Consider the following 72,089-nt stretch of genomic DNA (forward strand, 5'->3'; position numbering starts at 1 on the left):
GACCCACCAGGAACTGACAGTACTTTGGACCCGAAGCATGAGCGCTGCCCCACAAATGCTGACCTGTGTCTTGTGGCTGAAACCACAATGTCTGTGTGTGCCAATCTGCTCCCTCTAAAACCTCCCAGGCTTGCTGCTGGGTGCACTTCCTGGCTGGGGTGCCCTCCTACGGGCCCTGCAGAGTGAGTCTATTTTAAGGCAGAGCACAATAAAATATATTTCAAATTTAAAGACAGAATTTTTACCTCTTTTCTTTCACACGATGCCATAACAAACAGAAGTTCATTTTATTTATATAAATTTCCTTTGAATTTTCAACAATGCCTGGAAATGGACGTCATTAGTCTGTTTTCCAGTTAAGGACCATGGAAGACACTGGGAGGTGTAAGGCCAGTTTGGCTCTAGTGTCAGAAGGCAGTCAGGGGTCACCTGGGGGGACAGTTGGAAGGAGGGGATGTGACTGCAAGGAGCACGAGGGATCTTTTTGGGGTGATGTAAATATTCTGTATCTTGATTGTAGTGTGAGTCTGTTCAGACTTGTGGCAACTCCATGTGTGCAGAGTAGAACTGCTCAGTAGGGTTTTCAAGGCTGTGACCTTTTAGAAGCAGATCTCCAGGCCTGTCATCTGAGGTGCCTCTGGGTGGGTTCGAAACACCAACCTTTCAGCTAGTAGTCCAGCACTTAACTGTTTGCACCACCTAGGGACAGCTTTTAAAATAGATGAATTTTATTGTATGTAAATTTTATTGTATGTAAATTTATTGTATGTAAATTTAAATTTAATCAAAGCTGATTAAAGAAAAAGCCAGGTTGTGAGGGATGAGGACAAAAGAAGAGGACAAAGGCAAAGCTTAGCACCTGAGGGAAGAGCATTACCAAGCAGATACGCCAGAGGAGAACTCTTCTTTGGAAGTTTGGGTGCTTCACTTTCTACTCAAGGAGGCATTCACCAGGCTGCTTGGCCCCAGGTAAGCCCCGACATTCACTGCCCCCATACAGTCTTCTCTGAGAGCCCCAGCAGGATTTATGTCTCTTAGGAGCCCTGAGTATATGTGGGATACAGCAAGAGTAGAGAGTGGTCAGTATTGCTGGAAAGGAAGGCTGGGGCCTGGGGCTCTCTTGGCCTGGGTTCTCTAAAGAAGCAAAACTATTGAAGTTGATATATATAGAGAGAGAGAAAAAAAAATTTACTTCAAGGAAGTGGCTCACACAATTGTGAGGAAATGGCTCACACAATTGTGGGAGCCGGCAAGTTCCAAATCCCTAAGTCAGATGACAGGCTGAAGACTTCTGCTAGCTCATGTGGTTGCAGGAGCTGATGAACCCAAAATCTGCAGGTCAGGCTACAGGCTGGAGGCCTCTGCCTGGCTTACCTCCCAAGAACCAGACGTCAGATAACAAGAAGGTTGCACGGTCGAGAGAGAGAGAGAGAGAGAACTTTGACAGAACATCCATTTATATACTGAGTGCAGGCCGCACTCCAAAAGAAACTCCCTTACAACTCATTGGCCACACACATCAGATCATAAAATGGAAGATGATTACATAATGTCTGCCAAACCACTGAGAATCATAACCAGCCAAGATGACACATAACCATCATTGTTGTTGTTGTTAGGTGCCGTTGAGTCGGTTCCGACTTGTAGCGACCCTAAGCACAACAGAACGAAGCACTGCCCGGTCCTGCGCCATCCTTACAATCATTGTTATACTTGAGCTCATTGTTGTAGTCACTGTGTCAATCCACCTTGTTGAGGGTCTTCCTCTTTTCCGCTGACCCTGTACTCTCCAAGCATGATGTCCTTCTCCAGGGACTGATCCCTCCTGACAACATGTCCAAAGTATGTAAGAACCAGTCTCTCCATCCTTGCCTCTAAGGAGAGTTCTGGCCACACTTCTTCTAAGACAGATTTGTTCATTCTTTTGGGAGTCCATGGTATATTCAATATTCTTCGCCAACACCACAATTCAAAGGCATCAACTCTTCTTCAGTCTTCCTTATTCATCGTCCAGGTTTCACATGCATGTGATGTGATTGAAAATACCATGGCCTGGGTCAGGCGCACCTTAGTCTTCAGGGTGACATCTTTGCTCTTCAGCCCTTTGAAGAGGTCCTTTGCAGCAGATTTACCCAATGCAATGCATCGGTTGATTTCTTGACTGCTGCTTCCATGGCTGTTGATTGTGGATCCAAGTGAAATGAAATCCTTGGCAACTTCAATCTTTTCTCCATTTATCATGATGTTGCTCATTGGTCCAGTTGTGAGGATTTTTGTTTTCTTTATGTTGAGGTGTAATCCATACTGAAGGCTGTGGTCTTTGATCTTCATTAGTAAGTGCTTCAGGTCCTTTTCACTTTCAGCAAGCAAAGTTGTGTCATCTGTATAACTCAGGTTGTTAATGAGTCTTCCTCCAATCCTGATGCCCTGTTCTTCTTCATATAGTCCAGCTTCTTGTATTATTTGCTCAGCATACAGATTAAATAGGTATGGTGAAAAAATACAATCCTGACACATATCTCTCCTGACTTTAAACCAACCAGTATCCCCTTGTTCTGTCCGAACAACTGCCTCTTGATCTATGTAAAGGTTCCTCATGAGCATAATGAAGTATTCTGGAATTCCCATTCTTCGCAATGTCATCCATAGTTTGTTATGATCCACACAGTCGAATGCCTTTGCATAGTCAATAAAACACAGGTAAACATCCTTCTGGTATTCTCTGCTTTCAGCCAGGATCCATCTGACATCAGCAATGATATCCCTGGTTCCATGTCCTCTTCTGAAACCGGCCTGAATTTCTGGCAGTTTCCTGTTGATATACTGCTGCAGCCGTTTTTGAATGATCTTCAGCAAAATTTTGCTTGTGTGTGATATTAATGATATTGTTCTATAATTTCCACATTCGGTTGGATTACCTTTCTTGAGAATAGGCATAAATATGGATCTCTTCCAGTCAGTTGGCCAGGAAGCCGTCTTCCATATTTCTTGGCATAGATGAGCGAGCACCTCCAGCGCTGCATCTGTTTGTTGAAACATCTCAATTGATATTCCATCAATTCCTGGAGCCTTGTTTTTCACCAATGCCTTCAGAGCAACTTGGACCTCTTCCTTCGGTACCAACGGTTCCTGATCATATGCCATCTCTTGAAATGGTTGAACATTGACTAATTTCTTTTTGGTATAATGACTCTGTGTATTTCTTCCATCTTCTTTTGATGCTTCCTGCGTCATTTAATATTTTCCCCATGGAATTCTTCACTATTGCAACTAGAGGCTTGAATTTTTTCTTCAGTTCTTTCAGCTTGAGAAATGCCGAGCGTGTTCTTCCCTTTTGGTTTTCCATCTCCAGCTCTTTGCACATGTTATTATAATATTTTACTTTGTCTTCTCGAGAGGCCCTTTGAAATCTTCTGTTCAGTTCTTTTACTTCATCAATTCTTCCTTTTGCTTTAGCTGCTTGATGCTCAAGACCAAGTTTCAAAGTCTCCTCTGACATCCGTCTTAGTCTTTTCTTTCTTTCCTGTCTTTTTCAGTGACCTCTTGCTTTGTTCATGGATGATGTCCTTGACGTCATTCCACAACTCGTCTGGTCTGCGGTCACTAGTGTTCAATGCGTCAAATCTGTTCTTCAGATGGTCTCTAAATTCAGGTGGGATATACTCAAGGTCATATTTTGGCTCTCGTGGACTTGCTCTGATTTTCTTCAGTTTCAGCTTGAACTTGCCTATGAGCAAGTGATGGTCTGTTGCACAGTCGGCCCCTGGCCTTATTCTGACTGATGATATTGAGCTTTTCCATCGTCTCTTTCCACAGATGTAGTCAATTTGATTTCTGTGTGTTCCATCTGGCAAGGTCCATGTGTATAGTCGCCGTTTATGTTGGTGAAAGAAGGTATTTGCAATGAAGAAGTCGTTGGTCTTGCAAAAGTCTATCATTCTATCTCCAGGATTGTTTCTATCACCAAGGCCATATTTTCCAACTACTGATCCTTCTTCTTTGTTTCCAACTTTCGCGTTCCAATCACCAGTAATTATCAATGCATCTTGATTGCATGTTTGATCAATTTCAGACTGTAGCAGCTGATAAAAATATTCTATTTCTTCATCTTTGGCCCTAGTGGTTATTACGTAAATTTGAATAATAGTTGTATTAACTGGTCTTCCTTGTAGGTGTATGGATATTATCCTATCACTGACAGCGTTGTACTTCAGGATAGACTTTGAAATGCTCTTTTTGACGATGAATGCAACACCATGCCTCTTCAAGTTGTCATTCCCAGCATAGTAGACTATATGATTGTCCAATTCAAAAAGGCCAATACCAGTCCATTTCAGCTCACTAATGCCTAGGATATTGATGTTTATGCATTCCATTTCATTTTTGACAATTTTCAATTTTCCTAGATTCATACTTCGTACATTCCAGCTTCTGATTATTAATGGATGCTTGCAGCTGTTTCTTCTCATTTTGAGTCATGCCACATCAGCAAATGAAGGTCCCAAAAGCTTTACTCCATCCACGTCATTAAGGTCGACTCTACTTTGAGGAGGCAGCTCTTCCCCAGTCATCTTTTGAGTGCCTTCCAACCTGGGGGGCTCATCTTCCATCACTATATCAGACAATGTTCTGCTGCTATTCATTAGGTTTTCACTGGCTAATGCTTTTCAGAAGTAGACTGCCGGGTCCTTCTTCCTAGTCTGTTTTAGTCTGGAAGCTCAGCTGAAACCTGTCCTCCATGGGTGACCCTGCTGGTATCTGAATACTGGTGGCATAGCTTCCAGCATCACAGCAACACACAAGTCCCCACAGCATGACAAACTGACAGACATGTGGGAGATAACCATCATATGTATCATATATCATGTATATCCACAAAAAGACCTACGTGCCAATGTTCATGGCAACTTTCCTTAGTCATAATTGCCCCTGACAGGACTCAGCTCAAATGTCATCCACTGGTGGTGGTTCCTCTGGGTCAGCTGTCATGCTGGGTGTTGGCAACACCCCTGAACAGAATAGCTTGGCCTCTGAGTCCAGTGACCTCAGCTTTGCCTTTGGGAGAGAGACTGGGCCTGAGCAGGAGAGAGTAGCAGTGCTCTGGGGTGGGTGGGGCAGAGGGTCCAAAGACCCCATCTAGATCTAGGAACTAGAAGGGGTGGTTGGGAAGGAGTGTTCTGAGCAGAGAGAACTACGCAGGTAGAGTCCTTAGTCATGGTAGAGGGTTTGGAGGAAGTACAAGAAGCTCTCCAGGGGAGTGAGAGCCTGGGATGGTGGGGAGTGGTGAGAGATACAGTGGAGAGTGAGGTTGACCCCGCTGCTGAGGCATTCCCAAGCCACCTCAGAGAGTTCTATTTTATCCTGACAGCAATAGGGAGCTATTAAATTGGCCTAAGTCAGGAGACACACAATCAGATTCACATTGTAGGAAGGATGCTTTGGTAAAGGGTAGATAATAGGTTTCAGGGGGTCAAGAGTGGACATATGAAGCCCCACTGGGAGATGAGACTGTAGTTTAGTAAAGATGGTGCTAACCAGGTTTAGAAAGGTAGTAGCGGGTATTGAGAGAAGCAGGGAGGGTATTTTAGAGCTATTTAGGAGGCAGAGAGGAGACAAGGAGGGACTGATAGAACACTGTAGATGCTCAGAATTCTGCAAGGGTTGTTACAAAGGGATCTCAAATCTAGACTGTGGTTATCACAAGCATTGCATGAGAAATGTGTGCAAAAAGCATTACTTCGTTAAATGTAAATATTTAAGTACCTCTAATTTTGCTGTCACTGTCTTAGCATGTGTTTATTTTGGGGCACACATGAAATTTCAAAATGAAAGTAGCCTGCGGGAGGTCCTGGATTTCTAGCCTGAGCAACTGGATGGAGAGTGGAGCCTTAGACAAGCTGGGGGCTGTAGGAAGAGGTACAGGTTGAGAGGACCCCAGCAATAAGTTGTGAGAGATCCAGGTAGAGGTGGTTACAGCAGTTTTGTTTGTTTGTTTTTCAGAGTCAGCTGTGTATATGAATTCCCTGGGGATCTTCTTAAAGATGCAGATTGTGATGCAGGAGGGGCCAGTGATGTTGCTTCTCTAACCAACCCTCAGGGGGTGCTGGTGTGGCTGGTCTGTGGAGCACAGTTTGGACAGCAAGCCTCTAGAAGGCTGCTGGGTGGGTGGGTCTGGAGCTCAGCAGAGAGCTCTGGCCTGAAGGTGGATGGAGGAGCCTCAAGGTTTAGATGGTAACTGAAGAAATGGGAGCAAGATCACAAACTCGAATTCCTAAAGGATCGGAGAAGGGAGGTATGATAGGTGTGATAGCCCAGGCAGGTGTAACTTGACAGGGAGAGGTGAAGGGCAAGTCACAGACATGAGAAGATATCTGCAATGCACATGGCTGACAAAGGACTCAGACCAGAACATATCAAGAGCCCTTCTACACGTCAGTAAAAGACAGATCAATAACCCAAGAGAAAAATGGGCAGGAGACATGGACAGTTTACAGAAGAGGTTACCCAAATGAACAATAAATATGGGAAAAGGTGCTCAGCATCATTAGTAATTGTGGGAATGCAACTCAAAAATCACAATGAGATGCCACTGCACACCCAGAGAGCGGCTAAAATTTAAAAAGCTGGGGATATCCAGAACTGGCAAGGATGTGGAGCAACTCGGATTGGCATACAGACGTAGGAGTGCAAACTGGCACAATAATTTGGTGAGATTGGTGTTAGTAGCAAAGTAGGTGCTATGCATACCTAAATGATCCAGCAATTCCACTCTGGTTACATGCCTTGCAGCCGTAGGGACTAGTGGGGACCGTGTAGACAGGAGAGGGGATGCTCTAATCCACTTGATTGCCCTTAGGGAGTAGGCAGTTGCACTAATAATAAAAAAGCAAGAGTGGAATATTATTTTTCATTTATAAGATTGTCCAATATTAAGAATATGAGTAAGTCACTGTGTTAGGGTGAGAATCGAATCATATTAATGTCATCATTAATGGGTTCGTCCTTGCTGGAGGCAACTAGACACTGGTGATCTAAATCTAGCAGGCGGGTCTGCCCACACCAGCAATTCCAGGCAGTGGCATCACTACGGTTGGTGGCACCCAGTGTGGTACCTCACGGTGTTACCTCTCTCCCATGGGCCTCTTCCCGTATCAGACCATACAGAATCCTTAGTAATGTTTCCAGTAAATTGTTTATCACTTCTGTTTTCCTTTGATTACTACTTCATTCTCAAAAAAGTTATTGATACAGGTTCACAAATACTAATTACCACAATATTGTAGCTAAAACACCAGAAAATTTGACAAAATCACAGTAACAACAACAACAAAAACAGCATATGATTGTAACACATGCAGATGAAACCATGATTCAAATTGTCATTGTAACTGGGTAATAATGATAGCTTTGACCAGAGCCCATTAAAACCAAACGAAACCCATTGCCATGGAGTTGATTCTGACTCATAGCAACCCTATAGGACAGAGCAGAACTGCCCCATAGGGTTTTCAAGGAGTGCCTGGTGGATTTTGAACTGCTGACCTTTTGGTTAGCAGCTGTAGCTCTTAACCACTATGTCACCAGGGCTCCAGAGCCCATTAGAAAGTTCAAAAAGTAAATTAGCATACAGTGTTATCCTTGTAGGTATATTGATATGTACAAGCTGGGATTATGAAAAATGTTTTTGTTGTTACTACTAACTACAGGGATATTTTTATAGACAGTCATTTTCGGTGTCACCCCCTCTGACAGCGTTACCCAGTGTGGTCTGCACCCCCGTGCTTCCCTCCTGATGTCACTGACTCTAATATGCACCGATTAGAGAAAATGCAAGTTACTCGTATAGGTGAATATGGGCTCCAGGGATGCCCAGGACAGTGTTGCCTAGTCCAGGATGGGCAAACAAAGGGAGACAAAGGCAGGGTACTTTGGCCTCAAATCATACCATTCTCTCCTGAACACCAAATGAGCTACCCAGTCCCCGGTTCCTCCACCCATGGATGAAAGGATATTCCATGCTTTCAGGAAGCCAGATAATAAGAGAGAGGAGAGACAGGCTGGCAGGTAAGGCAGCAGGAGTTGGAAGGAAGTATTTGAAGAGGCAGTGTGTGAAGGCAATGTGCCCATTTAAAGTTATTTGCAGAAATCAATGGGAGAAGGGAGTGAAGCTGAGAAAAGACTCTTGAAAACAAAGAAATGAGAGGGGTTAATTGGTTCATTAATTACCTGGGACCCTAGGATGGGAAGTGGAGGGAAAGGACTTAGTTTGGAGCAAGAAAAGAGCCCTGAATTATGCTGAGAAAATAGTGAAGAATAGAGAAGATAGCCAAGCATGTTTTCTCTTTTCTTGACAAGGCAGGGCGATTTCCGGGATTTGCCTCCACAGTCAGTTCATCTCTAAGGTCAGACGAAATTCGCCTTTGTCTTCAGGGCAGACTAAATGCACACTGGCTCTCCTGGAATTCATGCCTTTGCAACCAAACCTGAGAAGAGAATTGGTCCAAGGCCACGGGGCTGGACACAATGCCTCAGTGCTTCCTTAGACATGCAGCCCTAGACATGAAGCTCGCCTGGAGCACTGGGATGCCCTGAACAGTACAGAGCCATGAAAGTCTGAGTTCAAAGTTTTCTTTCACTTCAATACTTTGAAAACATTACTTCATGCATTCTTAAGCCCAGTGGAGCTACTGGGAAGTCAGATGTCAGTCTGATTCTTGTTCTTTATATGTGATCTACTTTTCTCAAATTTCACCACAGTATGTTTAGATGTGGGTTTGTTTATTAATCTATCCTGTCTAACACTGTAGGCACCCTTTCAACATGGATCTTGTGCATTTAAAGAATTTTAGGTAATTCTTGGTCATTGTTTCCTCAAGTTACTTCTGTTACTTGTTACTTCTGTCCTCTCCTGTGGTACAGATCTTAGGTCTCCATAGTCTTAGCTGCCTTTTCTCCTTTCTCCCCTACTCTCGTCTTCTCCTTTAAGGTGGTAGGCACTGACCATAGTTTTCTTTCCTTAACTCAAGTGCCCACAGTTCTTAGTCACAGTGAGCAACCTCCCAAAACTTATTTATGAAAAGGCTCTTTCAGGCCTTGACCATACCACTGGCTCAGACTTGCCCAGGGCAAATTAGGTGACAGAAACCAGCTCACCCTTGACTGTGTACTCTGACCCTCCCCAGGCCCAGATCCCATTGCCCCACAAACAGAGGCAGCCATCAGCCACTGCCTCCCCTGGATTTTCTCACAGATTCTGTTTTAGAGGATGAGCATAGCCAACTTCACTCTTGTTGCTCTGGTACAGGATTGGGCTCTGGACTGGCCAACAAGACTTTGTAACTTTCCGTCTAATTGAGAAATAGAAGTCAGGCTCTTTTAGGTGAAGTCTAAGTCATAAGAAAGGTATTTGCAATGAAGAAGTCATTGGTCTTAAAATTCTAACATGCCATCTCCCGTAGGCCGTATTTTCCGACTACCAATCCTCCTTTGTTTCTTTGGAATGATGTTTCGCATTCCAATCACCAGTAATTATCAGTGCATCCTGATTGCATGTTCTATCAATTTCAGACTACAGAAGTTGGTAAAAATCTTCAATTTCTTCATCTTTGGCCTTAGTGATTGGTGTGTAAATTTGAATAATAGTTGTATTAACTGGTCTTCCTTGTAGGTGTGTGGATATTAACCTATCATTGACAGCGTTGTACTTCAGGAAAGAATCTGCTGCAAAATGCATGTGAAAAATAGGCAATGAGTAAGGAAGACCCAAGAAGAATTGATACCTTTGAATTATGGTGTTGGCAAAGAATATTGAATATATCGTGCACTACCAAAAGTATAAACAAATCTGTCTTGGAAGAAGTACAGCCAGAATGCTCCTTAGAAGTGAGGATGGTGAGACTTGGTCTCACATGTTTGGACATGTTATCAGGAGGGATCAGTCCCTGGAGGACATCATGCTTGGTAAAGTAGAGGGTCATTGAAAAAGAGGAAGACCCTCAACAAAATGGATTGACATAATGGCTGCAACAATGGGCTCAAGGGTAACAATAATCATGAGGATGGCACAGGAGTGGGCTCTGTTTCATTCTGTAGTACAGAGGGTCACTATGAGGTGGAAGCAACTCAATGGCATCTACCAACAACGATAAGTCATAAGATGTCTAAGATGAAGTGAAGTCATAAAGTTAGAGTTCATTTTAACATTTAGGTCTTTCATGCATCTGGGATGTATTTTTGTTTATGGTGTGAAGTAAGAATTAAAGTTCATTGCTCTTCCAGATGGGAAGTTACCTGTCCCACTGCCATGTATTAAATAGCACCTATTTTCCACACAGTGTTTCCCCACTCTGAGTTCCCATATGTGATGGTTAAGGTTGTGTGTCAACTTGGCTGGGCTATGGTTCTCAGTGGTTTGGCAGTCGTATGATGTGATCGCTTCCCTGATGAGATTTGCTATAGTGTGATCACCTCCATGATGGGACCTGCTGTGAGTAACCAATCAGTTGAAAAGAAGTTTCCTTGAGCGTGCGCCCTGCATCAAATATAAGAGGACGTTCTGGCAAGTCTTGTGGGCTTTTGCTCGTTCTGGATCCTGCGGCTGGTTCTTGTTCATCTGACCTGTGGTTCTTGGGCTTGAGCTAGTGGCTTACCTGCCGATCTTGGGATTCATTGATCTTCAAAGCCTGTGACCAAGAGCCCTGCTCTCTGACCTGCTGATCCTGGGTTTGATGGCCCTTGCAGCTATGTGAATCAGGGGAAGCCTCCACAGTGACCCATGGATTTGGTACGTTCCAGCCTCTACAACTGCATGAGACATTTCCTTGATATAAATATAGATATAAATTTAAAATATATGTATATATATACTTTCTGGCTTTGCTTCTTCAGAGAACTCAGCCTAAGACACCACATTTGCATGGATCTGCTTCTGGCTCTCCGTTTAGTCATGTTCCCTATTTGTTTCTTCTTGCACCGACACACTACCATTTTTGTTTAGTACAGCTTTGTAATACATCTTGGCATGTGGTCCTGAGAGACTTCCCTCTTTGTTCTTTTTCCTAAAAACTGTTTTAGGTTGCCCAAGAGTTTTAACCTTCCCATGTGCATTTTAGAACTAGCTGGCAAATTTTCATGAGAAATCCTGATGTGATATGGATTGGAATTGCTTTGAATTCATAGCTTACTTTGGGGGATGATGGCATATTTCATGACACCCCACAAGCATGGTTCATATCTCCATTTGTTCAAATATTTTTTACTGTCCATTGACGAAATTTTGTCATCTGCTGCCTAAATCACATCTTTCATTAGGCTTACTTCTGGGTATACCATTGTTTTCATTGCTATTGTGAAAGGGATTAAACTTTTTTTTCAGTTTCTAATTGGTTATTACTGATTTATAGGAATGCTATTGATTTTTTTGTGTTGATTTTTGTCTTAGGCTGGGTTCTCTAGAGAAGCAAAACCAGTAAAGCATGTAAATACCTTATATAGAGATATTTATATAAAGGAAATGGTTCACACGGTTGTAGAAGCTGGAATGTCCCAAATCCGTGGGTCAGGTTGAAGGCTTTTCCTGAGTCACGTAGCCACAGGGGCCGGCGAATCCAAGATCGGCAAGTCAGCAAGCAGAGCTCTTCCTCACAGGCTTTGAAGATCAACGAGTCCCAAGATTGGCAGGCAAGACAGCAGGTAAACTGCTGGCTCACGTCCCAAGAACCGGAGGTCAGATGGACAGGAACCAGCTGCAGGATCCAGAACGAGCAAAGCCCACGAGCCTTGCCAGAATTTCCATATATATTCTCTGTAGACAATGTGCCCAAGGAATCTTCCTTTCAACTGAGTGGCTACTCACAGCAGATCCCATCATGGAGGTGATCTACATCATATCGAACCTCATCAGGGAAGTGATCACATCATCATAACCCACCCGTTGCCGTAGAGTTGATTCTGCCTCACATCATCATATGACTGCCAAACTACATCCGCAACTGCCAAACCACTGAGAATCATGGCCCAGCTAAGCTGACACACAACTTTAATGATCACAATCTTGTACTCAGGGTCTGCCATGTGCAGGTCACCGTTCTAAATTCTTTACATGTAGGAACTTAAGGAATAGTTGTAACAACCCTATGAGATATTAAATAGTGTCTCTAATTTACAAGTGTGAAAAAAGGGGCACAAAAGATGGCTTGTTGCTTTGTAAATACCCTTGGATTTTCTGGAGAGATGAATTATTGCCTATAAACAATGACAATTCTTTCACTTTCTTTGCAAAATACATAGCACAGCAATAGCATATCCTCGTCTGCCTTCTTGCTTTAGTGGGAATTCTTCTCATGCTCCCCCTAGTATGGTGTTTGCAGCAGATTTCTGGTAGAAGCTCTATTTCATAGAGGAAGATTACATCTATGCCTGGGTCCCCAAGAATGTTTACTATGAATTAGTGTCAGATTGAATCAAATCCTTATGCTGCATTTATTGAGATGAGCATATGGTTTTTCTCCTATAGTCTGTTAATGAAGTGAATAACATGAATGGATTTTCTAAGGTTAAATTATCCTTAAATGCCTGGACTAAACCCTACTTGGGCATTTTCTTTTAATGCACTGCTGGTTTTTGCTTGGTAATGCTTTTTTTGTATTTGGGATTATTTTCTCTATTTATACATGAGATTGGCTAAAATTTTACTTTCTTTGGTGTCCTTGTCCAGGTTTTGTATCAGGTCGTGCTTATTTTAGAAATGACTCAGCTACAAGTAACAACATAACAAAACCTTTCCACTGGCACTGTGATGGGGAGTCTAGGGATAGGTGGCTGCTGACAGTAGTGCGGCTCTTCAGTCTCATCTGAGCCATCTCTCTGCAGCTCCCTTGCCTCTCACCCAGGCTGCAAGGATGCTATTTCAGCTCTCGGCATCAAGTCCATGGCAAGAAGCTGGGGGAGGGGAGGGCCAGATGGGCCTCTCCCTTGGACGGGAAAATCAGAACTTTCCCTGACACTCCCAGAAGCCGTCTGCTTGTGTTTCATCAGCCAGAATTGTCATATGGAGAACTCTAACTTCAAGGAAAGCTGGGAAAGTGAGTATTTCATTTTTCCAGGCGGAAGGGGTTGGGAATGAGGGTTGAGTTAGTCAGCTAGCAGAGTTGACCACAGCCTTCTGTGAGCGGTGGTCCATATTTTTCCATGCTCTGAAATAAGGTACACGAAGTCATTTGATAGAATTCACCCACAAAATCATCTTGTCCTGTAATATTTTTGGGATAGGTCTTTTTAGTTTCCTTTAAGCTGATTGAGCTGTTCAAATAGTCTATTTTTTTTCTTGATTTTGATCATTTCTACTTGCCTAGAAAGTTGCCTGTTTCATTATGCAATTAAAACACGATAATAATTGTACGTGGCATGTTCTTAAGATTATTAAAAATCTCTTTACCTGAAGTTGAATTCCATTTTTTTCTGATATGAATTTGTGCCTTGCCCCTCCCCTGTTCTCCTCTGCCCCATTTACACACACACATTAATTTTAATGGAGTAAAATTAATCAGTTATATCTTTTATGCTTTGTTCAATGAAACATTCCCCACTCCTGAAACATAAAGCTATTTTCTTATTTTTTCCCTAATGTTAAATGTATTCCTTTTCAAATTTAAGCATTTAATCCACGTGGGATTTAGGTACTTAACCCATGTGTGGAATTCATTCTTGTGTGTGGTATGCGATGGGGAATTCATGTTTTAAAAATTTCCATGAAAATAGCCAATTTTCCTAACACCGTTTATGGAATGGTCTGTTGTTGCATGAGCTACTTTTTGTGGCATCTCTGTGGTATACCGAGTTCAAGTTCCCATATAGGTGAAGGATTATTTCTGCGTTATCTATTCTATTTCATTGACTCTTAAAATCTCTAGTCTGATACCAGTCTGTTTCCTAATAAGTTTATACACTTGGTAGAGGACATCAAGGGAAGCCTACCATACCCACCTTTGGGGATCTTTACTCTTCCATTATGAATTTTAGGATTTTGTTAAGATTTTAAGAATTTGTTTTATTTTATTTATCATATTTTATCTTTGTGGTTGAACTTTCATTCATTATATTTTCTTCGTGATTAGTGCTAGTAAAGAGAAAAGCTTTGGAGTTTTGCATATTGGCTTTGTAACTGCTTACCTTATTAAAATTTTTTTTTAAGTTTTTCCATCTCTTGGGTTTTACGTAGAGAACTATCACTGCAAATAATTATCATAGCAGCTAATAATGGTTGAGAGCTGAGAATATGCTGGGAGTCTTTCATTTAGTCCCCACCACAACTCCAGGACAGGTCCTGTTACTCTCCTCCCCACCCCCAGCTGCATACACTACAGACAGGAAATGGAGGCAGCGTGTGGCTTTCCCAAGGCTCACACATAGTGAAAGGGTGACACAGGCAGTCAGTCTCCAGGCTTACAGCCAGTGCCCCCCATATTGTCTCCCTAAAATTATAGCTTTGCTTCTTATTTTAGGATGCTTATATCTTTTATTTATTTTTTTTGCTTGTATTATTGAACCATACCCTGTCTCAGTAAATGACTTCACCTCTCACTTCACAGAGGAAACAGAAGCCCTTTAACATCTCACTGACAAATGCACAGTTATCCATGGTTTCATATTCTTCGGTTTCATATTATTCCTCCTTTCTCTTCTGTTATGACGGAGTGGTCTTCCACATGCCCAAAATTAATTTTTTCCCTTGTGCTTTAGACACTATCCCTTCCAACCTTCTCAGAACCTTACACTATTTATTATCCTTCTCACACCTTTTATTTTTGACCCTGACCATACACCATGGTAGAGAGAAGAGAAGATGGAAGAGAAAATACAGCAAATCACGATATCCCTTACTTGTCTTCCTCTCTCCCCCGCTTCACTCCCATCACAATAGGATTGGTCCAAAACAGCTGAAAAATTCAGTCAGTAACTTTTGGCTATCTGATATGTGTAGAGCTCTATACCCAACAAACAGAGAATTCACATTCTTTTTTAATACATATGAAACATTTGCAAAGACTGACCGTTTGCTAGGCCATGAAGGAAGCCTCAATTTATTTCACCAAATCACCATGAGAGATGTTGTTTGATGACATCAATGTAATAAAATTAGAGCTTAATAATGAAAAGATTTTTAAAAATCCCATGTGGCCAGAAATAAAATTACACGTTACTAAATAACCCTTGGTTTAAAAAAGAAACCTGAAAAATATGCAGTGTTTAAAAATCAACACTATGGAAAGTTTGTGGTCAAGCAGCATTTAGTGGGAAATTTATCATTTTAAGTAAAGTTACTAGGAAACAAAAATGTGGAAAAAATGCACTAAACATTCAAATCAAGATATTAGAAAAAGAACAACAAATCTAAAGCTACTAGGAAGGAAATAATAAAGAGAAGATCAGAAATCAGTGAAATAGAGAACAGCAAGAAGATGGACAAAACCTCAAGCAGAGACATAGAGGAAGAGAGAGGGAGAATACAAAATAAATACTCACAGAATGAAAAAAGGCAAATAACTACAGACACAAAGAACTTTTTAAAGTAATAAAAGAGTGTAATAAATAGGTATTTGCTGATAAATTGGAAAGCCTAGATGATGTGAATAAATTTCTCGGAAAATATAAAATGTAGAGACTGACGAAAAATAGAAAGAAAATTTGAATAAGCTGATTAATTATTAAATAAATTGAAATCTAATATCTCTCCTCCCAATGAGTCCCCTACCCAGGTTGTTTTATGAGAGATTTCTCCTGAACTTTTCAGGGATAGTTAATTCTTATCCATATAAGATATTCCAGAATGTAGAAAAAGAGTACAAATTGCTCAGTTCATTTTCGAAGACTATTGTAATTTTGGAAGAAGCCCTAGTGGCACAGCGGTTAAGTGCTCCACTGCTAACCATGGGCTTGGCAGTTTCAACCCACCAGCCACTCCATGGGAGAAAGATGTGGCAGTCTACATCTATAAAGCTTACAGCCTTGGAAATCCTATGGGGTAGTTCTACTCTGTCCTATAAGGCTGCTATAAGTTGGAATTGACTCGAAGGCAGTGGGTTTGGTTTTGGGTTTTTATTGTAATTTTGACTCCTAAACTGATTTTTGGAGTCCTGGTGATGCAGTGGCTAAGAGATTGGCTGCTAACCAAAAAGGTCAGTGGGTCGAATTTACCAGCCACCCCTTGGAAACCCTATGGGGCAGTTTTACTCTGTCTTAAAAAAAAAAATTTTTTTTTTTTTTTTTTATAGGGACTCGATGGCACTAGTTTTTTTTTTTTTTTTTATGATTTGGAATCAACTGGGTGGCAATGCGATTTTTTTTTAACTGATTTTTTAAATTACAGGAAAAGAAAATAACTTCATATTTTTACAAGTGTAAATGCAAAAATCATAAATAAAATGTTAGCTAACAGAATGCAAATATGTTAAAAAATATCCATTATGACCAGGTGTGTTTATCTCAGGAATGCAAGGATAGTTCAACATCAGAAAAAAAAAATTTATATTGTTTTCATTAGAAGAGAAAAAAAATTTAGTATTTTTATTAAAGGAGAAAATTCATATTATTATGTCAATAGATACAGAAAAACCGTTGATAAAATTCAATACATATTTATAATGATAATAACAATAATAAAACTTCTTGACAAGAATAGAACTTTCTTACCGCGATAAAAGTTATAGAGCAAAAACACTATACTTCATGGAGAAACTTTAGACATTCTCTTAAAGATCAGGAACAAGGCAAGAATGCCTACAGGCACCGCTAGTGGTTAGCATGGTAGTACAGGGCTAGGCCAGCACTTTGAGGAAAGAGCAGACCTAAGAGGTGTACGTACGGATTGTAAAGAAAAGAAGTAAAGCTGTCATTATATCTAGAAAATTAGATCCTCTACATATAAAAACGCAAAGCATGAACATACAAACCTTTAAAACTAGTGTGAGTTCAGTGAGCTTGCTGTATAGAAGATCACCTTATAAAACTCAATAGTGTTTCTCCATACCAAGAGTGACCAGTTAGAAAATGTAATGAATGTAATAAATTAGATATTATTCATAACAGCAACACCAAGTATAGTATCTAGGAATTGCCTTAGCAATTAGTACACAAAACTCTGTGGGGTAACTTTTGAGTTTTTTTTTTTTTAAGACCTGAAAAAATAGATAGACATTTAGAGTTCTTGAACAGGAATGACTTAATATTATAAAAATGCCAAGTGTCACCAAATTAATCTACAAATAAAATACAGTCCACTTTTGCACATAGTGGTATTAGGTGTCTAGTTTTATTTTTCTCCATATTCGCCACATACAGAAGTAGCTTCCAGATGGATTAAAACCCTAAAAATGAAAAGTAAAACTAGAGGTGAATAGAACAATATGGGAGAATGGTGGCACAGGGGTGGGGAAGGACTTCTTAAAATCCCCAAAGTAAAAATCATAAAGTAAAATGGATGAATTTATTTACATCAAAATCAAGGACTTCTACTCAACGAAGAACACTTGAGACAAAGTTAACAGGTAAGTGACAGACTGGAACAAGATATTTGCAAAGTCTAAAGCTAAGAACGAACTAATATCTAGTGTAACTGATATAGCCCTGTAAATTCACAAATAAAAGGCTACGACTCAATTAGAAAAATAGGCAATGTACAGAAGAAGAATCCCCAAAGGCTAAGAAACATGAAGAGATACTGCAGTGCATTATTTATTAGAAAAATGCAAGTTAAAAACACCAATGGAAGTTGGTCAAAAAGTTAAATATAGAATTACCACATGACCCAGCAATTCTACTCCTAGGTATATATGCAAAAGACTTGAAAACAGGTGTTCAAACAAGAAAAACTGTACACTAATGTTCATTGCAGCATTAATTATAATAGTTAAAAGATGGCAACAACCGGAATGTCCATCAATGGATGAATGGATAAAGAAAAAGTGATACACACATACCATGGAATATTATTCAGCCATAAAAAGGAATGAAGTCCTGCTACATGCTATAACATGGAAAAACCCAAAAAACAAAACAAAACAAAAAAAAAACCCACTACTGTCGAGTTGATTCCAACTCATAGTGACCCTATAGGACAGAGTAGTACTGCCCCATAGAGTTTCCAAGGAGCGCCTAGTGGAGGAACCTCAAAAACATTACGTTAAGTGAAAGAAGCCAGACGTAAAAGGCCATATATTATGAATCCATTTATATGAAATGTCCATAGAGGCAGAAAGCAGATTAACGGTTGGCAGGAGCTATGGGAGAGAGAGGAGCCAGGAGTGGCTGCTCATGGATACAGGGTTTATTTGCGGGGTGAGAGTGGTAATAATTGCACAGCATTGTGAATGCATTTAATGGCACTGAACCATGCACTTGAAAATGGTTGTTGTTGCTAGTTGCTGTCGAGTCAATTCTGACTCATGGTGCCCCATGTGTGCAGGGTAGAACTGCTCCATAAGGGTTTCAAGGCGGTGACCATTCAGAAGCAGATTCAGACCACCAACCTTTTGGCTAGTAGTTTGACCCCCTTAAAATGGTAAAAATTGTAAATTTTACGTTAGATGGATTTTACAATTAAAAAAAAAAAGCAGCAACAATCATGGATCACTTAAAACTTATCCCACTGGCAAAAATTAAAATGCTGGATAACACATTCAATAAGGCCACATCATCCCAGTCCCCCACCCCCAGTGCCCAGGGGTGGGCAAGGGGGAGGATTCTGATCTGTGTTTGAGGTGGTCCTTCTGCCTTGGGGGTAGGGCCACAGGGCAACTTGCTGAAGTCCCCTCCAAGATCAGTTCTGGAAGGGGCTGGGCTACTCTGAAGGAGACCAGCCCCATTGCCTCTTCAGGGTCCCAGAGGAACTAACACCTCTGGGCCTAATCCAATTCCCTCCACTCCTGCCTCCCTACCATTAGGTCTTTTCCACTGGGATTTAAATATCCCACTTTGCTGCCTCTGTCCTAAAAATAAGGCTTCCTCCTTGCCCTGCCCTCCTCCTCATAGCCAGGCTCCTCATGGGCACAGATGCCCTCTCACTGTGAGAATCTGCTTGGGGCCTCTGTGTTCCTCACCAGGTGTGGAGACTGGGGGGACCCGGGGGCTGGTTTGCCCCCTACCCACTGCTCTATCCCCCCAGTAGACAGATCTCCTGCACCAATCCCATCCATCCCACCACGAAACGCCTTCCGGAGTCTACTGAAAAGCAGCCCCAACTCCGCAGATTGCCATGTTTCAGCGAACAATTTATCTCGGACAGGAAGTAGAATAGCTGGGCCAAAGAGAATAGACATCTGAAACGTTGACAGCAATTTCCAAATTGTTCCCCTAAAGGTTATACCAATTTAGCCCCACCAACTCAGCACGTAAATGCATTTTTCTCCATGGCCTGGGACCCCTGCCTATTAAAGCCCTTAATCTGCCAGTCTGATAGACGAAAAATAATATCTCATTCTTTTCTCACTCATTTCTCAGTGCCTCTAATTATTTTTAAGATAACAGGATTTTCTGGTGTTTACCAGCCTTTGCAAGGTTTCTTCTGTGACTTGGCTACACGCAGTCTTTGTTTTTCTGTTTCTTTCTTCTTTTTTTTTTTGGCATACGGATGTTTTTCAATTTTTGTGTCATCACATGAATTTATCTTTAATGGTTTCTGCCTCCCATCATGCGTTTTTTTCTCTCCCTGATTGTTTGTTTCTGTGTAGCCCTGGACCTGCAATGACTAGGCTCTCACTTCCCTGCCTGGCACTCGGATGTGCAAAGGGGAATGTTATTTCCAGTTCCTGTACTGACTTCCCATCCTGCTCACACGGAAGCTGAGTCAGCACCTCTGCCTCCTCCCTTGCAGCCCCCAATCCCCATGGGCACGGCTTGGGCCTTGTTATGGACCCTATCTGGCCTCTCATTTCAGTGTCCTCAACACACTGCCCAGACCACTCCATCTAGTCCCCGATTCCAGGACTGCTTCCAGCCCACCAGGGTCTGCAGGCCATTGACCTCTATCTTCTCCTGCCCTTTCGCCCTCAGGCACTCGCTTCTTCCCTCACTTGTATGGACTCATTGGTCCATCACAATGACCACTCCCTTTGCAGCAGCCTCAGTTCCGCTGTCCCCCCATCCGCACCCCCTAACCTCCATGTCTGTGCCTGCAGGCCTGAAGAAAAACCTCCAACCATCCAGGCTGGCCTCACCTTAATGGCATGACCACGGACCTCAGTGCGGTTCCTGAGGGCGCCCTCTGCTTTTCGTCCCACTGTCTTCTCACCCTGTTGCTTCTGAAGTGAGCTGATTCACACATTCTCTTCCCCTTCCCACACATCCAGCACCTCCCATCTCTCAGGTAATTGTAGGAAGTACTCCTGCTCCCGCCCCACAGCTGCCTGCCCAGCTGCGTCTGTGCTGAGCTCTGCCTTGTTGCTCGTACCAGGGGTGAGCCATCTGGCTGAGCGGCCCCGCAGCCTGCCTGGACCCACTCCACTGCCCACTGACAGGAGGTGCATCTTCCCTGCCTCCTCCCTCTTGAGGCCTCAGTTTTTCCTGCTGTACTGTATCACCCCCACTAGCATACAAAAAAAAAAAAAAAAACTAAACCCGATGCTGTCGAGTGGATTCTGACTCATAGTGACCCTGGTGGATTCCAACTGCAGACCTTTTAGTTAGCAGCCTTAGCTCTTAACTACTAGGCCATCAGGATTTCCATGCATACAACTAGGTTGCAATATTCCCCCATCTTAAAAAACACCCTCCTTTTATCCCAAATGCCTCTCTGCCTGCCACCACACTTCCTATTCCCTGTTGCAGCAAGCTACCTGAAGGAGCTGTCCCCACTCCCCATCTGTCTCCTCCGCTTACTGTCCTCCCATTCTCTGCACGCACTCCAGTCATGCTCTCATCCCCACCTCTTCACAGTGCGCTGTTGTCCAGGTCGCCAGGGACCTCAGTGCTGAACTCGTGGTCAGACCTTCCTTCTTACCTCTCTGGGCCTGTCCTCAGTCTTGGCTATGTCTCCTCCTGCCCTGGCTAATCCTTCTCAGTCTAGCTGTTCCCTCCTCAAACTTCCAACGTAAACGTTAGAGCACTGCAGAGGTTGGGCTCAACCTCTGGAGTGCACTAATATAAAGGTCAGCAGTTAGAATCCACCAGGTGCTCCTTGGAAACTATGGGGCAGCTCTACTGTGTCCTATAGGGTCGCTGAGTCAGAATTGACTTGATGGCACTGGGTTCTGGGTAGAGGTTGGGCTCAGCCCTCTTCTCCATCCACATTCACTTACGGGGCCTTCGGTACCTTTCATTATAATCATCATTTCCTATCTCCAGCTCCGATCTCCCTGGCCGACAAACTCAAGATGAACATAGGCAACTGTCTATATGACATCTCAACTTTGGAGTCTAAATCAGCTGCTCTGTGTCCCAACTCTCAATTCTCCACTCTCCAACCCTAGGCCTGCACCTCGCACAGTCGGCCCCATCTCCGGGAATGATAACCAGGGGTCCCCAGATGCTCAGGATTAACACCTTGGAGTCACACCACCTCACCTCCAATTTACTAGCTAGTCCCACCATCTGCCCACTCCACACAATGGGTGCACAAACCATTCTGCCTGTGGTTTCAGACTCCCGGGGAGGCTAAGCCAAGCACTGTGCTAAGACAGGCCTCTAACCCACAGTTCCTGTTAGCAGCCCACCCCTTCCTTGGGCTCCCAGCGGCTGCCCTGAGCAGCAGACCCCAATGGGGGACTCTTCTAGGCCGTTAGTGTCTGGAGCTGCAATAGCAGTCCCTCTAGCTGATTTCCTGTTCCCCAGACTCCGACATCTGGGACCCCACCTACTCACCTATTGTGCAGGACAATTCCAGCCTTTCTCCCTGGACTGGCACCCAGCCTCCAACCAGCTCAGGTCCTGGGATTTCAAGGAGGTCGTTCTGAAAATGTATTCCTTCCCTCATACAACCTCCTCCCCGAGCTTGGTAAGCTGGCACTCGGAAAACTCCCTCCTACCAAAACTCTCACCACTGCCCCATTCCCCCAGCCCAGGCCCCAATACCAGCCCCATTCTCCTGCCCTCTCTGCAAAGCTTGCCGCTCCTCTTTGGGACTGATTAGCTCCCCATGGGTTGACCTCACCAATACTCAAGGATGGGAGTTCTGGTGAAGACTCAATGTGAGCCCCCCAGAGTTTTTAATAAGATGTACCATGGGCCACAATGTACTGGGGTCACGTCTCCCAGTAGGAGGGAAGGGCATGCAAGATTCAAAGGGTGAATTTACTCTCTTGCATCCATGCCTTTGCACATGCTGTTCCCTGTACTTGGGATGCCCTTCCTGCCTCTACCCCTTTTGGCCCAACTATCCTTCATTTTTTTTATCCTTCTAGGAGACTTCCCCTCCCCTCTCCTGGCCTGGCTGTTCCCCTCTTTCAGGCAGAGAGAACTCTCTCTGTTCCCCTTTGGCAACACTCACCACAGGGAACCTCAAGGTCCTGCTGTGTGTAATGACACTCATGGGGTCATTGCTAGGATCAGTAAGAGATTCAAATTCTGAAAAGGAAGATTTAAACTATTTACAAGCTTGTCTACCACCTTGTATGAAAATGGCTCGATGGGTTTCCACCAAATTCAGAGGGTTAAGGTTAGGATAGTTAGAGTTGAAATACAGGCTACGTGGCTCATGCAAGGCTCAACTTGGCACTGGGAGACTTTAGAGGCAAAGCAGACACTCTCTAGGGCAGCTGACACTTAGGCCTTGTGTCCGGGAGTGGTGAATGAACCAAAAGTGTGTTTAAAGTCAAAATCAAGAGGGCACACATTCACACTTCCGACTTTCCTTTGCAAAGGGGCTGTGTACACAACTCCCATGGGCCGGGGCAGAGGCTCCCCATCTCAGAGGGGTGGCTGAACCAAGCAGCCAGTATGTGGCACTCACCCTGTCGGTCCTGAGCACTTATTAGATGCTAGGTACTATTACTGCTGTCATAGTTTCAAGGGGCCTGAGAAGGTGAGGGAGGAACAGGTGGCTCTCTGGGTCCATTCAAATTAAGACACGACACCTCTTCTCCACAGGTCCTTTTTGTTCAAACACTGACCTGCCTGAGCATCTGCTCTGTGCAGGGGCTGGGCTGGGGCTCAAGGGAACACAAGTTGTTTTTGAGAGGAGGAAGGTCCTTAGGTGGGGGGGGTCTACTCTTAGAGCCAGTACACTGGATAAGGTAGGGTGGGATGAAGGAAGCAAGTGAGAGGCTGGCCCCCAGCCAGAGGGACCCTCCCTGACCAGCCTTGGGATGTCCCTAGTTCTGTCTCCTGCTGATCCCTTCCATGATTTTGATGAGGCATCTTTCATGAAATTATCTCAAACTCAGCCTGTATAACCTGAACTCAGAAATTCCTCAATACTTGCCGCACCTGCCGTCCTCCCAGTCGTGGTCAAAATGCCTCTTCCCTTGGCTGTGGAAGCCGGATGCCTGACAGCCAGCCTTCATACTTCCTTCCCCTTTGCCTGGCGCCCAACCCAGCAGCAGTCTCCTTGAATTGCTTCCAAGAACATCCCTTCTATCTGTCCACTCATTCCACCAGCAAGCAGGAAATGCTAACTGGTGCCATGCCTGGGTACAAGAGGAGGCAGCAGATACGGAGGGAAGGAGGAAGACCAGGAGGGTGGGGATGGCTCCATCAGCCTTCGCCTTGCTGAAAACATGCAGATAAAATAATTATTATTTGTCAGGGGCAGCTGATGTTCTCTTAATATCCCTTCTCACCTTCTTTCATAGTACTCAGACCTTCCACTCCTAGCTGGGCACATGGCCACCTAGAAAAAGACTCCCCGTCCCTCCTCGCATGCAGCCCTGAGTGGCCCTATGGCCTGGCACAAGGATGTAAGCAGAACTGCCACTGGCAGCTGCCAGGAGCTCTCACTGAAGACACGCCTTGGCCTTGTTTCTTTCGCTTCTTGTCCTCTACCCCACAGCCGGGAGCAGGTTGTGACAACTGGAGCTGCCACCTTGGACCATGCACATGAGGGCCATACCACAAGAGAGTGAAGGTGGGCCAGAGGGACTGGGGAACTTTGTGGGGAGTGTCACCAGGCTGGCTGAGTCTCTTCCTCTGGATTTCTCTTTGGTTTGAGGTACTGTCACTTTAGTCTCTCTAGTTGCAGCCTAATGTAATATTGACACAGAAATAAATGGAAAGCTGCTTTAAATTAATCGTGGGTCTTCAGCTAAGTGAGCGCACGCCACAGTGATCATCACAATCAATAGCTTCCCCATACAGCATACATCACCAGCTAGGTGGTATCTTGGAAGGAGGCCATATTACATGGGTGATAGAAAATGTCACATGAAATGGGGAAGATCACTGTGAGTGAAATCAGAGATGGAGCCACATCGAAGTCAACACATAGCAGCCCCCCTTTCCCACTTGAAATCTACAACGTGAGTTAGAATATGAATGAAAATGATGAAAGACAAGAACAATAGAAGATGTGTTGGTTCCTGAAAGTAAGAGAAAGTAGGCTCAGGCTGCAGAGGGAAGCCACTCGATGCAGGGCCCAGAATACTCCATGAGGAAGACAAAGACATAGTCACCTCAGAGGAAAATGACAGAAAACACCAATAAAATCATGTAAGAGCTTTACGTGAAGAACCAGACCTACCAGGGCAATCAGAACAACAATAATACTGGAAAATTAGTATCTTCAAAAGTAAGAAAGGGTATCACACACTTAACATAAGAATTAGTAGTTATGAAAAAGAACTAATTAAGATTTGAGAAATTAAAATCAAGGTTATTGAAGAAAAGGCCCACTCATGGGCAGTGCAGGGGCTAGAAGGCCCTGGAAAGCAAACTGATGGGCAATGACAAGGTGGATGGCCAAAGGGCCAGCACAGCGTCCTCATCTTGTACCCAGACACCTGCATCCACCCCCTGCCTCCAGCCGTGAGCTCTGTGTCAGTCAGGGTCTTCGTGGCCTGAATCAGAGGCCAGCCCTGGCTGACTTAAGCAGAAACAGGATTTGTTGACACTCCTGGAGTGGGCAGCCAGCGTCTCCGTGTGGCCCCACCCTTCTTCCCACAGAAAATATTCCTCCTCCCAAACAAAGCTAGTCCTATTCTTATTCCTCGCTTGCTGAGGACATGGGATGAGTGAATAACCCCTTCTTGTTCCTACCTGCTTCTGTGGGCTTCTTCCCAGCTGTAGAAACACGCCCAGGTCTCTGTCCTGAGACAAGCTATCCTGCCTCCATCTCCTTCCCACTAACTCCCAGGTTTTACTCTCCTCCTCACAGCCAAACAGCCTCTTGACCTGCTCCAACCTCCCTCCAGAGGCGACTTTCAGGAGACTGTGGGCTAACAGGGAGCCTGGGAGCTGAGGTGTGGTGGGACCCCCAGGCTGACCTGCTCTGATCTCTCTGGAGTCCACAAAGAATTCCACTTGTACAGACACTCTCCAAAACCTTCGGTGTTTCGTTTAATAGGGCCTTTTGAACATAGCTGTGGAAGTGCTAGGGCAAAGAGTAAAAAAAAAAAAAGCAAAGAGTATGGACATTTTATTTTGACAGATTTGTCTTCCCAGAAGGTTGTACCATACCAGAAGTTTGTTCATTCAATCTATGAATGAGACTGTATAAATCAACATCAAGTGTCATTAACTGGTTCGATTTTGGCAAACCTACTACAAAAAAACCTACTAGGTAAGAAATATTAGACCAATTCTCTCTCAGTTTGACCTTTTAAAATTATTAATGAGGTCGGACATGTTTTTCACCTCTTTAGTGGTTATGTTTTTCTGTTATTAGGTGCATACAAGTTGGGGAATTTTTATATCTTTCAGGTAAATTATTCCTTTTCTAAATATGTACTGGCCCTCTTTATCCCTAATAATACCTTATTGGCTTAAAATCTACTTTGATTGGTATTAATATAGTTGCACATTAAATCAGAATCTCTAGGGGAGCTCAGACCTCGAGTTTCAGAAGCTGCCAGGTAATTCCTAAGTGCAGATACTAACCAGCGCCCTCACCTGCTCTGACTTCTGCTATTGACGCCATGTGTATATACTGCCTGATGTCATCTGTGTCTCCTAAGTAGGACATGACCCATCCCTGGAGAACACTGACAGGAGTGATGAGGTTCGTGAGAAGATCATGGAGAGGCAGAGCACATCGACTAGGCCATCCGCTGTGGTGGCAACTCTAGCCCTCAGTCTAGGAGCCATGATTGGCCTGAGTGTTGATGAGCGGGGGCACTCACCAAAGGTCCCACTAAGTCCTTGTATTGTCTCGATGCTCTTGGCAAATGTGTGTACATCACCACAAAGGGCCCCTGCCCTAGTCCCTACTTCTGCCTTCTCTCTGGGCATTTCTCAGCCACCAGTATTTTCACTCCCCTCCTTCGCGCCCTTCTCCTTTAGAAGGTATTCCATTTCCACCCTAAAATTTACATGTTGTATACATGCAGTACTTTCCTGTTTACAAATCCCCCAGAGTGTCAAGCAGAGCAGGAGGCGGTGGGTCCAGTCAAGGGGCTAACCCATTAGCAGGAAACTCTGACAACCCCCTTCCCTCCCACCCCCTGCAGCTGCCTCCACCCCAGGCCCACAGCCTGCAGGGAGAGATGGGCAGGCAGGAAGTGTCAGGCCTTGGTTGGCCTTTGGGAGTCCCTGGAGCCTGAAATGCCCACCTGCACTTGGCTCCTGCCTCAGCATCTGTCTTAGGCTGGATTCTCTAGAAAAGCAAAACCAGGAAGCGCATGCATGTGTGTATGTAAAGAGAGGGAGAGAGATTTATCTCAAGGAAATGATGCACACAGTTGTAGAGGCTGGCAAGTCGAAGTCCACGGGTGGGTCAGGTGTCAGACTGCGAAGCTTCTCATGACTCATGTAGCTGCAGGGTCTGACGAATCCAAGATCACCAGATAAGACGGCAAGTTGCTGCCTCACAGGCCGAGGAATCCCAAGATCAGCAGGCAATACAGCAGGCCGTTGGCTCAAGTCCCAAGAACCAGAGATCAAAAGATGATAAGGCAGAACATCCATCTATATTGGATACAGGCCACACCCCCGAGGAAATTCCCCTTACAAACGATTGGCTAGTAATATCAGATCGCATCATGGAGATGATTACATTATATCACAAAATGGAGGATAAATGCATCATTACATAACTGCCAAACTACATCATTACATAACTGTCAAACCACTGAGAATCATGACCCAGCCAAGTTGACACACAACCTTAACCGTCACAGTATCCCTGCCCAGCCCTTCTAGGTCCACAGTGGCCTGTATGGAACTGGTAGAGGCCCTCTCCCTCCAACAGCTGAGGTCCAGTGACTCCCTGACATATTTGGCCAGCTCTGATTATGTCTCTTCCCCTGTCTACTCACTCAATTCTGACTAGGCTAAAGGTAACAGTCAAGCTCCAGATATAGTGGCACATCTGATGACCAGCCGTGTGTCTGGCAAGAGCCATCACCTCTCGGAGCCTTACTTTCTTCACCAGCAAAGTGGGGTGCAGCTACGTTGACTCTGCAGAATAGTGGGTAGGTTCACTGAGGTCACCTCATGGAAGTTTGTCCTAGCAGAGTGCTTGTGGCTGCAGGGGCAAGTGGCTCACCTCATTACCTGGGGGGTCCTGGATCTCCAGGCCCCAGGGGGCTAGTGCAGGGTTTCTGATGGGCTGTGACTGGCAGCCCTGGGGGCCAGGCAAAGGAGGGCACCAGCGAAGACGTGCAAATCAGGACCTGGAACCCAGCCCTGCAAAAGAGAGCTAATGACTCTGGCCAGGCAATTATTTTTAATGAGTCCATCTCTCCCTGCAGGCTGTGGGCCTGGGGTGGAGGCAGCTGCAGGGGGTGGGAGGGAAGGGGGTTGTCAGAGTTTCCTGCTAATGGGTTAGCCCCTGGACTGGACCCACCGCCTCCAGGAACTACCTTCTGGCATTTTAAAAGGAAACTTTACATGACTGTTGTTAATGGAAAAGCACTATCAATTGTATAGATGACAAGTAATTCTAAAAATAAATATGGTAAAAACAAGCATAGCTCTGAGCAAGGCCTGGTCATGCCAACATCCAGCCCCTTGCCAAGTCTTGGGTGAGCTCAGAGGAGCGCCTGAAATGTCCTCTTTGCCTGATGCAAGGGTGATTAGCAAGTATTAGAGAGGCGTTAAAGACAGGCAGTTCATGAGCCTTTCTCCTGGATGCTAAGAGAACTTAACTATCCTACAGAGATTTCCTTCATCTATGCAGAGCCGGGCCCCAAACCTTGTCTCCTGGACCACCGTGGCTGGGATCCCACAGATGGGACAATGTGGCATCGTGGAGGGCGAGGACGGGGAAATGGGCAAGGTTTGGGAGATGGGTAAGGACTCATAGGGATGCCCCAAGAACATGGCAGCATGGCAGCAGGAGGGAACAGCATCTGCACAGGGGTGGAGGGGGGAAAGCAGGCACCTCCAGAAGTGGGAGCAGAAAGCAATGATCTGCTGCCTTGGGGCTGCCACACTGCCTGGGAAGGAACAGCTGCCTCGTTAAGCTCCACTGAAGGGTCTCAGACCCAGAGGTTTGGTCCTGCTGGTGTCTGGAGATGTCACAGCAGCCGGGGGTGGGGTCAAGGTGCCAGGGACAGGGCCCAGGGTGGAGAGGAGGCACAGTAAGATTCTGTAGAGAAGGGGCTGGAGGCTCAACCATGGGGACATGCCCTCCTTTCTCTTTGCTGGAGGCCTTTGCCCAGCCATCTCTACCTCCCTCTGGCTCAGAACCCTGCCTGGGGCCACCTGAGCTGCCCTGCTCCAAGCCAGCCTCCCTGAGGCTCACTCCCCTTCAGCTGATGTCTCTTGTCCTTCCTCCCATGCTACTTCCAGAGCTTTGTGCACAGCCTGGCCATGGGGAGGAGTGCTGACCTGAGGGCCCAAGGAGAGGGCCTGATTCTCTGTAGGATAATGTAGCTTCCCCAAGGCAGCTGGTCACCCACTGCCCTGCACCCTGGCCACCCACTGACCCTTTAATTCAGCAATGAACTGACCCTTGATCCTTGGGACAAACTGACACTTCGACCCAGACTCACGCTGACCCTTGACCCAACCACACAGTGACTCCTGAACCTAGACATGTACTGACCCCAGACATATACTGACCTCTACATCCTAATGTTTGACCCCAGCCACACTAACTCCAGCCATGCTCTGACCCTTGACCCCAGCCCACACCAACCCTTTAACTAACCACACCAACCTGTGACTCTAAGCAGACCAATGGTTGACCTTGACCCATGCCCTTATCATTGACTAAAAGTTGGTCTTGGCATACACAGCCTCAGGCTGACCCTGAGTCACTCTACAGAGGCCTGAGGGTACCACCATATGTAAGGTGCATTGAAAGCTCCTCTGTCTCCTCTCCATGCTGGGCTCTCTGTCCACACCAAGCACCATTAGAAGGGCTCATCACGCCCTGTCCTGGAAGCAGGGCCATCTTGCCCATTGTACAGATGAAGGGACAGTTCTTACTTTTGAGTTGTCAGTGACCTTGGGCAGGTGACATTTCTTCTCTGAAGCTCAGTTTACTCAAGTGTAAAAATCAGAGTCTAGATGAATTCTGAAGTCTTATGGGGAAACAAGTGCTATAGCACGGTGCTCAGTGTGGATCAATTGAAATAATGCGTTTAAAACGCTCAGCACAGCACCAAGTACATCATGTGTGTGCAAAAAATGCTGGCTATTAATGCTACTATTAATAACTCCAGCCTGCCCACTTCACTGAGCAGATGGAGCTCAAGAGTGCAGGAAGGCACTGCCCATGGGGCAGGAGGAGATTTTAATGAGAGGAAGCGGGAAGGGGCTGGGAAGAAGACATGGCATGGTGTTGTGTGGGAACCGGCTTGCACTTACCTCCCACAGGCCTGCCCCAGCAAATGCGTGGGGCCAATGCATTTCAATTGCTTAAGACCATGCAGCACCCCCAGCAGAGTCCCTAATCTTGATCACAGTGGCCTCACAACAGCCATCTGTACAGATGAGGACACAGAGAATGGCTAAATTAGCAACGAGCCCTCATGTGCACTGCTGGCCAGGGACAAGAGATGGTGTGTGCCCAGGTCTGTAGGACTTGAATCTCCAGCCCACTTAGTTAGGGAGGCAGGTGGGAGGGACAGGCAGGGAGAAGGCAACAAACACAGTGGGAAGGACAGGAAACAAGTCCCCCTTCCCTGGTGTCCAGGCCCTGGGTAGGGGCCAGGAAGGAGTCTCTAGCTCACTCCCAGCTCCTCTCCCTCATGGCAGGGAGTTTGGTGTCATTCTTATACTTGAGATGCCCCCTGCCACAGCAGGGACCACCTGCCCCTTCTACCCATACTTACCCAGAGGTTATCCCTTCATACCACTGGCCCCAGTCTGGCACATGAGGAAAAAGCAGCCTCACTCAGGGTTCATGTGAGGACTGAACTAGCTAATATTTACAGGTGCCGGGCCATACGATAAGCCCCTTGCATGCACCGCCTCACTTTATCTGTGCCTGGTATCAGCACTTTCCAAATATGGTAGGGGTACTGCCCATGTCAAGTCAGGTATAAAACAGCAGAGGCCAGGAAATAAGGCTCACAGAGGGTTCATCTGATCAGAGCCCTCTAGTCAGGGGACATGATAGAAGATGGTGTTGGAGAAGCAGAGGCTACCCGGCTCATGGAAATTCATTTAAAGTCACTTCAAAAAAGGGAATGGGGAGCCATCACAGGCTTTTAAGCAGGGTGGCATCTTGTTGGTCTACATATTTTAGAAAGTATTCTTTGACAAAACAGTGGACAAAAGGTTGAGAAAGGACAAAGTGATGGAAAAAAGATAAGTTAAAGAGTTGTCACAGCAATGTAGGAGAGAGACGATGTAACTCTAGTGAGGGTAAGTTTGGTGAATTAACAGTAGGAATGGAGACAAATGGACAGATTTAAGATATTTTTGGAGGGAGAATTTATTGGCTGTTGGTAGCTTGGAGAGGGAAGAAGAGGGGATCATGCCAGGATTTCTCTGTGCATGGTGGAGGCGCTGACCAACACTGGGGATGCTGCAGTAGAAGCAGCTATGTGGGAACAGCAACCAGCTCAGCTTTGAGCATGGTGACAAGGGTATCCAAGGGGAAGTCTTGACCAATTTGTTGGATACACGGCTTTGGAGCTCGAGGATGACCTGGGATGAAAGTATCTTGAGGACTTGTAAGAATGCCCACAGCCACCATTCCAATTCCACATTATATTAAAAATTTTAGAGAGTGAAATAAGACAAGAAAAATAAATGAAAAACATATGGATTGGAAAGGAAGAAATAAAAAAAGTTATTTTTTTTGTGGATGATGTAAGTTTCTGTTTATAAAATTAAAAAGAGTCTGGAGATAAATTACTAGAAATAATAGGAGAGTATAGCTATGTAGCTGAGTATAAGATCCATATACAAAAGTCAACTGCTTTTCTATACATCAGCAAGAAACTTAAAAATGTTGCTACCAATCATGTAGCAAGAAAAACTACAAAAATAATGGAAATAAATCTAACAAAAGCTGTAAAGATGCAGAAGTTTGTAAAATTTTCTTTTGAAGTATATTAAAGATCTACATACATGAAGAGATATTGCATGTTCATGAGTTGGAAGATTTAATATAATATAATCTCCACAAAATGATCTAATGATTTATACAACTCCAAACAAAGTCCAACAAGATATTTTGTGGAACTTGACAATTTATTTCTAAAGTTTAAATGGAAGATCAAAAAGCCAAGAATATCTAAGACAGTTCTGAAGAAAGAAAGTTTGCTCTACAGCCATCAAGACTTATTATACAGTTTTAGTAATGCATACAGTATGGTATTATTCAGAAATAAACAAACTGACCAAATTAGAGTGTCCCCAAGTAGACTCATGCATATGTGGAGCTTCTCTGTATGACACAGGTGACATGGGAAACCACTAGAGAAAGGAATGACTTTTCAATAAATGTACTTGGAGTAATTGGCCATCCATGTGGGAAAAGACTAACTTACGTCTCTACCTCAAAATAGACACTAAAATTTACTCCAAATGAATTAAGAACTTAAATGTCTAAAACAAAAATTTTAAATTTTTATAAGAAAATACAGATAAAAATTTCTGATCTCAGTGTAGGGAAGGATTTCTTAAAACAAAAAATGAAAAAGACTGACATATTTGAATACATTATGATTAACAATGTCTATAAACAAAAAGACATTTAAAATAAGTAAAAAAGATGAGTCAAAGTGTGAAAATACATTTGTAAAACATATTACCGACAAAGAATCAGTATCAAGACAAATAAACAGCACATCAAATCAGTGAGAAAAAGAAAGAAAAAATGAGCAAAAGGTAAAACCAGCTGTTGCACAGAACAGAAACACCTGCAGAGATGCAGAGATATTCAGTGACGCTAGTGATTCAGTACACGCAAAGACAAACCACAAAAAGATTCCATTTTACAGTATTGGCAAAAAAGTAAAAAGTCTGATAATACTAAGAAGGTATTGACTAGATCTTTTACATGTTCCCGGCAGGAATGTAATTTAAAACAATCACTTTGGCATGCTCATAAATTTGAGCATGTGCATGCCCTATGACTCAGAAATCTTACTTCTTGATACACACCCAAGAGAAAAACTTGCACATAGATACTTGCACATATATGTGCAAAACTCTTCATGGCAGTACTGTTCATAATGGAAAAGAAATTGGCAACAACCCAAAATCCTATCATGAGAAGAATGAATAAATAAACTGAGGTATATTCATATATTGGCTATTATACAGCAGTAAAAATGAATGTACCCATAACTGATGAATCTTAAAAGCACATGAGTTGAGAGAAAAATTTTGGGAAACACATATCTGATAAAGGTTTAATATCCAGAATATATAAGGAACTCCTACAACTTAGCAACAAAGAGACAAACAACCCAAACAAAAAATTGGCAAAGGTCTTGAAAAGGCATTTTACCAAAGAAGATACACAAGTGGCCCAAAAGCACACAAAAAGATGCTCAACGTCATCAGTCATTAAAAAAAAAAAAAAAGTCATTAGGAAAATGCAAATCAAAAACACAATTTGAGATACTATTTCATCCTCACTAGGATGGCTATGATCAGAAAAATGGAAAATAACAAATGTTGGTGAAAATGTGGAAAAATTGGAAAAATTACAAATCAGACAGGATTGTAAAATGGTACAGCCACAGTGGAATATAGTTTGGTAGTTTCTCAAAAGGTTGAACATAGAATTACCGTATGACTTAGTTATCTAGTGCTGCTGTAACAGAAATATCACAATTGGATGGTTTTAACAAACAAAAGTTTATTCTCTCACAGTCTAGCAGTCTAGAAGTCTGAATTCAGGACTCCAGCTCCCAGGGGAAGGCTTTGTCTCTCTGTAGGCTCTGGAGGAAGGTTCTTGTCACCAATCTTCCCTTGGTCTAGGAGCTTCTAAGTGCGGGACTCTTAATCCAAAGGATGTGCTCTGCTCCTGGAGCTGCTTTCTTGGTGGTATGAAGTTCTGCTGTCTCTCTGCTCACTTCTCTCTTTCATATCTCAAAAGAAATTGACTTAAGATACAACCTAATCTTGTAGTTTGAGTTCTGCCTCATTAACATAACTGTCTTTAATCCTGCCTCATTAACATCACAGAGGTAGGATTTACAACACATAGGAAAATCACATCAGATGACAAAATGGTGGGCAATCACACAATACTGGGAATCATGGCCTAGCCAAGTTGACACATATTTTGGGGGGACACAATTCAATCCATGACACTATATGACCCAGAAGTTCTACTCCTAGGTATATGCCCAAAAGAATTGAAAGCAGAAATGCAAATAGATACTTGTACACCAGTGTTCATTGTAGCACCATTGACAATAGAAACAACCTAAAAGTCCATCAGCAGATGAATGGATAAACAAAATGTGGTATATACAAACAATAGAATATTACTCAGCCTTGAAGAGAAATGAAGTCCTGATACATGCTACAATATGGATGAATTTTGAAAACGCTATGTTAAATAAAATGTCAGTCATGAAAGGACAAATATTGCATGATCCCACTTACAGGGAATACCTAGAACAAACAAACAACAACATGTGAGTTAAGAAACTATTTTGGCAGTGTATCAACAGCCCTAGACACCCCAAATGATCCCTATTAAATCAGAGATTAGCTGCCCAGCAGAGCCTTTCCTGAATCCTTGACCTACAATATTGTGAGCAACAAAAAAAGGTCTTTTTAAGACACTAAATTTTGGGGCAGTTTGTCACACAGCACTAGATAACCCAAACTTCATGTTATCTTTACTCTTTCTATAACTTGTACTAAAACATCCACTTATTTTTCTTCCTACGTTTGTATTCCATGTCTCCCAATAATGTAATTTGGTACTCCATCCTGTAAAAATAAAGCCAGAGCCCTGAAAAACTTGGAGTGTTTAGTTTATGCCATTAGCAAGAAGCATAAAAGATTAAGTGGTGAACAAACGGAAGCACTAAGCAGCACTTAGGAGGCTGGAGAAAAAAGAATCACCTCACCTCTTTTTTTGGAAATAAAAGTAGGTAGTTTTTTTAGTGTCTATTGAGTATTCACGTCATGTTCCAGACACAATTCCAAGCACCTAAATTTTATTAACTCGTTTAACCCTCACAGTTCCATGTCCCCTTTTATGTACATTTTATAACTAGAAAAGCTGAGACCCAGAGAGGTAAAATAACTTGCACGTGATTACATAGCTTTAAGTGATAGAGTCAGGATTGGAACCCAATCAGTCTGGCCCTAGAGGCCGTGCCTTTAACTACTCTTCCGTTCTGCCCATGCTGGCTTATTCATAGATGGCAAGAAAGAAAGGAACATGCCAGGTGCCAGAAGCAAAGAAGAAAGCGAGAGTCAGAGTGCAAGGCATGTGGGCTCACACACCAGCAACTCTGGCTAGTTATGGGACCACACAGATTAGTGCCTTGCATTTTATGTACATTTGGCCCACAGGAGGTAATGAATTAAAACTGAGATGCCTCTGAAAAGCTAGTACTTGGGAAGCCTTACAACTCCGGTTAGAGAAAAAATAATAATAAACTTCTTCCACCTGCCCAGAAGGAAGTCTAACTCTACTCTGATTCTATACGGGGTATAATCTTCAGTTAGAAACCAAAACTCCAGACCTTTCCCTCATGAGGATCTGGAGTCTGGCTTTAAATTTTGCCTTGTGATGTGGAGACAATAAGCCAAGAAGCTGACACAGAATTTGTTCCTGAGATTGTGGAATACCATCTCCATTCTTCACACCTGGTATACCAAAATAAACCCGCTATGAAAGAACACTTTAACAATCCAGGCACTATGAATTTCCCACATTAAATATAAACCTTTCTTAGAATCAGCTAAATATGCACACATATACATACATACATACACAGACATTCATATGAAAACAATTCCATCATGAGTGAAATTTAGCTGGCAAAAAAACAGGTGTATTTGTTCCCTAAAAATTTTAGTTAATTTAAAAACCTGAGAAAAATTGTAAATCAAGAATGTTAAAAATGATTAAAGAAATCAAATAAGTTTTATAAACTGTAAAAAAAGGACACATATTCCCCATAATAGTAGATTTGAAAAAAATAGATTATTGAAAATCAATGAAATAGAAATAAAAGAGATTATTGAATATATTTTAATATAAAAATTAGTAATGCTGAAAATTAGTAAAAAGGTAATCAGCCAGAATATAGCAGAATATAGAACAGTTAAGAGACACAAAGTTAGAATCATAATATCCAATATTCATCTATGAGTAGTTCAGAATAAGAAAAGAGAGAAAATGGAAGTAATAAGAACTTAGAATTTTCCATTTTTTAATGTAAAATATTCTCATAGAGACTTTCAGTGAATTGAGAGAAAAAATCTTAAAGCATCCATATATGGACATCTCACAGAAGAGCTTCAAAATTTCAAAGACAGACAGGAAACCGTAAAAGAACTCAGAGAGGAAAGAAAGTTTACTGTCAAAGAACAAAATTGAACTAACTGGAAGTTTCTTAACAACAACAACAACAACAACAACAACAGTGGCCTAAAAGAAGAAAACAGTAAAATATCTTCAAGCCCTGGTAGCAAATGTATGTCAAACTAAAATTTTATACCCAGCTAAGTTATTATTCAAGAATGAGAGTGAAATAATATTTTCAGACAGGCTGAGTGTTTACCACTAACAGCTCTTTACTGAAAATCTCTAAAGAGTATACTTAAAGGAAGAATGAAATTAAACCCCCCCAAAAAGGAGTGATACATGAAAAGACAGCAAAGGATGGAGATAGACTAAATAAGTATTAACAATAAACATTAATGGTATTGATAATAATTATTTTGGTGATAATAAAGTAGAACTAAAATGCTAGAAAATAATACTATATAAAATGGAAATGGTGGTAATCAGAATAAACATACTCTAAAGTCCTTATAGGATTCAAGAGAAGAGTAAAGATGGATTATCTTCTGACTTTAAGTCAAGTCTGTATGTTAAAATTGTAAGGGTCACCACTAAAAGAATAGAAATATTAGGTTGAACCATTTAAAATTGCTTATATTTGATCAATTTTGACCAACATAATGGTAATTTCATATGACTGAACCTAATATATTGTATAACTTCCAAACCAGAAAAGACAAAGAAAACTAAACAAACCAATAGAAGGCAAGAAAGATAGTGAGAGGAAGAAGCAAAGAAAAACCATGGTAAATGCCCCAAAATAAGATGACAGAAGTAAACTGAAGACTAAACACTAAGTTAAAAGTCAAACCCTCAGATTAAATAAAATGATTTGTTTTTAATCTGCTAGTTAGTTACAAGAGCTACATCGATAACAAGTTGACTCAATCTTTGGAAGTAAAAGGATGGGAAAAGAGATAAAATAAGCAAATATCAATAAATTTTGAATGCCTCTAAAACTCTATATTGATATAAAAAACAAAAACAAAACAAATTCTTTGCCACTGATTTGATTCCAACTCATAGCGACACGTATATATTGATATAAGAAGTCAAGATAGGCCGAATTAAAAAAGAATTATTAGGAAGAAAGATGGTAAGTACATAATAATAAAAGGAAAAATTAAACAGGAAGATATAAAAATTCTGAATTTGTGTGCCTCAATAACTTGCGTCTAAACACATAAAGCAAAAATTGGCAAAAGCATAATAAAATATTCATAAATTCCTGATCACAGTGGGGGATTATAGGTGTACTGATAAGAAAAACAAATAAGAAATTAGTCAAGGGTATAGAACACATAAATAATGCAAATAAAACCTTGATATAATGAATGTATATAGCACCCAGCACCCATAATAAGAGAGTATATATTATTTTCACTTCTCTCATATTGCCTTGTTTAATTATTAGTACCGATGAGAGAACTACTATTATTGCTATTTAACAGAACAGGGTATCGTGGGCAAAGGACAAGAACAGGAATTCAAGAAAGAACAGAAGACAATAATCAATTGAAGAGATGCTCAAAATTATTAGTCATCAGGGAAATGCAAAACAAATCATCTAACAGAAGATCAAAAAGCTAAAAGGCTGATTATACCAAGTGTTGTTGAGAAATGTGGGAAATGTGTTAGAGATTGTTGGTGGGGTGGCCAATAGGGCAGCCCCCTTGGGAGGGCAATTTGATGTACTTAGAAAAGTTGAAGTTGCACTTACTTTACTTTCCAGAAATTCCACCTTTAGGTCTCCGCTCTAGGGAAATTCTCATTCATATCCACTCAGGTGTTATGTCAAGGAATGTTTGCTGACACCCTGTTGGTAATTAAAAAAGAAAGAAAAAACAATGATACTAAACTTTCTTTAATTCATAAAATGGACTTTTCAGCATTAATTAATATCAGACATAACATTGAGTGGAAAAAAAGCAAGATGCCAAAAGACATACAAAGTATGATACCATTTGTGTCAAATGTAAAAATATTGAAAATGAGACTAAACATCATTTCTGGGTGTATAAAAATGATTCAACACCTGTCTGGGACTGAAACACAACGACTACATAGTAGTGCTTTGTTTTATTTTTTAAAGTACTTCACAATTGAACACTGAAAAAAATTATGAAAGAATCAGCAGACCAGCTAACAGAAAAACGGGCAAAAGGAACGAACACACACTTTATGAAAAGAGATATTCAGATGGCCAAGAAACATAGAAAAAGTCATTTGTCAATGTCATGGTCAGCAAGGAAATGCAAATGAAACCCACAATGGGATACCGTGCGTGTGCAGCAGCCACCAGAACGCACACCTAAAATTTAACTCCTTAGTGTCTTTGCTTGTCTCTCCTTCTTCCCAGTTATTTCTTTCAGAGCTGAGTTAGTTGAGGGAGGAGGTCCCATGTGGATGTGGGATGAAATACGCTGGAGGGGACACTGAAGCAGGGACTGAGCTGGGTGGAGTCTGTGTTCTCAGCCAGGGATAGAAGCCGGAAGTGCCCCAACACCTTTTTTTTGTTAATTTTCATTATTTCTGCCTTTTATTATCAGTATCTTTATAAATCCAATCTTTATTTGTCTTTGGGGGTTAAAAACATTACATAAAAACTTAAAGGTGTATTTTCAATACATACGTACATTAAAAAAATACACGAATCATACAAATTTGCTCCGACGACGAAGAGTTGGATGATATTGGCATTCTGTTAATTGTAGTAATAACCCCACTAGTGTGAGGTTCTGGACCATCTGAATGGATCATCACCTGGGAATGGGGATGACATTTCTAGTCAGAAAATTGGTGGGAGTTATCTGTATGGTTTTCCTCTTTTTTTCATGTATTTCACCATAACATCTCACTGCTTCCTGTATCTGTCTATTAACTTTAGCAAAGTGATCAACATTTGGGTCCATGTTCTCAAGCAACTGAAGCCTCTGATTCAGTTTACAAAACTAAATCTATACAGTGGTGTTTTGAACAGTAAACCCTAAAATTCAACATCTGTGAGTGAGTGAAATCTGAGAATGATAACATCAGCAAATTACGCGCTGCAACATTGTATGCAGTACATATTACTAATGCTGAGATGTAAAAAAAAAAAAGGGCAGTCGTAAGTGGGGTTCATCGTAACTCAAACACGTTGTAAGTAGGAGACTACCTGTATCCGCTTATAAAAAGCCCTGGAACCCAGGGGTTGGGAGAAAGCAGAGCTATCCTGACTGAGAGAAAAGCTTCAAGTGCCACTTGTTGAAAGCTGTATGGGTCATAAAACGACTGAGAGTAACCTTGAAGCGACTAAACAAACATTTTCCATACTGCTGTACAAGGTCGGCCACCTGTTGTGGCAGATGCAACCAACTGGGCCCAAGTGGGGAGGAAGTAGAGCCTGCTCCAGGACCAGAAAAGGCAGCCTGTGTGGCTGGGGCCAAGGAGGCCCCTGGGTGACCTGGGAGAGGAGGCCGGACCCGCAGGCAGGCAAAGGCAACCTACACAAAGTCACTAGAGAAGAGCTGGAATGGGGAAAATACTTGCTATACTTACAAAAATGTATTAATATTCCTAATACACAAGGAGTTTCTACAAATTGGTAAGAAAAAGATATAAAATCCAATTAAAAAAAGTGTTCAAAGGATTTGTGTTGGCAATTAACAGAGAAAGAAATGAAAATGGCCAATAAATACATAAAAACATACTGAACCTTACTAGTAGTCAAGACAATTTAGATTAAAACAATAACAACATTTTTTATCCAAGAGATTGGCAAAAATTATAGTGTCCAACAGTCCTGGTGGTGCAGTGGTTAAGAGCACTGCTGCTAACCAAAGGGTCATTAGGTTGAATCCACCAGCCACTTCTTGGAAACACTTTGGGCAGTTCTACTCTGACCTAGAGGGTTGCTAAGAGTCGAAATGGACTTGATGGCAACAGGCTTATTTTGTTTTGTTTTTTCACCTTTATTGCAGGGAAAGCTGTGGGGCTGTGCCGTCCTACTCTGCTGGAGGGAAATGACATTGATACAACCTAATTTGAATGTACTTTCTTAATATCTATTAAAATATTTGACATAGGAATCAGTCTTTGAGAACTTAATTTATAAAATTAAAAGAACCAGTATTTAAACCACTATGTACAGATGTTTAGGGGAGCATCTTGGGTAGTAGAAACACCGGGAAGAATCCATCCACAGAGAAGAGACTGGTTCATATCACAAAGTGTGTCCATCTTACAGTCCCGGGTGAAAACTCGCGCAGTCACATGTAACAAACTCAGATGGCAAGCTAAGGACAGCCCTGCCCACAGACATGCTTTCGGTGGTGCATGTAGTGCTTTTCACCCCGTCTGTCAGTTTGTCACATTGTAGTGGTTTGTGTGTTGCTGTGATGCTGGACGCTATGGGTAAATATTAGCATGGCCACCAGTGGTAGAAAAGGCTTTGCCAGAGCTTCCAACTAAGACAGACTAGGAAGAAAGGCTTGGAGATCGTCTGAAAATTAACCAATGAAAACCTTATGAATCACAACAGAATACTGCCTGGTATAGTGCTACAAGATGAGCCTTCTAGGCTGGAAGACGCTTAAAATACACAGGGCCACAACAATGGACTTGAGCATACGAACAATCATAAAGACGGCACAGGACCAGACAATGCTTGGTTCTGTTGTATGTGAGGTCATTGTGAGTCAAGATAGCAACTAACAACAAGCAGTGCTTTGATACAAGCCATCCCTGCCCACTTTAGATTGGGTGTGGGCTTGCCAGATGAGCCAATCCCTGCCACTTCCTGTGATGCCTGCCTGGACCCTGTTATCACTTCAGTGTGACCCTGGAGTAGGGTGTGCCCCATTTTTGTAAAATCAAGCCACAAAAAATGCTTTTGATGTACACATATTTATATGATTATGGGGAAAGCTATGGTACCTATATATGGGGAAAGATACATGGGTCGGTTTCTGAACGCTGTTCTTTTCCAGTCATCTACTTCTCTATTTCTGCACAAATTCCACACTGTTTTAAGTATTTCAATATAGATCTCAGAATCTGCAAGGGCAAGTTTCCCAAAATGCTTTTCATTTTTCTTGGACATTCTCTCTTACAAATGAATCTTAAAATCAACTGGTCAAACCTATTTAATAAAATAGAAAATCCAATTCATAATAAAACCTTTTATCAAACTCTGAAAAGGTAGGAACTAACTCAACTTGATCAAGCATATCTATGAGACACCTATAGGAAACATCCCACTTATATGAAACATTCCCCTCAAGGCCAGGAACAAGCCAAGAAGGCTGCTATCAAATATTTCTTATTTAGAATTTTAAATGCTTTCTCCTTGTATCTATTAACCCACCATGCCTTTTGATTCATCGAGTTTTCCATGATCTACTTTTTGCTCAGTCTGTATGAAACTTCACACTCTATTTCATTTAATGGTTGCCAGTGGGTCCACAAACTTAAAAATGTCTCATGGAGTCTGCAGTTCCATTTTCCATTGCTTTCTCATATTCAGTGCCTGTATAATTTCCAGGAACTAGATAAGAACTTCCAATGGCAGCGGGTTAGATAAGAACTTCAGTAGCTTTTATTTCCTTCTGATCTCCTCCAACCCCCATGTTTTTATGTTAAAGTCCTTTGGAATTTTAATTCCAAATTACTATGCATTTTCCTCCCAGAATCACACTTGTTTAGATTTAATAATACAGTTTACTAATTTTCTTGCTTACTAGTCCTTCTTACATCCCACTCCTTCCCCCAGGGTTCTTTTTTTTTCCTGGTTGAAAACCATTATCTGTGCTTTCACTGGAAGTAACAAAAAAAACAACACAAAACGGCTCAAAGGAATCAAGCTCAGAGGTAGCTCCAGCTTGAGGTCCAGGTTGACTAGCATACTGCTTCCTTTTCTCCTGTTTCTCTAGGCCCTTCCTCCCTTCATGTGGCCTCCCAGGCTGCCACCACCCACCCCTCGCCACTGGTAAAATGGCTGCAGGCATTTCAGGACCTCACATCTGCACACCACTCAGTCCAGAGCACAAGAGCACCTCTGTGACTGGTTATAGAATTCTAGATTCAAAGTTATTTCCCCTCAAGCTTTGAGCATATTGTCCAATTGCTGTTTTGTATTCATTGTTACTGCCAAGAAAAGTCTGATGTCAGTCTGATTCTGCTCTCCCCGTCGGTCTCATCTTCGGCAGCTTTTGGAATTTTCTTTGTACTGTCCTGCACCCAAGTGTGTGTCATTCTCTTATCCTGCTCAGGAGTCATATCTTCCTTCAATTTTTGGAAATTATTAGCCACTATTTTTTCATATATTGCTCTCATGCAAATGTTCTGTTGTGTTAGATATCCCAGCTTCTGGCTCAGTGTGGTGATCCCTCACACCTTCCATCTCTCCTTTGCTGTGTTCTGGGAGGCTCTGTCTGCCCAAATATCCAGTTTACTAAGTTGTTCCTCAGTCCTGTCCATTCTGTAATTGAAACCATTGACATAACTTTGTTATTTCAATAATCTTATTTTTCATTGCAAATATCTATTTGGCTCCTTATATGGGCATATGCTATTGCTTCAGGGATATGGCATTATCCCATCTCTCTCTGATGATATTAATTATACTCTTTAAAACGTCTCTTTCTGAATGCTTTATTAGTTCTGTTTCCTTGGGTGTAATTTTTCCTTTTTCCCCCTTCACCATGTCCTTTTTTCTGAATCTTTGGTAGCTGTACATCTGAGGAATGGAAAAAATGGTAGGGGGACAAGGGGAGACTGCTGATTTATTTTTAACAAGCATCAAGGAACTAAATGTATCTGTATCTGATAGTGAAAAAAAACAAAAAAGAGGAGACAAGAGGGGACCTCAAGCAGATAGGTGACCCTATAAGGAGGTGGGAGAAGGGCTTGGGGGCTCAATCAGTGTAACCAAATGCCTCTCGGGTTCTCGTCCTGTCCTATTAGCTGACTGAAATAAGGTAGATACCAGTTGCAAGGGCAACAGTGACAAGTTTATTATCTGCACAGGTGAGGAACAACGCAGGGTCTAGTGACCAGAAGAACGTGAGCTCCCAGAGCTGGGCCCTTGGGGGATCTTTTATGGGGAGACTGGTTTCCGGTGTTATACCTCAGTCCCCTTCAGTCCACCCATTTTTGGAATTCCCCTCCCCTGTCCAAGTTTGGGAGTCCAGTTGCCCAGTCATCTTGGGCAGATGTACTGGTAGATGGACGTCTCCCTCCAGAATGGGGTCTGGGTACAACCGTGGGCTGATAATTATGCTCCCCCAGGGGAGGAGGGAAGTTCCAAGGTCAGGTTCTGTGCAAGCCTGGGTGGCCAGTTGGAGCTGGTTCTCAAGGTGCAGGCTTCTGGCCTGTAAAACGTTACTAACAAAATGTTGCCTAGAGCATATCAGCCGTTTGTCATCAAGAAAAGGGAGTTCACAGATCTTGTACAACAAACGTATCTTATCTTGGCGTGCCTCTCAGGAGCCTCCAGCTAGGGTTTCATCAGGACAGCACAGGTGGATGCTGTGGTATGGGTAGGGAGAGGGGCAGAATGGGTATTCGGGTTCAGGACTTGGGGAAAAGGAGTCTTTAGCAAAAGCCCAGGTGGGAACCGGGAGTCTGGCGAAAGTGTCAGAGGTCAGCGTGCGATGTAGACGAGGAAACCTGGGACCCCGTACACGTAGGTGCAGAAGGAGGTCTGCAGGACCGGCAAAGCCGAGCCAGCCAGAGGTCTGAGCCCTATGCAGGAGGAGACGGCGGAGGCAGGAGACCCCAGTTGAGACCAATAAGCGGAGGCGTAGGGCTGCACCGGGAAGATGCGCCAAGTCTGCACTGGGTGGGGGTCGTGGCCTTGCCGGGTGTCTCTTGGCGTTGTGGCCGCTTCAGTAAGAGGGACTGACCCTATCGGCCAGGTTTCCGGCTCCGCACGGGTGCCCGCTTCCTCGAGGCCCACTTCGATCCGCACGTCTCTCACGATGAGCTGGCGCGACTCGGTGCGGCGGCCCGCGCGCCTGCGGTCCCGGCCCTGGGAGCGGCCTCGGCCCTCGGGACGGTCCCGGCCCTCGGGGCCGTCCCTGCCCTGGGAGCGGCCTCTGCCCTCGGGGCGGCCTCTGCCCTCTGGGCGGCTGCCGCCCCCGCGCCTGCTCCTCTCCGCAGGCCTCTCCGGCACGGTGGGGGCGGGAGGAGCGCGTTGGAAGGGTTTCACCAAGGCCAGGGGCTTCGCCCGGGTGCCTGGCTCCCGCTCCGCCCGGCCCGCTGCCTCGTGGTCTTCGCGCGCCCTGGGACGCCCATCTGCGGAGAAACGGAAGCAGAGAATAAGAGGAGATCACCGGGAGGGCCCTGGGGAGCTCCCTGCAAACAGAGTGGGGATAGCAGGGGAATCCCTCAGGAGCTGTCTGTCCCCAGGACCTCTCTGGGACTCTGCACTTTGCATCAGTGCTTTTATTCACTCCTCCCACCGACCTTGCAAGTTGGGCATTACAATGCCCCATTTACTGATGAGTAAACTGAGTCCTAAAATTCATTCACGAGAAAGATAAAAGCTGAAAACAACTGACATGGTCCCTGCCTTCACTGAGCTTAAATCTTCTGTAGGAGAGAAAAACAGAACAAAACAAAAACTTATGGTGATAAGGAGGGGAGGCACACAAGGAAGGCGGGCTCTGGATCCAGGCTGTCTGCACTGAGATCCCTGGTTGCTTAATTTATCTGGGCCTCAATTTCCTTCTTCATAAATTGGTATGATAACATACCAAACCCTGGACTATTACAAGGATTGAGTTGCTGTTGTTGTTGTTAGGTGCCGTCGAGTCAGTTCTGACTCATAGTGACCCTACACACAACAGAACGAAACACTGCCTGGCCGTGTGCCATCCTTACAATCGTTGTTATGCTTGAGCTCATTGTTGCAGCCACTGTGTCAATCCACCTCATTGAGGGTCTTCCTCTTTTCCATTGACCCTGTACTCTGCCAAGCATGTGGGTAGCCTGGCTCATAGTAAACACGTATTGAGGGGTCAGAAAGGCTTGCTGGAGGCTTTCAAGGGTGAGTGGAACTTAGCAAGGTGAAGGCAAAGGTGGAGCTGGGTTAGAGAGAGCTTCCAGAACTGCGAGCAGCCTGGATTGGCTCTTGCAGGGTTGGGGAAACACACAAAGGTCCTTTTAGGCTAAACCAAGTGATCAAATGAGAGCCATTGGAAGATTTTAAGGAAGGGAGAAAGTGAAGTGTGGAGACTAGGAAGGAAGTGGGCACGCTTAGAGGAGCGGGGTGTTAGGATGTTGCTGCAGTCTTGCGGGGGAGGGATCCCCTGGTTGCCTGACTTAAGGAAAAGGCTGCAGGAATTGCAGAAATACCCAGGAGGCAGCGTGGATGTGGCTTGGGGTTGACTCGGTGAAAGAGAACATGTGGAGGGATGTCCAATGTTTGGCTCCTGACTTTGTCTCTCTTTGCAGGGGACTACCCCATGACCACATCTTATCCTGCCTCCCATTTTCCTTTCCCAACGGGGAGGGTGATGAAACCATTTTCTTGAGACAGAGCTCAAGGGAGAAGATGCAGGCTCGGGGGACAAAAAATATCAAGCCTGATGACTATGAAGTATGTGTGCATTATCCAGGTGGAGGTGTGAGAAACATCAAATATATGTTAGACTGGAGCTCAGAGGAGGCCTGGACTGGGATAGGATGGAGTCATCAGCACCGAGTTGATCATCACAGCCATGGAGGTAGATGAGATCAGCCAGAGAGAATGAGGAGGCAAAGAAAAGAGGCCTTTGATATAGCACTGGGAGAAAGGGCACCTTCCAGGGCCACTGATGCAGAGGAACACCGGGAGGTTTGTTCAGATGCAAAGTGAAGAGACCAGGAAGAGAGGAGCAGCCTACTGGGCTGGCTGAGGGGATGACAGGTCTGCAGCAGGCCCGCTGGAGTTGGCTGTAGGCAGGTTCTTACTGAGAGATGGTGAGGGCAGAGGTCAGCTTCCAGGGAAGCAAGTGTGGGAGGACAAGGTGGTGGGAAAGAGAGTGAGTGACTGATCACAGTGAAAAGAGAACAAGCAGAGAGCAGATGTTTACCAGAGAGTGGGAGCAGGGTGGCAACAGGGACAAACTGAACTCAGGAATAAGTATCAACTCAAATAGCCCAACTACAATGGAACAAATTGAGCGTGTTTTTAACCAACTCTCTCCTCTTTCTTCATGATCACCCACCAAAACAAAACAAAACAAGATCAGATTGTCACCTCATGGGTGAATTTGCCCTCAGTTCTTGGCTAGGAAGTTCAAGCATATATTAATTATCTTGTATCAATGTATAAACCAGTCAGAATCTGAGCAGCACTGAGAGGTGAGGGTTAAGCCTTGAAACAGGGCTCTGTGGTGTCTGTTCTGTGACATGTGAGCAGACTTGTTGGCAATTTCTTTGACCCTATTATCACTTTATTACCAGGCAGCAGAGAGGTGCCTACCCTTCTCTGCATCCAGGGTACAGCAGGAACAGGAAGAAAGGGATACTGGTCACGGCCCACATTTGAAGCTTCAAAGGAGAGTTTTCAAACTGACGACAGAGAAATAAAGTTTGAGTTTGTGGGTTTTCAGCATCAAAAATCAAAGTCCTGAAAGACCCGGAACATATGAAGCCTGTGCTTCATTCAGCAGTGGAAAGTTACTATAGAATCCTTCAGAGCCATGTACAACTGCTCTCCAAACTCAGTTTTAGTTCATTCAGAACAAGGGCATGGCTGAGCTACATGAGGGCTCGTGGACTGGAAGGGGCCTTGCAGGTAGGACCCAGAGTTACCTGCATAGACAGAGAAGCAGCGGGAGGTGGGTGGACTGACAATGGACACCTAAGGACCTTTCCAATTGTTTGATGCAACCCCAGTAGAACAGAATGAGAGTGAGAAACCCTTAATTTACTGAACAAACCCTGAATTTTCTGGGAAATCCCAGAAATGCAAACAGCACTTAAAAATCAATAAGATAGGATTCTGGGAAGATGGTAGCATAAACATATCATAGTTCTGACCCCCCCATACAAACACAACAAGAAAGCGGTGCTCATCCTGGAGGGTCTCTGAATCTGGGAGCAGAGGACAGCAGTGGGGAACTACGGATGGGCAAGAATCACTGACAAGTCACATATGGAAGGAAAATTGCTTCTCCCACTGTCCCTAACCTTCCCTCCAGCCACGCAGGCTACTGGCTGCTGTGAACTGGGAAAGCAACCACAGCAAGAGCCTGCTTCCCTAACCACCACACTCCCAGCCTGTGCAAAGAGATAGAACCCCCTAGCTTCTGTTCTAAAATCAACAAGGCAGACCACAGTGAGGGTACATTCGGAGCATGCTAGCACTCCCCCCATCTGGTAACTGTCAGTTGCCAGGATGCTGCAAATCGCCTGCTTTCCTGCACACCCCATAGCTCAGATCTTCGAAATCAACAGGACAGATGTCTCTGGGGGTCAGCTTGGGTCTATCTGACAGTCAGTGCTGAGGATTGGTGACTGAGGCTGCTGTGTACTAGGAAGCAGGTACCTTCTGCATCCACTGCGAACATACTACCCACGGGGCTTTGATAGTAACAAAGTAGACCTCCTTGAGGGTCCATACGAGGCATGCCAGCACCTTTCCCATCAGGTAACTTTTGTCTGATGAATCAATACAAACTCCTCCTACAGAAGGTCCCCTGCAGTGGAGCTAGGAGGCAAGTCACTTCAATGGAACTTGCTCCCTCAAACACCACAGGAACATGGGTTCTGAAATAAAAAAAGATAGATCTCTCAGAGGTCTGTTTGGGGAGTGTCAGCCTCTCCTACTCCTGAGATGTAGAAAAGTCAACATGTGCTTCCCCCGAATGCCAGCTCAGATAGAAGTAACCCCCACAGAGCAGAAAAGAAAGCCTCAGGAAAACCTGAAGACAACACCCAGGCTTTCAGGGAGCTCACTGGCTGTGGGCTTTCCAATTGAAAACATGGCTTCAGAATCAGAGCAGGGGAGGGAGAAATAACCACAGAGAGAGGATTGCACCCCCTTGTTGATGGATTGATTAGTGCATGATATCTCCCCTGAGTGGCAGTGCCTTTTGGCGGACAGACTGATCACTGCATGATTTCTGGTGTATTTAGTAGACATTGAAAGTTGAAAACCAAGATCTGTAACTTTTGAATCCTAATTAAATCAGGAAGAGAGAAGGAGCTATTACAGAGAGGGAAAGGAAGTGGTAAGCAAGGACCAAAGGCTCTGTCCACCTAAGGGTCTCTTGCAGAAAGTCGTGTGGGCAAAAACACCAAATACTGGGGAGAAAGCTAATACCCTTGAAAATTCCAATGCCTCCACAAAAAATCACAAGACACAATAAGATAAGAGAAATCATGGCCCATTCCAATGAACAACATGCAGGGGGTGAAACTGCATCAGTGGAAGCCCAAATAATGAACAGGATGGAAAAATATAATACAACATGAAACATAATCCCAGAAATAAGGGAAAGCATAGACAAATATCTAAAATAAAGAAAACAATACATGAACAAAATGAAGATTAAAAAAAGAGACGATCTAAAAAGAAACCAAACAGAAATATTGCAACTGAAAGAAAAAATAACTGAAATGAGAAACACAATGGAAGGATTTACCAACTGATTTAGTTTGGTAGAAGGAAGAAGTAGCAAATTGGAAAACAAGATAATCAAAATTATGAAGCCTGAGGAGCAACCAGAATCGAGGCTCAAGACTGATGAGCACAATTTAATGAACTTATGGGATAACATCAAGAGACATAATATATGCATCATGGGAATTCTAGAAGGATACGAAAGAGAGAGGGGGACAGAAAGAAGAGTTGAGTAAATAATGACAGAAAATTTCCTGAATCTGATGAAGGACATGGATCTACAAATCCAAGAAGCTCAAAGAATTTCAAACCCAAAAAGATCTACACTGAGACACACCACAAGAAAACTACAAGCCAATATCCCTTATGAATATAGGTGCAAAAAGTCTCAACAAAATACAGTTATATGTTACTTCATATCCACAATACATTCTGTGAAATAGGATGTTATGTGATTTGGACGTTGTGCAAACACCATATTATATACAGGCAGTCCCAGATTACCTGCCCAGCCCTGCCTGCTGTTCTGCATGCCTGTGGAGCAGGAGTAGCCCAGACCCAGCAGTCTCTGCTGCTGCCTGTCCACCAAAGCCAGAGAGCTGTATTCACCAGATATAAGAGGCTGACTTTGCTGCATGTGCAGCTACGGACAAGGCAGGGGCTGTGCTGGCAGCCAGATTAGGACTTTGCACACATCCAGGTGTAGGATGAGGAGCTCACAGGTTACACAGAGCAGTGGCCACAGGGACGGGGGGGAGTGGGTGTGCAGGTGCCAGGAGCAAAGCTGGCAGTGGTGGCCATGTCAGTGCCACCATGGCAGGAATGGAGGGGCCACGGCAGGCTCCAGAAGTGAACAGCTGCACAGCTAATGGGCAGGTGAATGAAGCCAGGAGGAGGAGAAGGTGGAGGAGAAAGTGCTGCAGGGATTAGGAGGCACCCAGGAGCCCCACTGCTCATTCACACTGGGGGTTTGGGGTCTTTAAAGCTGTTAGGGGGAAATAATAAACAAAAGGAGAGCTGCTTTCCCTTTAAAAAAAAAAAAAAACCTTATGGGACCAAGAATGCATATGCCTTCAGATGTTACCCGATTGGACATTAAGTGGCGCATGACTGCACTATCCAAAAAAAATACACCATGACCAAGTGGGGTTTATTCCAGGAATGCAAGGATGGTCTAACATTATAAAATCAATCAATATAATATGCCACATCAGTTGAACAAAGGAAAAGAACATCGTGATCATCTCCATGGATGCAGGAAAGGGGTTTGATAAAATCCAGCACCTTTCTTGTTGAAAACCTTCAATAAGATTGGAATGGAAGGAAAGTTCCTCAATATGATTAAGGGTATATATGAAAAACCAACAGCCAATATTATACTTAATATAGAAACAGTGAGTGCTTTCCCCTTGAAATTGGGAACAAGGCAAGGGTGCCCACTCTTATCACTGCATTCAGTATTATATTAGAAGTCCTGCCCAGAACAATAAGACAATAAAAAGAAATAAAAGGTATGGAAATTGGAAAAGAAGAAGGAAATTTATCTCCATTTGCAGATGACATGATTCTATTATGTCTATTCGCAGATGACATGGCTCCCAAGGAATTAACAAGAAAGCTTCTAGAGCTAATAGAGAAATTTAGAAAAGTTTCAGGGTACAAGGTCAACAAAAAATCAGTGGAGTTTCTATACACTAACAATGAGAATGCTGAAGGGGAAATTAGTGAAATGATTCCATTTACAATAACATCGAAGAGAATAAAATACCTAGGAATAAATTTAACCAGGGGTATGAGAGACTTACACAATGAAAATTATAAAACACTGCTAAAAGAGATCAAAGACTTAAATAAATGGAAAGATGTTCCATGTTCATGGATTGGAAGACTTAATATTGTTAAGATATCAATACTACCCAAAGCAATCTATAGATTCAACACAATCTCAATCAAAATTCCAATAGCCCTCTTTGCAGAAATGGAAAAGCAAATCCTCAACTTTATATGGAATAGCAAGAGGCCTCAAACAGTCAAAGCAATTTTGAAGGAGAAGAGCAAAGAAGGACTCACACTTCATGAATTCAACACACGTTATACAGCTATAGTAATCAAAACAGCCTGGTAATGGTCTAAGAATAGACAATAGTCCAATGGAACAAAATTGAGAATCCAGAAATAAACTCATGCAATTATGGTGCATTGATTTTTGGCAAGGCACTAAGTCCATTAAATGGGGAAAGGAGTTTTTTTTTTTTTTTTTTTAAATAAATGGTGCTGGGGAAATTGGATTTCCACATGCAGAAAAATGAAACAGGATCCATGCCTGACGCTATGCACAAAAACAAATTTAAGGTGAATTAAGGACCTAAACTATTCTTAGAAGAAAATGCAGTGGTAAGGCTGTTGGGCTTAGCTTTTAACAATGGATTATCGAATATAATAACAAAAGCACAAACAACAAAGTAAATGGGACCTCATAAAAATTAAAACCTTTTGTTCATCAAAAGACTTAACAAAAAAAAATGAAAAAAGCAAGGTACCTATTTGGAGAATATCTCCAGAAACCATATATCCACTATGGATCTGAAAAGAATATATATAAAACTTCAACAACTTAGTAACAAAAAGAGAAATAATTCAATCAAAAAATGGGCAAAGAACTTGAATAGACATTTCACCAAAGAGGATATTCAAATGACCAACAAAAGATGCTTAATGTCTTTACACATCAGAGAGATGCAAATCAAAACCACAATGAGATACCATTTCACTCAATAGGATGGCTAGGATTTAAAAAAACGGAAAATAGCAAATGTTGGTAAGGATGCGGGAAAATTGGACCTTTTATCTGTTGCTGGTGGAAATGCAAAATGGTACAGCCATTGTGGAGAACAGTGTCACAGTTCCTCAAAACCCAAAAATAGAGCTATCATAAAAAAAAAAATCCCAGCCCACTGCCATCCAGTAGATTTCAACTCGTAGTAACCCTACAGGACAGACTAGTACTGCCCCTCTTTACAGAACCAGACTACTACATCTTTCTCCCGCAGAGTGGCTGGTGGGTTCAAACTACATGACTCAGCAATTCCACCGCTAGGAATACTCAAGAGATTTGAAAGCAGTGACGCAAATAGACATATGTACACCAATGTTCACTGCAGCATTATTCACAATAGCCAAAAGGTGGAAAGAATCTAAATGCCATAAGTGAATGAATAGATAAACAAAATGTGGTACATACATATAACAGAATACAACTCAACCAAAAAAGAAATGAAATCCTGATACATGCTACGACATGAATGGAGTTTGAAGACATTATGCTGAGTGAAATAAGTCAATCACAAAAGGACAAATATTGCATGCCCTCACTTATATAAAAAGATAAGAACAGGCAAATGTATAGAGACCAAAATTTATTAGTGGTTACAGGGGTGATAGACCAAGAGGCAGTCCTTCGAACAAAACAAGAGCATACTGCGTGGTTTAAAATCAGGAAAGGTATGTGTAAGGTTGTATCCCTTTCACTATACTTATTCAATCTGTATGCTGAGCAAATAATCCAAGAAGCTGGACTGTATGAAGAACATGGCATCAGGATATGCAGAGGACACAATCTTGGTTGTTGAAAGTGAAGAGGACTGGAAACACTGATGAAGATCAAAGACTATAGCCTTCACTATGGATTACACCTCAACATAAAGAAAACAAAAGTCCTAACAACTGGACCAATAGGCAACATCATAACAGAGAAAAGATTGAAGTTGTCAAGGCTTTCATTTTACTTGGATTCATAATCAACACCCATGGAAGCAGCAGTCAAGAAATCAAAATCTGCTGCAAAAGACCTCTTTAAACTGTTGAAAAGCAGAGATGTCACCTTGAGGACTAAGGTGTGCCTGACCCAAGTATGGTGTTTTCAATTGCCTCATATGCATGCGAAAGCTGGACAATTAATAAGGAAGACCAAAGAAGAGTTGACACCTTTGAATTGTGGTGTTGAAGAAGAATATTGAATAGACCACGGACTTCCAGAAGAATGAACAAATCTGTCTTGGAAGAAGTACAGCCAGAATGCGCTTTGGAAACAAGGATGGCAAGACTTCGTCTCATGTATTTTGGACATGTTATCAGAAGGGAGCAGTCCCTGGACAAGGGACTCTTGGTAAAAGAGAGGATCAGCAAAAAAGATGAAGACCCTCAACAAGATGGATTGACATAGTGACTATAACAATGGGCTCAAACACAGCAACGATTGAGAAGATAGTGCAGGACTGGGCAGTGTTTCATTCTTCTGTAGATAAGGTCGCTATGACTCAGAACCAACTCAATGGCACCTAACAACAAGGACAACCTGAGGTGGAGCAAAGGGTAGTTATTGCTTATGGATTACTGTAGAAAAAAAGAAGAAATCTTTTTTTTTTAATGATTTGCATTTATTAAGTGTAATGTTTGCACAGCCAATTAATTTCAATAAGTTGTATACCTATAAAAAGTTGAACTGACAAATTCTGTCTATATATTTTTACAATAACAGTAACAACAATAGTAGAGCAGCTGATGAGGCTGCTTATGTACAAGCAAACACCTCCTGGGATCTGGTTTATTGGGTTGGAGGTTTAGGGTTATGGTTTCATGGGACATTCTACTTAATTGACCTAATATCGTGTTTATTGCTTCTGTTCCACCTCCTGGTTCGTTGTGTAATGCCTGGAGCCTTAAAAGCTAGCAAGTGGCCATCCAAGGTACAACAATTGGTCTCTATTCACCTGGAGCAACAGAAGGAGAGTCAGGAATAGGATGAGAAAATGGAATGCTTGGCTAATATCCTCTATGAACTACCCCCTTTGCTATGAAACCAGAAGAACTGGATGGTGTCCGGCTATCATTACGGATCATTTTGATACAAGATTCCATAGAAGAATCCTCATCAAAATGGAGAAAATGTGGAACAAAATTTCAAATTCCATGGAATTCAGAGTTTTTGGATCCATTGAGGCTAGACGAACTTCTGAAACTATTGCCCTGAGATAATCTTTAAACCTTAAACCAAAAGGTATCTCATGAAGTCTCTTTAAACCAAACGATAGTTAAGCTTAATTAATAAAGAATGCTGCCCTGAGCAATGTACTTTTTAAAAGAGCTATCTACATGGGATCAAACTGACAACAACTCGAAAGATCTAAGAGGAAGCTTAGGGGACAGTGAGTTTATGTTAATGGAGGAGGAACAATTCGGAAAAGGTGGGTGAAAATTGTGCAACTATTAAAATAAAATAAACTATTAAAAAGGAAAAACTAAAAAATCAATAAGATAAAGATAAACAACCAATAGAAAAAAATAATTACAGGCAATTCACAAAAGAAGAAAAGCAAATGGCCCTTATACATATAAGATGCTAAGCCTCACATATAATTAAAGAAATTCAGATTAAAGAAAAGGATGGGATGTTATTTTGCACCTCTGAAATTGGCAAAGATTAAAATATTTAAGACACTTGGGGAAATGTTTTGCAGAACAATTTGGCAATAGCTATCAAATTTTAATACCCTCCAGAAAAAGAACATGATGGGGGAACTTGGTTTATCATACATAGATCAAGAAGTATTGTGCAGCTATAGTAACGCTGACAACATGGTGTTCATGCACAGATGAATGACTTAGCAGTGGAATGGAACAGAAAGCCCAGAAGTAGACACACATGTACTGAAATGGTAATGACAGAGTAGGCATTGAAGATCATCTAAAGATTCTTCCCTGGGAAACCTGAGAGAAAAATCCTAAAAATAATTGGCTTCTGAGGTTCCCCAATTTAACCAACTAGCCATATAAATTTTGTGTACCTTGCAGTCGACATGCCCCACCCATGGACTCAGAGCTCCCATTTAACTTTTCAAGGTCCCCTTTTCCAATCTGAGCAGTCAGCCAGGTGTTACCAAACATCAGAGATAGGATTCTAACATGAGAGATAGAAACCACGACAATCAAACATGAAAGGCAACTTGGGAGAAAAAAAAAATTGTGCCATAGATGAAACTTTCCAAAAATCTATCATTAATATGCTCAGAGAGATAAGAGATGAAATTGTACTCAGGAATCAATTACAGGATATCTTTAAAAAGGAATATTCAAGGGAAAAGAAAAGCACTCTTTGAAATTAAATCTGGAGAGCAGAAGTGAAAATATCCATAGAGGTTTTGGAAGATAAAGTTGAGGAAATCTCTCAGAAAGGAGAGCAAAAATCCAAAATGATGAAAAATAATGAGGGTAAAATATAAGAAAATTAAAGGCATATTATCACCAAGGTATATTATCATAAGATTTTAGAGGGCTGGGAGAAGGAGAAGGTCCTTCTCCTGTGAGAGAGGGAGGGAGGGATGAAGGGAGGAACAGAGAGGAGAGGAAGAGAATGAATTATACAGAAAAGGTCAGGCATCAGAATGTCTCAAAATTGCAACATCTCTAAAGCAACATTGGAATCTAGAGGGCAACAGAAAAAAAGACTTCAGAAAAATTCTAATGGAAAGGATTTCCATCTAAAATTCAATACCCAACCAAACTATCACTTAGGAATCAGGGAGGGTAGAATGAAGACATTTTAGGCATATTTTCTTAGGAGGCTACTAGAAGGCTTGCTCCACCAAAGAGAAAGAATAAACCCAGAAAGAAAAAGACAGCAAACCAGGGAACAGGGAATAAAATTCAAAAGAAGGGTGAAAAGAATTCCCCAGATGATGGTGAAGGCAGGTCCCAGGATGACAGCTTCAAATGAAGCTGGCTTAGAGCAGCCAGTCCAAGTGGGAGCAGATTAGAAGGGTCTGACAGTAATGCTACAAGAAGATGAAATCAACAGAATACCTGATTGTATTTGAATTTAAGCAACTGGGAGTTTGAGAATGAATAAGTGATAAATAAGCAAAGAACAACACAAGGTAAGTATTAAACCCCCAAAATTCAAAAATTTATGCAAGCAAGGGAAAGCAATTCTGGTATATTGTATGGCTCCACTATGAGCAGCAGAATTCTATTGGGAGATGGGGAGGTGCAGAAGGTGTGTGGAGTGGTTGGGTGTATGAGGTGAGTGGGGTGGGTGGTGATGGAAGCTGGGATGCTAGTCATGAATGTTCAGCATGTGTGAACTAGAGCTCCCTCCTCTACCACAGAGGGAAGACAATAAAGTCTGAAGAGGAAAAAAAAAAAAACAAACTAGTAGTAAGCATGTTATGTAAAGAAAAGGAATTAATGTTAAGCTGTTTAAAAGGATCAAAGTATTTAGTTTGGGAAACTAAGAAGGAGCAGGGATGATGGTTTTCATAATATGCCTTTTATGGATCTCTAAAGTTGTATAAGTAAATACCGAAAGTAAACACGGGGCAAAGAATTTTTTAAAAAGTTACATTTGACAGTACCTTGATTGGGGACCATTAAGCGGCGTCGCTTTGGAGGCCTTTGTTCCTCCATGAGCAATCTGCAGGGGAGAGGAAAAGGTGTTAGTCTGGGCTCAAGCCACACCTCATTTTCCAAGTGCCAGAGCAGCGGTCCAACACCCCTACATGCCACGCTCAGTTGGCACCGCTGCCAGCTGCACGTGCCTTCAGAACACGGCTGCTCAGGCAAGGGGCATGCTAGGCTGGCAGCTAAGGGGGCATCGTGAAGGGAGGGAGTCTGGGTGGGGCGAGACTTGTTTACTACATGAGCCATTAGGGATTGGCCTGGAGATGAATTGATTTATTTGCCCCAAATCATACAGGCAAAGGTGGGAGAGATGAGATTAACTTTGACGGAGTGGGGGAACTATCCCCCTGGTGGCATACTGCTTAAGAGCTACCGCTGCTAACCAAAAGGTAGGCAGGTCGAATCCACCAGCCACTCCTTAGAAACTCTACGGGGCAGCTCTACTCTGTCCTATAGGGTAGCTACGAGTCTGAATCGACTTGATAGCAACGGGTTTGGTTTTGGTTTAGAGTGACGAGGTGAAGAAGATGGGGAAGGGGAGCAAAGGTAAACTGGAGCACAAAGTTGGGAAGACAGAGGTGATTCAGGAAGTTGTCCCAGGGCCCTTCTAGGGCACCAAAGATTTGTCCCCACCTGGACAATGCCCCAGACCCCCAGACACACACCTGATCTTCCCGCAGTTTGGTTGCGTGCAGCCGGTTGTAGAAATCTGAAAGGAGCTTCTTCCAAGAGTTTCTTCCGGGAAGGCTTGAAGGGTTGTGGCGTCGAGGTATCCCAAAAGACCCTTACTCTAGGCAGCAGGAGAAGGCGTCAAACAAGACAGGTCCGCTGAGGAGCTCTTCAGAAAGCCAACTGCTCTTGACCCAGCCCAGTCCCCTTATATAAGGCCGTCACTGCCACCTCTGTAGGTTATTGGACAGACGGGCCAGGGGCGGAGCCAGGGTGGGGTGGGACCAGGGCGGGTGAGACGGGCTTGGCTTGGAAGGAGTTTATTGGGCTGCAGGGTTTTGCGGGTTAAATCTGGCGCTGCCATGATGAAACCCCTCATAGATGTATAATGCCTGCTTGATTGATTAACCTAATCATTACAGAAAACAATGCATAATTACAGTTGTTTTAAGGGTCAGTGAGAGGCATGGTGCTAGGAGAGAGGCTTATAGGAGGATTTGATTAACGTTTGAGGGAGCACGGGAGACGTCCTACCAAACATCCCATTGCTGTCCAGTGGATTTTGACTCATTAACGACCCTATAGGACAGAGTAGAACTGCCCCTAGGGTTTCAAAGCCTGTAAATCTTTATTACGGAAGCAGACTGCCATGTCTCTCTCCCATGCAGCGGCTGATGGGTTCAAACCACCAACCTTTTGATCAGTAGCTGCGAGCTTAACCACTGCGCCACCAGGGTTCCTTAAGGCATCCCAACGCAGAGGTATTCACGCTGAGATGTGAAGCATTGGTAGACGTGAACCGGATTGGGTGGGAGGGCAGGGCGCGGGAAGCGCATGCGCTGAGGTCTGTAGGTTATTGGACAGACGGGCCAGGGGCGGAGCCAGGGAGGGGTGGGACCAGGAACCAGGAGACGGCTGGGTCCAGGCGGAGGGGGTGGTGCAAGATGATGTGTGGCGAGGCCATGCAGAACCTGGTCTGTGTTCTAAGGGCAATGGAAATAGGGGCAGGAGAGGACGTGATGAGGTTAAAGCTTCAAAGACAATCATCCTGGCTGATTGGAGAAAATGGAAAATGGAGAAAAATTGCCTAGAGACCAGATTAAATCAGGAGAGGCAATGCAGCCACTGCAGTCCTGGGGGTAGGAGATGGTGTCCAGTCCCACCAGGACCGCGGGTGGTAAAGGAGGAAAATGTTCCGGCTAGAGGGAAATTTACAAAGGGAAGTGAACCAACATTGATGATGGTTAGGACGTCTGGTTGAGGGGAAGGAGATTTCAGGGATGGTAGTGCCATTTATCAGGATAGAGGATGTACTTGCTCTGAGGAAAAGATTTTAAGCTTGGTACATAAAAAATAATACTAAATATATATATATATTTTTTATGTATGCGTGGGATCGAAGGAGCTTTTGAGCAACCACGTGGGATGCCAAATGACAATTTTGTAAAAGAGTCTGGAACTCAGGAAAGAAGTCAGGGCTGAGATGTGTGTGTGAGACCTGTGCCACTGGTAATTAAAACTAGGGGTATGAATCCAACATTGGAGGAAGAGACCCTAGAGACATACCAGGACAGATGCAGAGCCCGTAAAAAAAACTGTTGCCCTCAAGTTGATTCTGACTCATGGTGACCCTATAGGACAGAGTAGAACTGCTTCATAAGGTTTCCAAGGAGCGCCCGGCGGATTCAAACTGCTGACCTTTTGGTTAGCAGCCATAGGTCTTAACCACTACACTGCCAGGGTTTCTGCAGTATTGTTTAAAAAATCTTCTGAATTAATGTATAAATAATGCAATTCCACTTAGACTTTCAATATTATTTTTGTTTTTTCTCTTTAAAAAAAATCAACTTTATTTGTAAATCAATTGAATTTACATACAATTAAAATCCACCCATATTAAGTATGAGTTTGAAGAGTTTTGAGAAAAGTATACACTTGTATAACCACCACAATAAGATACAGCACATTTCCATCACCTTTGAAAGTTCTGTCGTACCTTTTTGTAGTCAATCTCCCACCCCTATATCCTGCCCCAGGCAATAGCTGATCTGCTTTCTATCAGTATAGATTAAGTTGTCTGTTCTACAGTTTCATATAAATGGAATCACACAGTATGTACTCTTTTATGTCTGGTTACTTTTTACCAAGCAAATGTTGTTGAGAGATTTCTATGTTGCAGGATGTATGCATAATTAATTCCTTTTTATTGCTGAGTAGTATTCCATTGTATGAATATGCCACAGTATGTTTATCCATACACTTATGGCTAGGTATTTGGGTTGTTTTCAATTTTTGGATATCATGAATAAAGCTGTAAATGAATAATTTCTTTTGTAAGGATCAGCACAAAGCTGGTTCCTATGAGGCAAAAGTTAAAGATGTCCCAAACGTCCAACTTTTCCAAATTGCTGTACCACTTCATCAACTCTAACATCAGCTACTTCTCCTCCCCTCAGTGCTCTCGCTCCTGTCTTTGGGTTTCATCATTTGCTGCAATGTCTCACAGAATGAACCATATCAAGGAAATGGCTCGCTCGGTTGTGGAGGCTGGCAAATCCCAAATCCGTGGGTCAGGCATAGGCTTCTCCCAACCGACGTGGCTGCAGGGGCTGGCCAACCCCAAACCAGCAGGTCAGACCACAGTCCTAGGGACCCATAGCTGACTGTGAAAACTGAAGGTTGTCTTCCGGTGGCAGTTCAAGCAGCTGGGGTCATAAATCCTTTTTTTCTGAAGAAGGACCTTGGTGGCACATAGAGGTGTCCACTAAGTAAAAATTTATGGATTTTTTTTCTTTTATGACTTATGATTTTTATATTCCAGCTAAGAAATCTTTGCCTACCCCAAAGCCATGAAGAGTTTTTTTTTTTCTTCTTCTTCTAGAAGTTTTATAATTTTAGCTTTTACTTTTAGGTCAGTGACTCATTTGTGTTCACTTTTTGTGTATGGTGTGAGGTAAAGAATGAGGTTTATATTTTTTACACATGGATATCCAGCTTTTTCAACACCATGGGTTGAAATCAACACTGGTTTTTTTATTTTTTTTTCCCCTGAACCTGGATGAAATTATTTTACAAAAACTGAAATAGCAATTAGTCTGAAGTACAAATAAAATATGTTTAAAATTATTAATGATATAAAATAAGTAGAAAGCATGAGCAAAAACAGGGAAATATGAAAGCAAACAAACCAAATCATGTGGATTTAAAAATGGAGCAAATATGTACAACCAAACACCTCATGGGATTTGGTTACTTTGTTTGGAGGTTTAGGGTCATGGTTTCATGGGACATCCCAGTTAATTGGCCTAATAACATGTTAAGTGCTTCTGTTCTACCTCCTAGTTTGTTGTGTAGCTCCTGGGGTCTTAAAATCTTGCAAGCAGCCATCCAAGGCACAACAATTGGTCTCTATCCTCCTGCAACAACAGAGGAAAAAGGAGAGTAAGGAATAGGAGGAGGATATGGAATGTGTGGCTAATTGCCTCCAGGAACAACTGCCTCCTTTGCTATGAGACCAGAACTGAATGGTACCCAGCTACTATTACTGAACATTTTAGTCAAAGATTCTACAGAAGAATCCTGATTGAAATGGAAAAAAATGTAAAACAGGATTTAAAATTTTCGTGCACTCCAGACTTTCTGTAGCCAAGGAGGCTGGATGAACCCCTGAAACTATTGCCCTGAGATAATCTTTAAACCTTAAACCAAAAATATCCCCTGAAGTCTTCTTGAAACCAAACAATAGTTTAGCATAACTAATAAAAAACATCTGCCTTGAACATTATGCTCTTTTAAGAATTATCTATGTGGGATCAAATTGACAACAGCAACTAAGAGATTAGATAGGAACCTTAGGGGACAGTGAGGTTATGTTAATGGTGGTGGAATGATTTGGATAGCAAGAGTGGTTGCACAACTCAAAGAATGGAATCAATGTCACTGAACTGTACATGTAGAAATTGTTGAATTGTTGTATGTCTTGCTGTGTATATGTTCAAGAACCACAACAAAATAAGAACATTTTTAAGTGAAGCAAATACAACTTCTAGAAATAAATATGATCATTGAAATTTAAAATTAAATTGATAAGATCTAACTTAAAGGGAGCTTAAAATGTCTAAGGAATTAAAAAAAAAAGAGAAGTTAGGAGACAAAAGGAGGAACTAAGGGGATCCAACATACATCTAATAGGAGATCTGGAGGAAGAAGAGGCGTTATTCAAAGACAGAAAGGTATGAAAATGCTCTGGAATTTAGGTAAGATTGAATGCTCAGATAGAAGAATCAAAAATTGTAAGCAAGATAAATAAAAATAAATTTACACCCAAACATTGTGCAAGTGAAATGCCAAAAACAAAAGGCAAAGAGAAGAAGCTTAAGAGCAACCAGACAAAAAAGAGGCATATTATATAGAAACAGCTAATAGATGATTAAGACATTTTTTTGTTTTTTTGCAGCAATGGAGGAAAGAAGGCAATATAGTAAAATCTTCAAGTGCTTAGATGAGATAACTGTCAACTTAGAATTTCATACTCAGCCAAACCATCAGTAGAGAGCCTAAGAAAAAGGGTTTTTCAGAAAAATGACAGAATTTATAGCTACATACAGAGTCTTGCTGAAAAAACTTCTAAAGGATGTTGATGTAAGAAAAAAATGGAATACAGAAGGTGTGAGATGCAAAAAGCAACGTGAATAAAAACCTGGCAAACTTGCAAAAATCTAAGTAAATCTTTAGTACGAAAACAAATAGTGGCTATTTGGGGAGCACTTTTTTATGACTACGATAGAATTAAACTAATGAACACCATGATGTTAAAGATGTGAAGGGTGGAAGGAGTTATAGCCCTTTAAGGCAGTGGTCCTTAAACTTCCCTGCAAGCTAGCATCACTTAAGGAGTTAAAAAAAAAAAAAAAAAATTCCAGTGCCCAGACTGTATTCCATACCAATTAAATCAGAACCTTTGGGAGAAGGACCCAGGAACTGGCATCTTTTATAATTTCTCAGGTGATGACAACACACTTTCAATCGTCTAAGTCAACAGTGGTTTTCAACCTTGACTGTCCATGGAATCACCCAAAGATCTTTTAAAAGACACTGATTCTGAGAATCTGATGGAGCATGGCAATGAAAAAACCTCACCAGGACACAAGCTATACCTTTTGTTGGTAGATTGCTTCACAAAAACAATGAGTCACAGGGCACTCAGTAGAGGAGAGATACAGTTTGGGTTATTCCTCTAACCATTGAGATTTAAATCTACCACTTCCATAGCCTATGGTGCAAAAGCAATCAAGTTGTTGCTGTGACACTGGGCTCTGTTTAATGTTACAGACATCGTGAAGGGCTGCTGAGTAGTAATTTGTTCTGCCACCAACCAAGAAAATGATAAGGACTTGTAGAAAATAAGAAGAGCAGCTTTCAGTTGCTAGATGTGGCAAACACAATAATTACATGTTTTCCCTCAAGAAACACTTTAATGTGCTTTAAATACACATGTATGAAAAGTATTTCGATGTTTTTCCTCCCAAATTTTTTCCCTGTAAAATTGGCATGTGGCACACTGTCTCTAGTTCTAGATAAAGTATTAAACTGGCAAGGAACCATTACTCCCAAAGATAGCCTTGGAGATAACCACCAAAGCCAAAGGAAGGCTGATGGATTTGTCAGATCAACACTGGAAATTGTGAAAATCCCTGAGGCAACTGACCATGGTTGAATCCCAGTGAATGGATGGGGAGATTGAGTGATGGCAATCTGGAGAGAGGGCTGGCCCCTTACACTGGAGAGAGGTTAAGTAAGGGTACTTTGAGGGTAACTTTAGTCTCCTCACATTGGAGTATTGGTCAAGTGTTCTGCAGGATTCCCCTCAACTACAGGCTGTCAATCACTACTGTAAGGCAGAAAGACAGCAGTCAGCCAAAGAGGCTAATCCAGAATATTCATGGACTCTTGCAAATCATTGAGATCAAGGCAGGAAATCCAACAGAACAATGAGCAAAAGATATGAATGGGCAATCCATTGAAGGGAGAAATGAAATAGCTAACAAAAAAAAGAAGCAATGCTCAACCTTTTCAGTTATTAAATTAAAATATCACATCAGTGAGATTTGGCTACACACCCATTACATGGGCAAAAATGAGAAAGTTAGATGACACACATTTTGAAGAGAATGTAGACAACGAGAACCCTTGTTCATTACTAGCTGGAAGGTAAACTGGTTCAGTTGTTCTGGAGAGCAAGCTGGCGGTACTTAGTAAAATTAAGTATGAATGACCATATAGCCCAGCAACTCACCTTCCTGAGTCACCAACAGATCCCTAAGAAATGGAATGAGGATGTTTATCAGTCATGGTATAATTTATAGGTCTGGGAAGGTTGGGGCAAACTATGTGCTACTTGCTACGGGAATGGATAAATGAATAGGGCACATGTGTACTGTGGAACACTACGCAGCAATCCAAAGCACTGGGCTAGAAGAATGGGCAGCAATGTCGATACATCTTTAAACTTAGACTGTTGGATGAAAAGGGGAAAGAAATAAAATTAGACCTATTAGATATTACCATTTGTGTAAGTAGAAAATACATATGTAAAACAACACTACATATTTTCAAACCTTCTTGCATTTCTGAAGACCTAAACTAAACACACTGGTGCATGGAGTGATAAGTGGCCATGAACTCAGGAATATGAGTAACTTAGCCTTCTGCACCTGAGGCCAAATTAAAAAAATAAAATGTGATGTTTTTTGTGCAACTGTATGCCTGACACATTTGCAAATACGGCAACCATTTCATTTTTCAAACATCGGAGTTGCTTGCTGTCTTTAGATAGGTTAAATTGTTATAAGCTCGAGTCTGTTTCTGGTCAAGCGTTCCATTCCTCCATCTGTTCTTGCATCAGAGCCACATTGCCTTAAGGTTGTAGCTTTATGAGTTTTAATATCAGTTATAGCAGTTCATCCCTCCGCTTATCTTTTCCAAAATTTACATAGTTATTCCTCCTCCTTTCTCTGCAGTGATTTTATGATCAATTTTTCATTTTGGAAGAAAATTTCACTGGGAATTTTGAACCACATTAAAATTAGTAAATTGGCTAAGGAAGAGCTGACTTTTATTTAATAAACTTTTAAACAATTTTAGGTTTACAGACAAATTGCAAAGATAGTATGGAGAGTTCCCATAAATATACCTCATAAATACGTTCCCCTATAATTAACATCTTAAATTTTTTTTTATTGGTATGGTATATTTGTTACAATTAATGAACCAATATTGATACGTTATTATTAACTGAAGTTCATACTTCATTCAGATTTTCTTGGCTTTTATGTAATATCCCTTGCTGTTCCTCAAGATCCCATCCAGGATGCCATATTTCATTTAGTCTTCGTCTTTCCTTAGACTCCTCTTGGCTGTAACAGTTTCTCAGACTTGCATTATTTTTGATGACCTTGACAGCTTGGAGAAGTATTTTGTAGGATGTCTCTCGGTTGGGATTTGTCTGATGTTTTCTCATGATTAGACCGCAGTTATGTGTTTTGGGGAGGAAGACCACAGAGGTAAATACCATTCTCATCACATCGCATCAAGGATACATTCTATCCACGTGACTTACCAATATTGGTGTTAACCTTGATTACCAGTGAAGTAGTGCTTGTCAGGTTTCTCCACCACAAAGCTACCACCACCACCCACCACCCTCTTTCTATACTGTACTCTTTGGAAGAAAGTCACTATGTACAATCCACCCTTGAGGAGTTGGGGAGTTATGCTTAACCTCCTTGAGGTGAAGGAAGTTATTTGGAATTCTTCTGCATTGGAGATTTGTCTCTCTTCCCTTGCTTATTTATTTATTCAATCATTCATTTATATTAGTATGGACTCATGGCTATTTATTTTTTACTTCAGATTATAATCTAATGTTACATTATCTTTTTTGCTGTTGCTCAAATGTTTCAGCTTTGGCCATTGGGAGCTCCTTCACTTGGCTTATGCATCCCTTTGACATGCCTTCACCATTATGGGGTTGTTATTGTTGCTTTTCAAACACTTCCTCCCTTTCTGGCTCTAGAAGATCATCCAAGCTCATCTTGTGTATATCCTGTTCCAGTCCTAGAATTAGCCATTTCTCCAAGAAGCACTGGTTCCTTTTATCGGAGAATGGTATTAGAAACCAAGATCTTTACATTAGGTGTGCTCACTGCCACTGGGATGTTGTTGCTTCTAGACCCTCTCAGATGACAGAGTGAAGAATACATGTGTGTATACTAAGTCATGTACGTGTAATACTTATACATGTATATTTTATCATAGATATTTCTATATAAAACCACCCATTTCTGTATTAAGCTAAATGTAATTTCTTAGTGACGTCTCCAACTCTAATTCATTACCACGTGAATCATTCTGGTCTCCTTTCCTTGTGTCTGCAATACCCCACTCCATCAGTGAGAAACTTGCCTCCTACCATCCACCATTTATTTACTTATTTAATTCAAATATATGTGTATAGTGGTGTGATCCTTAGAGCTGTGTGTCAGCTTGGCTGAGCCATGATTCTCAATGGTTTGGCAGTTATGATGTAGTTTGGTGGTTATATAATGATATGATCACCTCAGGATGAGATACGATGTAATGTAATCACTTCCATGGTAGCATCTTCTGTAAGCAGTCGATCAGTTGAAAGGGAGTTTCCTTGGGGGTGTGGCCTGAATCCATTATGAGTGGATTTTCCATCAAGGCTCATGGGCTTTTGCTCACACTGGATCCTGCAGCTGGCTGCTCTTCGTCTGACCTCCGATTCTTGGGACTTGATCTAGCAGTTTGCCTGCCATCTTGCCTGCTGATCTTTGGATTCATGGGTCTTTGCAACCTGTGAGCCAGAGCCCCACTGTTTGACTTACTGATCTTGAGTTTCCAGCCCCTATGACTACATGAATCAAGAGAAGCCCCCAGCCTGGTCCACATTCCAGCTTCTACAACTGTGTGAGCCATTTCCGTAATATAAATCTGTCAATATATCTACCTAAATGCTTTACTGGTTTGTCTTCTCTAGAGAACCCAGTGTAAAACAAGTGGTGTCAGAATTACTATCCCATTCTTGCATGGGAAACAGCTTAATCAACTAGAGAGCAGTACTTGAGCATACTTTGTTTTGCCTTTAGTGCTACAGGCTCCACTCATTTCTAAAGTTACTTAGATCAGCACCTTTCTTCTCCACCTCCTTCAGTGAAGTTGTTTCATACATTTGTAATACACTCAGATGGTTTTGTCACATTCTGTATTCCATTCTGGAATTCCCTGACCTTCCAAACAATTTTTTTAAAAATTGAATGCATTAGAGTTCACTCTTTGTTCTGTACAGTTATCATGCATAGTGTCATGTATCCACCCTTACGGTATCATACAGAATAGTTTCACCTCCTGAAAAAATCTCCTGTGCTTCACCTGTTCAACTACCCTCTCAAATCCCTGGCAACCACTGATCTTTTTATAGTCTCTATAGCATTTTCCAAAATGTCATGTAATTAGAATCGTACAGTATGTAGCTTTTTCAGACTGGCTTCTTTCACCTACAAATACACATTTAAGATTTCACCATGTTTTTTTGTGTGTGTGTGTGTGTCTTGATAGCTCATTTCTTTTAAATACCGAATAATATTCCATTGTATGGATTGTCACAATTTGTTTATTCATTCACCTATTGGAGTATGCCTTTGTTGCTTCCAGTTTAGGGTGGTTATGAATAAAGCTGTTATAAACGTTGGTGTGCAGGTTTTTCTGTGAACATAAATTTTCAAATCAGTTGGTTAAATACCTAGGAGTGCAATTGCTGGATCATATGGTAAGACTATTTTTAGCTTTCTAAGAAACTGCCAGACTGTCTTCCAAAGTGGCTGTACCATTTGCATTCCCATCAACAATGAGCAAGAGTTCCTGTAGTTCCACATCTTTGCCAGCAATTGATATTGTCAATTTTTTTTTTGGATTTTAGCCATTCTAATAAGTGTGTAGTAGTATCTCATTGTTGTTTTAATTTGCGATTCCCTAATGAAAATGATGCTGAGCAACTTTTCATATGTTTATTTGTTATGACATATATTTTAAAAACATATTAGATGCTCTCGTCTAGAAATATAGCTCTCCATTGATATCGATGCTTCAGTCAGATATAGTTAATTTCTTTACAATGTTCTTCAAATTTGGGGGGTAAATGTTATTTTCAAGCATTTTAATATTTTCTGTCCCTGTTGTGAATGGGATCTTTTTTCTAGTACTGTTGTTCCCTGATTTTTGTAAATGGTTAAGCACTCAGCTGCTAACTAAAAAGTTGGTGGTTCGAGTCCACCCAGAGGTACCTTGGAAGAAAGACCTGGTGGTCTACTTTCCAAAAATCAACACTGAAAACCCTGTGTCTACTCTGACACACATTGGGGTCGCCATGAATCAGAGTTGACTCAATGGCAAATGGTTTTGTTTTTGTTTTATGTAATGGGTTACTTATGCTACATAGAAAATCCATTTACTTGAGTAAATTTAGCTAGCATTTAGACTGAAACCTCTTAATTCCAGTTATTTTTTTCTTTGTTACTGTTGGGATGCATAGGTATGTAAACATATCATTGGCAAATAATAATAATTTTTTCTTGTAAGAATTATACCTCTTATTTATGGTTCATATGTAATTGAAGTAGCTGGAAACTGTAGGAAAATGTCAAGTAAAAATTACGGAAACTAATATCCACATTTTCTTCCTAAATTCTACTAGACTTTAGTGTGATGGTTGCTGATTTGAGATAGAGCTTCTAGGTTGGATAAAAAAGAATCCTTCTAAATACCCAGTTACTCTTAGGGAATTAAATAAATCACTCAGTTAAGCGTTGGCAATGAAGTTGTAGAAGTTTATTTATGTGGGAAAACACTTACAATGTATTGATAAGTCAAATAGAAGATACAAAATGCTAGAGTGTGATCTCATTGTGTAGGGGAAATTATCCACAGGCTCAGTCACTGTGGATCCTGGCTCCTCCGGATGCAGTCTGGACGTGGTGTTATTGTTCTCCCCTGCTGCCTTATCAGACGATCCTCGATCTCCGTTCCCATCCCCTGGTCACATCTTCAGGAACGAAAAAATCCAGTCTGCCTAAACCAAAACTTTAATCTCTCATGCAATTTGGACCTGTTTCCTTCTTCCCCTTGACAAGTTGCTTGCCCAGGAATGGCAGTGGGGAGGGGAGAGAGCGAAGTCTGCTCCTTGGAGTCTCCATGGTTCTGGCTCCTCCAGTAGAAGAGGAAAGTGGGCAAAGACCTCTTTATTTAGGGTGCTGCTTGTGGGTTTCTCTTGACTGCTGCAGGCAGACCCTCCTGGGGACCTACCCATTGTATTAATCCCTGACTTAGGTGGGGCACCCTCTTGTCTCACCTCTGCTCTTAGCTCCCTGTAGTGGGGTTGCCTCTGCCTGGCAGGCGGTCTTTGGGGCTAAGTCCTTTTGCAGTGGCTCATGATGGCCTGTGAACAGACATGGGAGACCCTTGGTGTCTGACAAGCTGTGCACCTGTGGGCTACTCTCCCTGCCCCCACCTCACCCCACCTCCATGAGGAGCACCACCAGGCACCTCGGGGTGAGAGTCAGACACCATCCTTACATTCATGAGCTCCAAACTCCTAGAGACACGAGTCTTAGGCACAGTGTCCTAGAGACCCAAATTTCTCCTGGGAGCTGTCTGATGCTCTGGTCCAGGAGCAGTGCACATTCCTGTAGGCAGGCAAGAGACATGGAGAAAGGCACTGGTCTCTCTGTTGCACACTATTCCCAATTCTGATGAGTGACCCTCTTGGGGACTCCTGAAGGCGGGAAGCACCTTCCTCTTCGCTGTCATTGGGGAATGGAGGGGAAAGCAATGCCGTGCTGCTACACCTAAGAGAACAGAACAAAGAAACAAAAGAACAGTAGCAGTGGAGTAAACTCCAACTCCTGGCAATCCCTGTACATCAGGGTGGAACTGTGCTCTATAGGGTTTTCAATGGCTGATTTTTTGGAAGTAGATCGCCAGGCCTTTCTTCCAAGGAGCCTCTGGGTGGACTTGAACCTCCAATTTTTTGGTTAGCAGTCAAGCATGTTAACTGTTTGCACCACCCAAGGACTTATATCTAAGAATTTCCTGCGAATTATCCTTTACTACGACTATTAGTACCTTACACCAGGTAGAGATAATGGGCAATGATGATGGGTCCAGTCGTGTTAATTTATTATTAAACCCTGCTTGGATGTACCTAGGAGCACTTTTTGAAACTGGGAGCACTTCTCTGAGGCAACAGAAATGCCATCACTATCCTGTGATACAGTCTGAAAAACTATGCACAAAAATGTTAACAGATGGTATCTTTGAGAAGCAAGAGTATATGTAACTTTTACTTTATTCCTTATGCTTCTCTCTTACCTGGTGGCCTGCCACAGTTGGGAATGCCTTCCCTCTCCAACAGCAAAGTACTTGGTTCTTTTGCTTACAGCAAAACAGAAATTGCAGGACACCAAGAGACAGAAACCTGTCCTAGAATTCACTCCCCTTTATTCCCTTTTAAATATCTGATCGTTTTACTAGCGAAGCTTGCTCAGAGTGGGGCAGGTAGAAGCAACTTAATTGTCATTCCGTCCTTTCTCCATGCTGTGTTAAATCTCCCCCTGCCCCTTCTGGTGGGTAAGAAGAAGAAGTTTGAAATCAAATCTCCAGACTCATATCAAAAATAAAACGATGGCTCCTCCAGCTCTTATTTAGGCTTCAGTGGGGGAGGAAGGGTGGTCACTTTTTTCTCTTTCTCCCCTACCCACTCCTCCACATGTCAGGTCTTGTGCCTCCAGAGGTGCCTGGAGGACAGGAAAGAGTCCAGGAAGAGGGCCCAGCCTCTGGTGACGGTAACCATGGTAGTGACAGGGCTCTTCCTTCAAGGGTCACTGCAGCAGCATCCTTAGATAATCCCCCCAGTGGGTATTATCTCCCCCTGCACCCCTCACATCTGACCATCACCCCACACAAAATCTGTTGTTGTCACCCCCTCTGCTGGCGGCCCTTATGAGAGGAATCTCTCTTAAAATGACTCAGATTGTATATAGACAAAAGTTTATTAATGGTTTCCAGGGGCACAGGGAGGTGGGGAGAGGGAATCATCACTTAGGCAGCACTGAGCTTCTTTTAAGGTGATGGATAAATTTGGAAACAGATAGAGGCGATGGTTTCAGAACATGATAAATGTAATTAATGTCATCGAATTGTACATATAGAAAATGTTGACATGGCAAGTGCTTTGTTATATCTGTCTGAGCACAATTTAAAAAAAGAAAGCAAAATGAGATAAAGACTATTTAGATATAGTGTAATTACAAAACAAAGAAATAAAATCTGTGTACGAAGGACCTTTAGCGTCTGCAGACCCTCCTTTTTACTACAGAAAGGCACGTGGATCCCAGCCGACTTTGTTAAAGAACTGGTAATCCCTCCTGCTTGCCATGAGAAGGTCAAAGATTTTCTCTAGGGACTTTCATAATATCTGTTTTCCCCCTTATTTTCTTATAATGATAACATGTTCCTTGTGTATTTACACATGTTTAAAAGAAATTGGCTTACGGGAATTCTGTTGTTAGACATTAACTTGAACAAGACTGGAGGCAGAGCTGAGCTCCCCCAGTGAAGAATAAGGTCCCATGGTGAGTCGTGAGTGCCCCAGTGGACCTGCCTGGGATGTCTGCTCGACTGGATCCTGTCTGGACAACTAAAGGTGATAAATCCGAAGCAAACAAGGGAAGAAGTAATTCCTGTAGCCAGCTTCAGTGAGGGATTTCACTAGACGTTTACACAGCCGAGAATTTACCCATTGCCTCAAAGCTGGAAAAACTTAACCCATCAAAATTTCAGAGCTGCCATTGAAAGCCATTTTTTTTCTATAAATTTATTCAATTTTTTCACGGTTCCTGGCCTATCCAATCTTTCTGCCTTTTCTTGAGCCAGTTTTGGTCTTTTTTTTTTTTTAATGAAACCTCCCAGTTCATCAAGTTTTCAAATCTATCAGCATAGACTGAATGTGTTATGCCTTTATAACACATATATTTTCTCTGCTATGGAAGTAATGCCTTTCTACTCCCAATGCTGTAAAAAGTACTTCTCCCACAGCCTAATATTTTATACCGCTAACAGGATATAATGTGATCCATAGATTAGGGGCTGCCGTTTTGATTGCATGGGTCATGAATCTCATGAGTCTTTCCCAAATCTCAGTTACTTGTAGGCCACCTTCATCCGTGTTACCTTGTGGTCTTACATCTACCATTGTCACTTAATATTTTTCTTTAAATCAACTTGCCTTTTTAACTTATAACTTCTTTAAATTATTTTTTAACTTACATACTTCTCATTCTAAGCAGTTTATTTATTTACCATCAACATATGTTTATTGAGCACCTTCTATGTAGCAGGTATCGTTCCAGGCACTGGGAATACACAAGTGAATAAGACCAACAAGAACCCTTGCGTTCGTGGAGGGGAGAAAGGGAATGAAGATACAGAAGTAAAAACACAGTTTTGCTTGGTTTTTTGTTTGTTTGTTTTTACTTTGCAAGTTCTAGAAAGGCAAAAAGAAGTGGAGACATACTTGTAGGGAGAAATGGAAATTTTAGAAAGCATGGTCGGGAAATGCCTCCCTGAGAAGTGACTTGTGACTCCAGAGTTGAAGGAATTGGAGCAGCAAGAGTGCTGGTACCCAAGAAGACTACCATGCCAGTAAAGCGAGCTGCCAGTGGTTTGGCCAGGAGTCTGAACTATTTTCTGGTGTATTAAAGTAACTAGGTCTTGCCGAACTACTAAATGCTATCTGTGGGAAATCCAACCTAAGTATAAAGATAGGTTAATAGCAAAAGGATGAGAAAAGATAAACCATGAAAATCCTAATCAAAAGAAAACCAGAGTGGCTATATTAATATAAGTCAACATGGACTTTCTTAAAAAAGGAATATTATTAGGGAGCAAAAAGGACATTACACAATGGTAAAAGAGCCACTTCACTAAAACATTAGCAATCTTAAATGTGTATGTTCCTAACAACAGAGCTTCAAAATGTAGGAAGCAAAAGCTGGTAGGATAAAAGGAGAAACAGGCAAACCCACTATAAAATAACTGGATCTTGGATTTATCCACCAATTCTTCTGATTTTCTGTTTTTTAATTCTGCTCCTAGCTGTATTAGGAGCTCTGTTCGTGCAGTGGTTAAGCACTTGGCTGCTAACCAAAAGATCAAGGATTTGAATCCACCAGCCACTCTGTGGGAAAAAAATGTGGCAGTCTGCTCCCG

General features: G+C 42.4%; 1 protein-coding gene across 1 annotated transcript; it reads right to left on the bottom strand.

The window, feature by feature from the left end:
- Positions 1 to 43,652: 43,652 nt before the first annotated feature.
- Positions 43,653 to 57,711, bottom strand: PRR20G (proline rich 20G). The gene is made up of 3 exons (XM_064274252.1): positions 57,614 to 57,711; positions 56,033 to 56,091; positions 43,653 to 44,305 (listed from the first exon to the last, which is right to left on the bottom strand). Exons 1-3 carry the CDS (start codon positions 57,709 to 57,711, stop codon positions 43,653 to 43,655), a joined length of 810 nt encoding a protein of 269 aa, XP_064130322.1.
- Between the last annotated feature and the right edge of the window lie 14,378 nt (positions 57,712 to 72,089).

This window comes from Loxodonta africana, chromosome 22 (assembly GCF_030014295.1).
Source record: "Loxodonta africana isolate mLoxAfr1 chromosome 22, mLoxAfr1.hap2, whole genome shotgun sequence".
Taxonomy (NCBI): domain Eukaryota; kingdom Metazoa; phylum Chordata; class Mammalia; order Proboscidea; family Elephantidae; genus Loxodonta; species Loxodonta africana.

Excerpts from the sequence above, each read along its gene's own strand:
- PRR20G (XM_064274252.1), bottom strand. The coding sequence starts at position 57,711 with ATGGCCTCGCCACACATCATCTTGCACCACCCCCTCCGCCTGGACCCA. Across the intron at positions 56,092-57,613 it reads CCTGGCTCCGCCCCTGGCCC|ATTGCTCATGGAGGAACAAA; the intron begins GTCTGTCCAATA and ends TCTCCCCTGCAG. Across the intron at positions 44,306-56,032 it reads CTTAATGGTCCCCAATCAAG|ATGGGCGTCCCAGGGCGCGC; the intron begins GTACTGTCAAAT and ends GTTTCTCCGCAG.